At 47.9% G+C, this 70,851-nt stretch overlaps 2 protein-coding genes across 2 annotated transcripts; one reads left to right on the top strand and one right to left on the bottom strand.

The window, feature by feature from the left end:
• The first annotated feature begins 30,110 nt into the window (after nt 1–30,110).
• LOC105478620 (sulfotransferase family 2A member 1) lies at nt 30,111–46,179 on the top strand. The gene is made up of 6 exons (XM_011736115.2): nt 30,111–30,340; nt 32,509–32,717; nt 34,642–34,768; nt 38,117–38,211; nt 42,961–43,138; nt 45,930–46,179. The coding sequence occupies exons 1-6, from the start codon at nt 30,205–30,207 to the stop codon at nt 46,040–46,042; spliced, it is 858 nt and encodes a 285-aa protein (XP_011734417.1). The 5' UTR covers nt 30,111–30,204; the 3' UTR covers nt 46,043–46,179.
• Nucleotides 46,180–55,924: 9,745 nt separating this feature from the next.
• Nucleotides 55,925–58,464, bottom strand: LOC105478688 (tetrapeptide repeat homeobox 2). The gene is made up of 3 exons (XM_071088148.1): nt 58,429–58,464; nt 57,392–57,561; nt 55,925–56,858 (listed from the first exon to the last, which is right to left on the bottom strand). The coding sequence occupies exons 1-3, from the start codon at nt 58,451–58,453 to the stop codon at nt 56,130–56,132; spliced, it is 924 nt and encodes a 307-aa protein (XP_070944249.1). The 5' UTR covers nt 58,454–58,464; the 3' UTR covers nt 55,925–56,129.
• Between the last annotated feature and the right edge of the window lie 12,387 nt (nt 58,465–70,851).

Raw genomic sequence — 70,851 nt, 5'->3', positions numbered from 1 at the left:
ACAGAACCCAGGGTCAGGGGTGGTTAAAGTCAGTGTTCATCCTTCCCAACAGCAAGATGCGCTTGTCAGAACTCAGAGCCATTTATTCAGAAACATCTTTGGAGTCATTATTCATAACATCAGTGGCACAGAGACAAAGATTCCTGTGGGGCATTTCGGTTTCGGGGGATTTTTAATTTTTATTTTATTTTTTTTGTTTTGAGACGAGTTTCGCTCTTATTGCCCCAGCTGCGGTGCAATGGCACAATCTCAGCTCACTACAACCTCCCCCTCCCAGGTTCAAGCGATTCCCCTGCTTCAGCCTCCTGAGTTACTGGGATTACAGGTGTGCACCACCACGCCTGGCTAATTTTGTATTTTTAGTAGAGATGGGGTTTTACCGTGTTGGCCAGGCTGGTCTTGAACTCCTGACCTCGGGTGATCCACCTGCCTCAGCCTCCCAAAGTGCTGGGATTACAGGCATGAGCCAACACGCCTGGTCTCATGTTTGAAATTTTTTATTTCCATAGGTTATTGGGGAACAGGTGGTGTTTGGTTATATGAGTAAATTCTTTAGTGGGGATTTGTGAGTTTTGGTGCACTCGTCACACGAGCAGTATTATCCCTCACCCCCTTCCCATCCTTTCCTCCTGAATCCTGTGGGGCATTTCATTCGAATCAAGCTGAGTGACTGCTTTTCCCTGTTTGCACTGTGAGGCTGGAAAGTGACTGTGTTCACCTTTCTGTTGGGGACTCCAGAAACATCACAGCACTATTAGGGACTTGGGCGTAGCCACTGTGTTGTTTGATATGCGCAAAGCGTCTAGTTTCCCTACCTCCTCCTAGCCCCTTACTGGCTTTGTTGAGCCTTGAACCTTCTCTGGAGTTGGGCCAGAAGTTAATTATTCCTAGGCTGGTCTGCAGCTTTATTCACTTTCTTTTTTTTTTTTTTGAGACGGAGTCTCACTCTGTGGCCCAGGCTGGAGTGCAGTGGCCGGATCTCAGCTCACTGCAAGCTCCGCCTCCCGGATTCCGCCATTCTCCTGCCTCAGCCTCCCGAGTAGCTGGGACCACAGGCGCCCGCCACCTCGCCCGGCTAGTTTTTTGTATTTTTTAGTAGAGACGGGGTTTCACCGTGTTAGCCAGGATGGTCTCGATCTCCTGACCTCGTGATCCGCCCGTCTCGGCCTCCCAAAGTGCTGGGATTACAGGCTTGAGCCACCGCGCCCGGCCACATTCATTTCCTTGGTAAGACGCCAGGGAGCTGCTCAGGTTTCCACACCTGACTTTCCATTGACTGTTGCTCACCTGCAGCTTTTCATTACCTTAGAGTATCAGTGGTGCTTGGCCAGCGCCCTCCAGTCCCACTGTTCATACAGCTACTGTTTCCTCGGGACTTTTCTTTTTTTTTTTTTTTTCTTTTTTCTATTTATTTATTTATTTATTTATTTATTTATTTATTTATTGAGACAGAGTTTCAGTCTTGTGGCCCAGGCCAGAGAGTAGAGGCACGATCTCAGCTCACTGCAACCTCCGCCTCCCGGGTTCAAATGATTCTCCTGCCTCAGCCTCCTGAGTAGCTGGGACTACAGGCACCCGCCACCACGCCCAGCTAATTTTGTAACTTTGCATTTTTAGTAGAGACGGGGTTTCACCATGTTGGTCAGGCTGGTCTCAAACTCCCGACTTCAGGTGATCCACCCGCCTCGGCCTCCCAAAGTGTTGGGATTACGGGTGTGAGCCACTGTGCCCGGCCTTCCTCGGGACTTTTCAAGTCCCTGAAACCTCGTACGAGCTAGCACGTGCTCCTCCGTGAGAATAGCATCTCAATGCAACACCATATAAATATAGGGAGCAAAATGTTAGTAGTATTCCCTCTCACATTCCCGTGTCTCTTCCTATTCCCTTCCACAGCAAAAAAAACAAAAACAAAAACAAAAACAAAAAAAAAACACACACACACAACAATTTAGGGTGTGTTCTTCCAGGTTTATTGTATGCATTTACACATACATAAGCATTTTAAGGCCTCTTAAAACATCAATGAATAATACCATCCACTTTGGTGTGAGACTTGATCTTCATTTAACATGCTTCATGGGGATTTTCTATGTGAATGTAGAAATATACCTTATTCTCATTACCTTGTTACATTTCATAATATGGATATACCATTCCCATATTAGAGCATGATTTGATTGTCAAATATTTCGACCCTACCAGGACCAAGGGAATACCTTCTATATTCATCTTTGAGGAAGTGTTTGCGTTGGTGGTTTCTTTTGTTTTACTCCCATTGGAATAGTTGAGTAATTATTGAGTCAAAAGATATGTACATGTTAATTGTACGTGTGTGTGTGTGTGTGTGTGTGTGTGTGTGTGTGTGTGTGTGTTAAATTTTAAGTTATTCCAAATTATCTTCCATCAGCTTTAGGAGACTGCCTTTTTTTTTTCTTTTTTTTTTTTTTTTTTTTTGAGACGGAGTCTCGCTCTGTCACCCAGGCTGGAGTGCAGTGGCCGGATCTCAGCTCACTGCAAGCTCCGCCTCCCGGGTTTACGCCATTCTCCTGCCTCAGCCTCCCCAGTAGCTGGGACTGCAGGCGCCCGCCACCTCGCCCGGCTAGTTTTTTGTATTTTTTAGTAGAGACGGGGTTTCACCAGGTTAGCCAGGATGGTCTCGATCTCCTGACCTCGTGATCCGCCCGTCTCGGCCTCCCGAAGTGCTGGGATTACAGGCTTGAGCCACCGCGCCCGGCCTTTTTTTTCTTTTTTTAACATTTGGTTTTAGAGACTATCTCCCTCTGTCACCCAGGCTAGAGTGCAGTGGCATAATCACAGCTCACTGCAGCCTCAAACTCCTGGGCTCAAACAATCCTCCCACCTCAGCCTCTCAAAGCACTGGGATTACAGGAATGAGCCACTGTGCCCAGCTGGGAGACTGTCCTTTTTTGTTTTTTTTTTTTTTTGTTTTTGTTTTTTGAGACAGAATCTCACTCTGTCACCCAGGCCAGAGTACAGTGGCGCAATCTCAGCTCACTGAGCCTCCGCCTCCTGGGTTCAAACGATTCTCTTGCCTTGACCTCCCAAGTAGCTGGGATTACAGGCGCATGCCATCACGCCCAGCTAATTTTTTGTATTTTTAGTAGAGAAAGGATTTTGCCATGTTGGCCAGGCTGGTCTCAAACTCCTGACCTCAGATGATCCACCCGCCTCAGCCTCTCGAGGTGCTGGGATGACAGGCGTGAGCCACCAGGCCCCGGCCAAGACTGTCCATTTTTAACAACTTTCTTAACACTGAAAATAATCAATTTGCTACATTTTTTTTTTTTCAAATAATAGATAGCAATGTGGTCATTAAAATAATCTATAATCGTATATTTAATTTGAAAGGCAAAGAGAAATACTTACACCCTTCTGAGGCCACTAATCTTTCATGTTCCTCTGCCCTTCTCCTGACCCATTTACCCACACCATTTAGTTTTGGAGGGTAGACCAGACCTCCCATCAGGCAGGAAAAACAGTTGTCTATCAGGGTAAGAGACTGTGACATGGATCCTTGCAGGGTGAAAAACTATGACACCATTCTAACGCCTCTTTTTCCTCCACAGTACTTAGATACCTCTTGGTGTTCTTGAAGAGACAGAAGTCACACATTCATCAGCTGCCTCTCAAAATACAATTCTATCCTTTCCAGTCCTGACCATTGTGATCAATAAAGATTTGATCTCTTTTCCGTGTTGATTACTCCTTTTATTGAAAAAAGGCACAGCCATGGCCAGGCGCAGTGGCTCTCGCCTGTAATCCCAGCACTTTTGGAGACCAAGGCGGGTAGACCGCTTGAGGTCAGGAGTTCGAGACCAGCCTGGCCTACACGGCGAAACCCCATCTCTACTAAAAACATAAAAATTAGCCAGACATGGTGGTGCGTGCCTGTAGTCCCAGCTACTTGGGAGGCTAAGGCAGGAGAATCACTTGAACCTGGGAGGTGGAGATGGCAGTGGGCAGAAATTACACCACTACACTCCAGCCTGGGTGACAGAGCAAGACTCCGTCTCAAAAAAAAAAAAAAAAGCCAGGAATGGTGGTTCACGCCGGTAATCCCAGCACTCTGGGAGGCCGAGGAGGGCAGATCACTTGAGGTCAGGAGTTCGAGACCAGCCTAACTGGCCAACGTGGTGAAACCCTGTCTCCACTAAAAGTACAAAAATGAGCCAGGCATGGTGGCGGGCGCCTGTAATCCCAGCTACCCAGGAGGCTGAGGCAGGAGAATCACTTGAACCCAGGAGACGGAGATTGTGGTGAGCCAAGATCATGCCACTGCACTCCAGCCTGGGCGACAGAGCAAGACTCCATCTCTAAATAAATAAATACATACATACATACACACATACATACATGGAATTATATAACATATGACCCTTGGTTCCTGACTTCTTTCACTCAGCATGTTTTTCAGATTCATCCACATTGTAGCTTGTATCAGTGCTTCATTCCTTAGTCTGTCTGAGTAATATTCAATTATATGGATATACCACTGGTCTACCCACTAATATACATGCTTTTGTGACAGGATCTCACTCTGTCACCCAGGCAATGGTGTGATCACGGTTCACTGCAACCTTCGCCTCCCAGGCTCAAGCAATTCTCCCACCTCAGCCTCCCCGGTAGCTGGAATGACAGACATGCACCACCACACCCAGCTAATGCTTTAATGTTTTATGTAGAGATGAAGTCGCTATGTTGCCCAGGCTGGTCTCAAATTCATGGGCTCAAGAGATTCTCCTGCCTCAGCCTCCCAAAGTGCTGGGATTACAGGCGTGAGCCAACACGTGCGGACATGATTTGTGAGAGCTAGATTCATTTTCTTTTTTTTTTTTTTTTTTTTTTTTTTGAGACGAGTCTCGCTCTGTCGCCCAGGCTGGAGTGCAGTGGCCGGATCTCAGCTCACTGCAAGCTCCGCCTCCCGGGTTCCCGCCATTCTCCTGCCTCAGCCTCCCGAGTAGCTGGGACTACAGGCGCCCACCACCTCGCCCGGCTATTTTTTTGTATTTTTTAGTAGAGACGGGGTTTCACCGTGTTAGCCAGGATGGTCTCGATCTCCTGACCTCGTGATCCGCCCGTCTCAGCCTCCCAAAGTGCTAGGATTACAGGCTTGAGCCACCGCGCCCGGCTAGATTCATTTTCTTTTTTTTTTTTTTTTTTGAGACGGAGTCTCGCTGTGTTGCCCAGGCTGGAGTGCAGTGGCCGGATCTCAGCTCACTGCAAGCTCTGCCTCCCGGGTTTTTACGCCATTCTCCTGCCTCAGCCTCCCGAGTAGCCGGGACTACAGGCGCCCGCCACCTCGCCCGGCTAGTTTTTTGTATTTTTTAGTAGAGACGGGGTTTCACCGTGTTAGCCAGGATGGTCTCGAACTCCTGACCTCGTGATCCGCCCGTCTCGGCCTCCCAAAGTGCTGGGATTACAGGCTTGAGCCACCGCGCCGGGCCTAGATTCATTTTCAAAACGAAAAGTAACTACACCAGACTGGCTCAACTTTATGTAACCAAGTTGTGAGTTGTTTTCTACTTGCCATGGGCCTGCGGGTTGAAAGTCCCATAACCTGGGCATCCCCAGATGAACCAACTATGTAACCTCAGGGGGAGCCTAAGTACTAAGACCGAGGAGCAGACTGAGGAGTGGGGACTGAATTAAACATTGGGGCTACAAAGGCAAGATCCAGGATCCAATCAGATCAAGCCCTGTTATCACCCCATCGCAGGATCCAATTAGATCATGCCTCCTGGCATCACCTCACTGCAAGATCCAATCAGTTCACACTTCATTACCCTATGCTTATAAAACCTGCCCCAGTCCCCCAGCTCCAGCATGCTCAACTTCAGCAATGACTTACAGACGCTCAGACCACAGAACTGGAAGTTGACTCAAGACATAGCATAGGAACCTGTCCCCCTGGATATGGACTCATGACCCAGCTAGAGTCATGACTCTTCTAACTGATGACGGAGGTAAGGGAAGACTTTTCTGTTACCTGAAGTTTCAGGAGATCAAAGGACGATGCTTAAGCCTTGTTCCCTGCTATGAACCAAAAGCCCACATGCAGTAGGAGAGAATGAAGCGGATGCTTCTGAATCCAGTTATCTGGAATTCTACCTCCACCTTTCCCTTGGCTTGGTTATTTGAGACAACAAAGTTCCCGCATTGCTGATGTTAATTCCATGAGTCGCGTCCATAAAGTCCCAGCCTTCTTGGAATCTTCCACACAAATAATACTTCATACAAGGAGGCAGATACCCATGTGTGAAGAAGAGTGTGAAAACTTCAAGAAGAATTAAAGTTTAGACCAGAATTTTGGATAAAGCATGACGGCTTATTAAGCAACTTTGGAGCTTTCTGGAGAAGCATGCTTTCTCTGAATGCTTGTTGTTATCCTATGCCAGGAAGTAATCCTGCTGGCCAGGCACGGTGGCTCACGGGAGGCCAAGGCAGGAGGATCACTTGAGCCCAGGATTTCTAGAGCAGCCTGGCCAACATGGTGAAACCCCATCTCTACTAAAAATACAAAAATTAGCCAGGCGTGGTGGCGGGTGCCTGTAATCCCAGCTACTTGGGAAGCTGAAGCAGGAGAATCACTTGAACCCGGGAGGCGGAGGTTGCAGTGAGCCAAGATTGTGCCACTGCACTCCAGCCTGGGCAACAGAGCAAGACTCTACTCTATCTCCAAAAAAAAAGAGAGAGAGGACAAAAGGACTCTCTTTCCTAAGAGAGGAGGCTCCCACAAGTTAGGGTCGGGGGTTCAGAGCAAAGCCTTTGGACTCCCACCTCTACTTTCTGGCTGTGAGATTTCCTTTCCCTGAATCTCAGTTTCTTCATCTACAAAATGGACATAAGCATCCCTGGCTCAGACAGAAATGGGCCCACAGCTTCTAGCGGGGTAAGCTTGGGCCATGGTTTTCTGAAAGTCACATAACAAAACAATATGATGCTGCTAAGAGCTGGTACTTACATAACTCTTAGTATGTAGTAGTCACTACGCAATGTTTTTGTGTTTGTTTCTTTAAGACAGAGCCTCTGTCACCCAGGCTGGAGTGCAGTGGCGCAATCTCAGCTCACTGCAACCTCTGCCTCCCAGGTTCGAGTGATTCTTGTGCCTCAGCCTCCGGAGTAGCTGGGATTACAGGCACCCCCAATCACCCCCAGCTAATTTTGGTATTTTTTAGTAGAGATAGGGTTTCTCCATGTTGGCCAGGCTGGACACGAACTCCTGATCTCAAGTAATCTGCCTGCCTCGGCCTCCCAAAGTGCTGGGATTATAGGCATGAGCCACCACGCCCGGCCTACACATCTATGTGTATTAACTGGTGCAGTCATCCTTTGAGGGAGGTACTGTCATTATGACCATCACACAGAAAGGGAAACTGAGGCCCAGAGATGTTATGGGACCTGCCCATGGACACATAGTCAGTGACTGGCAGTACCAGGGTTCATTCTGTCTCTGGACATTTGTTCTTAGCCAGTCAAATGCCTGTCAGTCATAATGACAGCTAATTTTATTACGTGCTCAATGTGTAACAGGTGCTGTGCTAATCACTTCTGCCATTAACTCATTCAGGTTTTTATATTTAATTAATTTTTTTATATAATTTTTTTTTAATGGAGTCTCACTCTGTTGCCCAGGCTGGAGTGCATTGGCGCGATCTCCGCTCACTGCAAGCTCCACCTCCCGGGTCCACGCCATTCTCCTGCCTCAGCCTCTCAAGTAGCTGGGACTACAGGCGCCCGCCACCACACCCAGCTAATTTTTTGTATTTTTAGTAGAGACGAGATTTCACCGTGTTAGCCAGGATGGTCTCAATCTCCTGACCTTGTGATCCGCCCACCTCAGCCTCCCAAAGTGCTGGGATTACAGGTGTGAGCCACTGCGCCCGGCCCATAAAAATTTTTTTTAAATTGAAATGGGGTCTCACTCTGTTGCCCAGGCTGGTCTCCAACTCCTGGACTCAAGCAATCCTCCCACCTTGGCCTCCCAAAGTTCTGGGATTACAGGTGCGTAATCCACTGTGCCCAGCCAACTCATTCGGTTTTCGCAGTTGATCTGGCTTTTCAGACTCATAATAACAATTTTTCTAGCCCTAACTGATGATAATCACAGCTAATGTAGAGCGAGTAATGTGAGCCAGGCACTGTGCTGGGTACTTCACAAAGTATCCTTCTCATGAATATTCTTTGGTTTGGTTTGGTTTGGTTTGGTTTTTTTGAGACAGAGTCTCACTCTGTTGCCCTCAGCTCACTGCAACCTCTGCCTCCCAGGTTCACATGATTCTTCTGCCTCAGCCTCCTGAGTAGCTGAGACTACAGGTGCGCACCACCACGCCCAGCTAATTTCTGTATTTTTAGTAGAGATGGGGTTTCATCATGTTGGCCAGGTTGGTCTCGAACTCCTGACCTCAAGTGATCCACCTACCTCAGCCTCCCAAAGTGCTGGGATTATAGGCATGAGCCTCCATGCCCGGCCAGGAATATCCTTTACCCATCACAGTAAACTCAGGCACCAAGCAGTTAAGTCACAAAAGTGTCAGACGTTTTGGAAGACGGGTTAGCAATTCCTGAGAAAGTTAAACATAGTGTTACCCTATAACCCAGCAATCTCACTCCTAGGTAGATACCCAAGAGAAATGATACATCCACACAAAAACCTATACATGAATGTTCACAGTGGTATGATTCATAGCCCCAAAGCAGAAACAACCCAGATGTCCAAAGAAAGTGCGGCCTTATCCATCCAACAGGGGATCACTCGGCCATGGAAAGGAACGCAGCTCTGCCGCTTGCCACCTGACGGGTGAGCCTGGAAAACGTCACGCTGAGTGAAGGGAGCCAGACACGAAAGCCACAGAGTGCACGATTCCACTCACATGCAATGTCCAGAACAGACACATCCACAGAGACAGAAAGGAGACTCGTGGCTGCCAGGCGCTGGGGGGACGGAGAGTGAGTGCTGATGGGTGGGGAGGTTTTTGGGGCAGACGACAAAAATGTTCCGGAATTAATTAGATAGTGGTGATATCAGGCGCGGTGGCTCACACCTGTAATCCCAGCACGTTGGGAGGCCGAGGCAGGTGGATCACTTGAGTCCAGGAGTTAGAGACCAGCCTGGACAACAAGGTGAAACCCTTTCTCTACTAAAAATACAAAAATTAGCTGGGCGTGGTGGCGTGTGCCTGTAATCCCAGCTACTCAGGAGGCTGAGGTGGGAGAATCACTTGAACCTGGGAGGCAGAGGTTGCAGTGAGCTGAGATCGTGCCACTGCACTCCAGCCTGTGGTAATATGGTGTTGGAGACCAGCCTGGTCAATATGGTGAAACCCCGTTCACCAATTAGCCAGGTGTGGTGGCGCGTGCCTGTAATCCCAGCTACTCAAGAGGCTGAGGCAGAAGAATCGCTTGTACCCAGGAGGCGGAAGTTGCAGTGAACCGAGATCGCGCCACTGCACTCCAGCCTGGGTGAGACTCTGTCTCGAAAAAAAAGAAAAAAAAAATGCATTAAATGTTGCCTGCAAGGTGCAGGGATTTGGGGGAGAGGGATATGCTGTGTTTGTGGCATCCAGGAGGGGACTGTGGAAGAATCCCCGTGAGGAAGCAGAGGACCTTTACCCCTGGAAGATTCACATAGCTGCTACCTAATGCTGAAGACAAGACCCCTATACATTTGGTAAGACAATAGTAAAATAACCTTTTGGGTCTCAAAAACCTGTAGGACTCTTGTGTATGGATGGGAATTGTCTGAATGCCGTTAAGGTTAATGATGGGAAGAACAGAGTTCAGCACTTTGTTCTATGTCTCAGGTGCCTGAACATTCTGTTCGAAGCAGAAACAGGACTCGATCTGCAAGTGCTATTAAATGGAGCATCATCGGTCCCCTGGGGCGAAGAATGTCCCCAGGACTGATTTTCCTTCCTCCCATTCCCGGCTGAAATGGTCACACTCGCTGCGGCTTCTCCAGTGAGAATATCTGCAGATTTTCTGGCAAGTTGATGAACCTGAGAGAAATATCCATAAAAATAACACAAAAGTCTGCAGATTTCTTTCAGATGCAAACATTTGTTCGTTTGTTTTGTTTTGTTTTTTGATTTTTTTGTGTGTGATGGAGTCTCACTCTGTCACCCAGTCTGGATTGCAGTGGGGCAATCTCGGCTCACTTCAACCTCCGCCCTCCGAGTTCAAGCAATTCTCCTGCCCCAGCCCCTGGAGTAACTGGGATTACAGGAGCCTGCCACCACGCCTGGCTAATTTTTTGTATTTTTAGTAGAGACGGGGTTTTCCCATCTTGGCCAGGCTGGTCTTGAACTCCTGACCTCATGATCCACCCGCCTCGGCCTCCCAAAGTGCTGGGGTTACAGGCGTGAGCTACCGTGCCCAGCCACAAATGTTTTGCATATTAATTTTTGTTTATACAATTACAGGAGAGTACAGAATGGGAGAGAAGTTCTGGGTTCTGTGTTAAAAACTCACTGTTGGCTGGGCACCGTGGCTCACGCCTGTTATCCCAGCACTTTGGGAGGCCGAGGCAGGTGGATCACCTGAGGTCAGGAGTTGGAAGCCATTCTGGCCAACATGGAGAAATCCCGTCTCTACTAAAAATACAAAATTAGCCTGGAGTGGTGAGGCGCACCTGTAACCACAGCTACTCAGGGGGCGGAGGCAGGAAAATCGCTTGAACCCAGGAGGTGGAGGTTACAGTGAGCCAAGATCTCACCATTGCAGTCCAGCCTGGGCAACAAGAGTGAAACTCGGTCTCAAAACAAAACAAAACAAAACAAACAAACAAACAAAAACCATAAACTCACTGTTTCTGGATTCTGTCCTCCCTAACTGGCACCTTAGAAAGCCTAGAACCCTCGAGGTCCCCTGAGGATGTATGGGATTTGAGTACTGTTGTTGGATAACTTCAACTTTGTGCAATGGAACTGATGAACATCAACTTATAGAGAAGGCCCCCATAGCTCTGGAGGAAGCCGGTCACGTAGAACTACAGAGCACCGTGTTAGCTTCCTGTGCCTGCCACAACAAACCGCCACACACTCACGGGTTATTCTCTCACAGCGCTGGAGGCCGGAAGTCCGCCGGAAGTCCGCCGGAAGTCCAAAAGCAAGATATCGGCTGGGCCACCCTCCCTCTGGAGGGTCCAGAGGAGGATCCTTCCTGCTCTCTTCCAGCACCTGGTGGCTGCAGGCCTTCCTTGGCTTATGGCTGCAACACTCCAATCTCTGTCTCCATCTTCACGTGGCCTTCTACTCTGTGTGTCTTCTCCTCTTTTTTATCTCATAAGGATACTTATTATTGGATTTAAGGCGCACCAGACAATTAATGACACTCTCATCCTGAGATTCTTCACTGGATGACATCTGCAAAGACCCTTTTTCCAAATAAGGTCACATTGGTAGGTTTCAGAGGTTGGAATGTGAACGTATCTTTTGGGCACCATCAGTCACCGATTATAAACGTAGACTTGGAATGAAACTGCCTGGGATCAAATCCCAGCTCTACCACTTAGGAGCTACGTGACTTCGTAAAACGATTAACCACTCCGAATGCCCACTTTTTTAACTCTAAAGTAGAGATAATAATAGTTCCCTGGTACGTATGAAAGCATTTATGAAACATCAAGGATCGGCGTTTTGTCCTCACTCCTACCTGACTTTGTCCATTTGATTTCAACTCATCCTCAGATTCATTTCTCAGATGTGATCCATTGAAATTTCAGGTTGTTCTATGTTAGTGAAGACATTTCCCTCCTGACACATCAAGCGCTCAGGCCTTTCTGCCTTCGCCTCACTGCAGCATTGAGAAAACCATTGGTTTAAATTAAGTGAAATTTGGCCTAAAGCTGCCTCCTTATGTGGCAAACTGTAACCTAACAATACATAAACAAACTTCAACCGAACTGAAGAGTATATGGCTGGGCGCGGTGGCTCACACCTGTAACCCCAGCACTTTGGGAGGCCGAGGCAGGCAGATCATTTGAGGTCAGGAGTTCAAGACCAGCCTGGCCAACATGGTGAAACCTTGTCTCTACTAAATATACAAAAAAAAAAAAAATTAGCCGAGCATGGTGTCACATGCCTGTAGTCCCAGCTACTCGGGAGACTGAGGCAAGAGAATCGCTTGAACTTGGGAGGCAGAGGTTGCAGGGAGCCGAAATCCTGCCACTGCACTCCCGCCTGGGTGACAGAGAAAGACCCTGTCTCAAAAAAAAAAAAGAAAGAAAGAAAGAAATCATTGAGGGAGTGAGGCTACAGATAATGATATATGAAGGGACCCCACTGGTTGAGCACTTAATCTCCAAACGTGTTCATATTTTGTTTCAAAAAGTGTTTGCATATGTGGTCAGAAGATCAATCATACAGAATAAGAGAGAAATTCTGAATTCTGTGTTGAGAACTTACTGTGTTTGGTTTCTGTCCTCCCTTCCTGGCATCTTCAATAGCCTGAAACCCCAGATCCACTAAGGATAATTTAAGGTCCCTAAAACACATGCATGTTTTAGGGATCTTAAATTGAGTCTGGGCTTATATGCAGAGGGGAAATTATTGGACAAGATGGGACCCAGCCCATAGTTAGTGTTCAAATAATTCACTGAATATCAAATACATGAAAGGATGAGAAGAGTCAATCTGTGGCATAGGATAAGGGGACAGTGAGCACTCTCCAGGGAAACAGAATCAACAGGAAAGTGATTGATTTTAAGAAACTGGGCTGGACACAGTGGCTCACGCCTGTAATCCCAACACTTTGGGAGGCAGAGATGAGTGGATTGCATGAGGTCAGGAGTTGGAGACCAGCCTGGCCAGCATGGGGAAACCCCATCTCTACTAAAAACACAAAAATTAGCTGGGCATGGTGGCACGTGCCTGTAGTCCCAGCTACTTGGGAGGCTGAGGCACAAGAATCACTTGAACCTGGAAGGCAGAGTTTGCAGTGAGCCGAGATCATGCCACTGCACTCCAGCCTGGGCAACAGAGCAAGACTCTGTCTCAGAAAAAAAAGAAAAGAAAAGAAAAGAAAGGGGGAGGAGTAAAGAAATTGACTCATGCAATTGTGCAGGCTGGCAAGTCCAAAATCTGTAGGGCAGGCTGGAAGTGTGGAAGCTTAGAAAGGATTTGATGCTGCAAGCTTAAGGTGGAATTTCTTCTACAGGAAACCTGTTTATGTTCTTAAGGCCTTCAACTGATTCGCTCAGGCCCACCCAGGTTATCGCCATTCATCTCCTTTATTTAAAATCAACTGATTGTAGATGTTAACTATGTCTACGAAATACCGTCACAGCAACACCTACGCTAGCATTCAATTAAATAACTGGGCACGAGCCAGGCACGGTGGCTCACGCCTGGGAGGCTGAGGAGGGCAGATCTCTTGAGGTCAGGAGTTCAAGACCAGCCTGGCCAACATGGTGAAACCCTGTCTCTACTAAAAATACAAAAATTAACCAGGTGTGGTGGCGGGCACCTGTAATCCCAGCTACTCAGGAGGCTGAGGCAGGAGAATTGCTTGAACCCGAGAGGCAGAGGTTGCAGTGAGCTGAGATTGTGCCACTGCACTCCAGCCTGGATGACAGGGCAAGATTCTGTCAATAAATAAATAAATAAAACTGGGTACTGCAGGCTAGCCAGGCTGACACAAAAGTCTAAACATCACAGATATCATTAGGGTCAACTGGTAGAAATTAAAGGACTTAAATTAGTGTTTCAGTAGGAACGCTCAAACCCGAATTTTGGGGGTGGGGGTGGGGTGCAGAGTTCTGTGCATCGACTGCTGACTGCTCAGAGCCAGGAAACAAACCATACAAATTCTGTTTGCCTCATCTGGGCTATGCTACTATGGTACCTTGCAATAAATCCTAACAATTAGGAACCCTATTTAGGTTGGTGCAAAAGTAATTGCGGATTTTGCCATTGAAAGTAATGGCCAAAACCACAGTTCCTTTTGCACCAATCTATAGATTGAAACGGGACTGATGATTTCCTCCCTGGAGACTTATAAAAAGGACGGGAGCCATCCAGGCAGTTAGAGGGATTATACTTCCTCGGGGTGGGGTACTAAAATAGAAGTCCACAATAAAACCATTTCCTGGCCGGGCGTGGTGGCTCATGCCTGTAATCCCAGCGCTTTGGGAGGCCAAGGCGGGTGGATCACCTGGGGTCAGGCGTTCGAGACCAGCCCGACCGACATGGAGAAATCCCGTCTCTACTAAAAATACAAAATTAGCCAGGTGTGGTGGCGCATGCCTGTAATCCCAGCTACTCGGGAGACTGAGGCAGGAGACTCGCTTGAACCTGGGAGGTGGAGGTTGCAGTGAGCCGAGGTCGCGCCATTGCACTCCAGCCTGGGCAACAAGAGCAAAACTATGTCTCAAAAACAAAAACAAAAACAAACAAAAAAAAACCATTTCCTATCCTCATCCAGCAGATACTAAATACAGATTGCATTCAACCTCAGGCATTCGCTTCCTTTTTTTTTTTTTTTTTTTTGAGACGGAGTCTTGCTCTGTCGCCCAGGCTGGAGTGCAGTGGCACGATCTCGGCTCACTCCAAGCTCCGCCTCCCGGGTTTACGCCATTCTCCTGCCTCAGCCTCCCGAGTAGCTGGGACTACAGGCGCCCGCCACCTCGCCCGGCTAGTGTTTTTTTTTTTTTGTATTTTTAGTAGAGACGGGGTTTCACCGTGTTAGCCAGGATGGTCTCGATCTCCTGACCTTGTGATCCACCCGCCTCGGCCTCCCAAAGTGCTGGGATTACAGGCTTGAGCCACCGCGCCTGGCCGGCATTAGCTTCCTAACTCCTACAATTTTTATCTGTTTTCTTCTACAAAAAAATTATGTGCACAGGGTCAGAAGGGCAGTGAAAAATGAAGAATGTTCCACTTCTGTTGTTGCCGGGGCGTTCCTTAATATCCTGCAAATGCAGGAGTCCTCTGCCAACTGGTGCCAGTGCTCAAGGCTTTGGCCTGGAATCGATGTGAAACTTCTGTTCTCTCTTCCTGCAAATCCAGATGGAGCCCCTGGAGCATAAAATAAAAACGGGACCAATATCCAGGAGTGGCTCCTGTTAGGTTGGGGCAAAAGTAATTTCGGTTTCTTGGCTGGGCGCGGTGACTCATGCCTGTAATCCCACCACTTTGGGAGGCTGAGACGGGTGGATTACCTGAGGTCAGGAGTTCCAGACCAGCCTGGCCAAAAGGGTGAAACCCCGTCTCTATTAAAAATACAAAAATTAGCTGGCCGTGGCCGCAGGTGCCTGTAATTCCAGCTGCTTGGGAGGCTGAGGCAGATAATTGCTTGAATCTGGGAGGCAGAGGTTGCAGTGAGCCGGGGTTGCATGGTGAAACCCCATCTCTACTTAAAATACAAAAATTAGCTGAGCATGGTGGCACACACCTATAATCCCAGCTACTCGGGAGGCTGAGGCAGGAGAATCGCTTGAACCTGGGACACAGAGGTTGCAGTGAGCTAAGATCACGCCACTGCACTCCAGCCTGGATGACAGAGTGAGACTCCACCTTAAAAAAAAAAAAACATACAAATAAAGAAGCCAGGCATGGCGGCTCACGCCTGTAATCCCAACACCTTGGGAGGCCGAGGCAGGTGAATCACAAGGTCAGGAGTTCAAGACCAGCCTAGGCAACATGGTGAAACTCTGTCTCTACTAAAAATACAAACATTAGCCGGGCATGGTGGTGGGTGTCTGTCATCCCAGCTACTCAGGAGGCTGAGGTAGAGAATTGCTTGAACCTGGGAGGCAGAGGTTGCAGTGAGCCGAGATCACGCCACTGCACTCTAGCCTGCGCAACAGGGTGAGACTCCATCTCAACAACAACAAAAAAAATGAAAGTAAATGCAATGTCACAAATGTAATGGCAAAAACCGCAATTGCTTTTCCACCAACCTAATGGAAGGAGATCCTGGTGCCTTGCCCAGGCATGCTGTTTATACGGAAACAGAAAGGGCAAAGGTACACAGGGAGATAACTAGATAGCATGAAGCTCTGATCTCAGCTCTTTGTCCGCTTGTGGCAGGGGGAATTAAGCCTATTTAACAGAAACTCAAAGGCACACTTGCCCTGCTGTACAGTGAACACATCCATTTGTAGAGCTTGGACCACATATATCAGTGACCCTTGACTTGACATAGCGTGCAGATGGAAAATGGGGTGAAAGTCCTTTTTCCAGAGTCTGAAGTTGACCCATGAGCTGTCTGAAACCAGCAGGCCTGGCCAGGGCTTAACGCATCCTCCCATAATGCACACACATTAGCCAGACTACATGTTTATTTCTCAACCTACATATCGACTCTCCACTCTGTGTAGTTTACAACAGTGAACATCCAAAAATCTATCAAATAACCACTATTCTTACAGTCAAAGTGAATTTTTATCAATAGCATTCTTTTCAGATTTCTTCAGTAAACTATCTACCAAAGGGAAGGTATAAACCCTTCTGCTATGAACAGTTATCACATAAAGATATGTATTTCCATCCTGGTCATGTTATTTGGGTTTGTGTGATCTTTATTGGGCCACAAGAATATTAGCATCTGGAAGTCAGCAAGTTCTCTGAAAAATCAAACTGGTGACTTGTTGCCAAAGATGGTACCCAAAGAGCTATTTATCCAGCATTTATTCCCTGTGTCATTCCTTCCCCTTGAATCAGGACTGGACCCGTGACTAGGTTTTAACCAATAGAATAAAGCAGAAGGGATGCCTGTGACTCCTAAAATCAGATCCTAAGGAACATCAAAAGTATCACCCTAAGTCTCTTGGAGCATCCTCACTGGGAGACGGCCATGCTGTAAGGAAGCCCAAGCTAGTCACGTGGAGAGGCAGCTTTTAATTTGGGGTTTTTTAGAAATCGGAATGGGGGGAAAAAAAGAAATTGGAATAGGAGTATGAGAGGCATCTTTAAGATACAGATGTCCAAACAGCCCCAAGCTGTTCCAACCTTCAGAGCCCAGGTGCAAGCCGTGTGAGTGAAGCAGTCTTCAAACAATCCCAGCCCTAGATATTATCTGGCTGCAGTGTCATGATGGACTTCAAATAAGAACCACTCAACTGAGCCCAGGAAAGCCTTAGAACCACAGAACTGTGTGTTAAGCCGGGAGTCAGCAAACTACCTGATGCAAACCAAATCGGGCCCACTACCTTGTTTGCTAAGCAGTTTTATTGGCACACGGCCACACTCATTCACCGATGTATTGTCTATAATGCTTTCATGCTGTAATGGCAGAGTAGTAGAAACACGGCCTTCAAAGCTGAAAATATTCATTCTCTAGCCCTTCTCAAAAAAAAAAAGTCTGCCCCAATTGACTCAGAGAACACAAAACAGTTCTGTACCCTCCCTTTGCAGGTAGGATGGTGGTGAAGGATGTTGGACCGTGGAAGTCCTTGGGTAGGGGAGCCGCCTCACTCCCTCCCTCCACCAGAAACAAACAAACAAAAAAGTTTGCCAAATCTGTGTTTTAAGCCACTAAGTTTGGGGGTGGTTTGTTAGGCACCAGTAAAGAAAACAGAACATTGGTAATTTCACAATCTGTATTTTGCAGCTGAAGGATACTGAAAAACCAATTTCTAAACTAAGTACTATAAAATGTTGCCAAGGCCACTTGTTCCTTTGCCCACATTCTTTCCTGGAGCAAATGTTCTAAGTGTTCCAATTCCATTAGCAGAATGATGACTCAGCACAAATTCAAAGGACTAAACCCGAGTTTGAATCACAGCTAGGTCACTTTCTCTCTTTTTTTTTTTTTTTTTTTTTTTGAGACAGAGTCTCACTCTATTACCCAGGCTGGAGTGCAGTGGCGTGATCTTGACTCACTGCAAACTTTGCCTCTCGGGTTCCAGTGATTCTCCTGCCTCAGCCTCCCAAATAGCTGAGACTATAGGAGTGCACCACCACGCCCAGCTAATTTTTGTGTTTTGAGTAGAGACGGGGGGTTTCACCATGTTGACCAGGCTGGTCTCGAACTCTTGACCTCAGGTGATCTGCCCGCTCTGGCCTCCCAAAGTGCTGAGATTACAAGCATGAGTCTCCATGCCCGGCCACAGCTGGGTCACTTTCTAACTCTGTAACCAAGGATGAGTTAATTAATCATTTTTTTTCCTGCTGGAGAAAAGGGAGCCTCACAAGTGTTGTGATTAAGAGCACATGTTCTGGGTTCCAATCTGAGGTGGGAACTTGTTTGCTGTGTGTTCTTGAGCCCATAACCTGACCTCTCTGTGGCTCAGATCCTGCATCTGTAAAATGAGGAAAGTAATATTAACTGCTTCATAGAATTCTTAGAAGCATCCAAATCATTTAATGTTTTGTAAAGTACTTAGAGTGCCTGGCACAAAATATAATCATCTAAATGTTTATGGGTGAAAAAATATTGACTTTAGACCAGGCGCAGTGGCTCACACTTGTAATCCCAGCACTTTGGGAGGCCAAGGTGGGCAGATCACTTGAGGTAAGGAATTTGAGAGCAGCCTGGCCAACATGGTGAAACCCTGTCTCTACTAAAAAATACAAAAATGGCCGGGTGCAGTGGCTCACGCCTGTAATCCCAACACTGTGGGAGGCCGAGGCGGGCAGATCACAAGGTCAGGAGATCGAGACCATCCTGGCTAACACTGTGAAACCCCGTCTCTACTAAAAATACAAAAAATTAGCCAGGCGAGGTGGCGGGCGCTTGTAGTCCCAGCTACTTGGGAGGCTGAGGCAGGAGAATGGCGTGAACCTGGGAGGTGGAGCTTGCAGTGAGCCAAGATCATGCCACTGCACTCCAGCCTGGGTGACAGAGCGAGACTCCATCTAAAATAAAGAAAAAATACAAAAAATACAAAAATTAGCCAGGCATGGTAGGGGATGCCTACCATGTAATCCCAGCTGCTTGGGAGGCTGAGGCAGGAGAATGGTTTGCACCAGGAAGTGGAGGTTGCAGTGAGCCGAGATTGCATCACTGCACCCCAGCCTCAGCAACAGAGCAAAACTCTGTCTCAAAAACCAAAACAAAAGAAAAGAAAAGAAATACTGACTTTAAAAGTTCAAAAGCACCCTTCAAGATCTGTGTGTCTCAGTTTCATCATCTGTGAAATAAAGTAAAATAATTTCTCACCCTTCCCGTGGTCATTGTGAAAACTAAATAACATAATCTTGTTGTTGGCAGTATTATCATAATTGTCATAATACATGATTGCTTATGATATATGATTGCTTTTAGAATTTTATAATCTAGCTTGTTTTTTTTGTTTGTTTGTTTTCTTTGTTTGTTTGTGTTGAGACGGAGTCTCGCTCTGTCACCCAGGCTGGAGTGCAGTGGCGTGATCTCGGCTCACTGCAAGCTCCACCCCGGGTTCACACCATTCTCCTGCCTCAGCCTCCTGAGTAGCTGGGAATAACCACACGCCCGGCTAATTTTTTGTATTTTTAGTAGAGATGGGGTTTTACTGTGTTAGCCAGGATGGTCTCGATCTCCTGACCTCATGATCTGCCCACCTCGGCCTCCCAAAGTGCTGGGATTACAGGCGTGAGCCACCGCGGCTGGCCTATAATCTAGTTCTTTTAGAAAGAATGAATGTGAAATGGAAATATTTGCCCATGTGAAAGATGGCATCTATTCTAAATGTGCCTCCAGGAGATGAATTCTACTCTTCTCTCTGCTGATGACACCAGCGTTCACCTGATGTATCCGTGAGATCATCAGCTTTTACATCCAAGACAGTGGTTCTCAACTGGGGGCAAATTTTTTTTTTTTTTTTTTTTTTTTTTTTAAGACAGGGTCTTACTCTGTCACCCAGACTGGAGTGCAGTGGGATGATCTCGGCTCACCGCAACCTCCACCTCCCGGGTTCAAGTGTTTCTCCTGCCTCAGCCTCCCGAGTAGCTGAGATTACAGGCACCCGCCACCAGGCCTGGCTAATTTTTTGTATTTTTAGTAGAGATAGAGTTTTACCATGTTGACCAGGCTGGTCTCAAACTCCTGACCTCAAATGATCCACCCACCTCGGCCTCCCAAAGTGCTGGGATTACAGGCATGAGCCATCACACCTGGACAACCAGGGGCAATTTTTTTGGTTGTCACAGCTGGAGAAGGTGCTGCTAGTGGCATCTGGTGGGTAGAGGCCAGGGATGCTGCTAACCATCCTACAGCGCCCAGGATAGCCCCTGACAAGAAAGAATCATCCAGCCCCAAGTGTCCACAGTGCTGAGGTTGAGGTAGAAGATTTGGTCTAGGATAGGTGCCCTCTCCTAGGCTTGGGTAGAGCTTCTTGGGTAGAAGCTCCTTGAGCTTCTTCCAGTCCTTCCGTGTCCTCATCCACTACTTTGAAATAGCCTGGGTTCTCATCTGTCTCCCCAGGAAGTTTGGGGGTTGGGGGGCCTCAGGGACTGGGTCTGTTTTTATTATCTCTGTCTCAGCAGTACACTAGGTTTTAACCAATAGAATAAAGCAGAATGCTTTAGCAAACTAACACAGGAACAGAAAACCAAACACCGCATGTTCTCACTTCTAAGTGGGAGCTGAACTGTGAGAACACAAGGACACAGGAAGGGGAACAACACACACTGGGGCCTGTTAGGGGTTTGGGGGAGGGAGAGCACCAGGATAAATAGCTAATGCATGCTGGGCTTAATACCTAGGTGATGGGTTGATAGGTGCAGCAAACCACCATGGCACACATTTACCTAGGTAACAAACCTGCACGTCTCGCACAGGTATCCCAGAACTTAAAATAAATTAAAATAAGAATAAAGCCAAATGGACCCTTTTCACAAGATGGTGCCGAAAGCAAAGGAAGCTCCTGCCCTTCTAAAGCCCAAGCCAAAGCGAAGGCTTTGAAGGACAAGAAGGCAGTGTTGAAAGGCATCCACAGCCACACACACACAAAAAAAGATCCACATGTCACCCACCTTCCAGCCGCCCAAGACATCGTGACTCTGGAGGCAGCGCAAATATCCTCGGAAGAGCGCCCCCTGGAGAAACAAGCTTGACCACTCTGTGATCATCAAGTTTCCGCCAACCAGAGTCGGCCATGAAGTAGACAGACGACAGCAGGACGCTTGCCTTCATTATAGATGTTAAAGCTAACAAAGCACGAGCTCAAACAGGCTGTGAAGAAGCTCTGATTCGGCCTGACGGAGAGAGGAAGGCTGATGTTCAACCGACTCCTGGTTACCATGCTTTGGATGTTGCCAACAAAATTGGGATCATCTTGGCCGGGCGCGGTGGCTCAAGCCTGTAATCCCAGCACTGTGGGAGGCCGAGATGGGCGGATCACGAGGTCAGGAGATCGAGACCATCCTGGCTAACACGGTGAAACCCCGTCTCTACTAAAAAATACAAAAAACTAGCCGGGCGCGGTGGCGGGCGCCTGTAGTCCCAGCTACTCCGGAGGCTGAGGCAGGAGAATGGCGTGAACCCGGGAGGCGGAGCTTGCAGTGAGCTGAGATCCGGCCACTGCACTCCAGCCTGGGCGGCAGCGCGAGACTCCGTCTCAAAAAAAAAAAAAAAAAAAAAAAAAAAAAAAAAAAAAAAAAAATTGGGATCATCTAAACTGAGTCCAGCTGGCTGATTCTAAATATACGTATATCTTTTCACCATAAAAAAAAAAAAAAAAAAAAAAGGCCGGGCGCGGTGGCTCACTCCTGTAATCCCAGCACTTTGGGAAACCGAGGCAGGCAGATCACGAGGTCAGGAGATCGAGACCGTCCTGGCTAACACGGTGAAACCCCGTCTCTACTAAAATTACAAAAAAAATTAACCTGGTGCAGTGGCGGGCACCTGTAGTCCCAGCTACTCAAGAGGCTGAGGCAGGAGAATCACCTGAACCCCGGAGGTGGAGGTTGCTGTGAGCCGAGATCACGTCACTGCACTCCAGCCTGGGCAAGAGAGCAAGAATGTTATCTCTGAGAGATAACATTAGACGTAGCCTGTTTCATCTTTCTCCCCTAAAAGTATGAAAAGGTCAACAAATGAGAGAGACTCAGATTTATGGATTATCAGCACAAGGTGTGACACACAAGTGCTCAATCTATTCACCCAGTCTGGGACTGATGGGAAAAAGGGATGGTAACTGTTTTCTTGGATCATCAAATTTTTTTTTTTTTTTCTTTTTTTTTGGAGACAGAATAATGCTCTGTCACCCAGGCTGGAGTGCAGTGACATGATCCTGGCTCACTGCAAAAAAAAAAAAAAAGAAAGAAAGAAATGCTGATGCTAAGAGCAGCTTCACACAGAAATGCTTAGGTATCTGGCGTGTGTTTCCCTGGCACAGGTTTCCACATTGTTTCCTGTTCACTATCCCATTAATGGGGCCAAACATGTCCACTTCCCATGCACTATCCCTAGATATTATCTGACCTTTAAACTCCATGAGGTTATCTATATCTATACCTGTATTTATTTCCATGTATTATTCCTATGCTCTTTCAAGGTTGTTTTTTGTTTTTGTTTTTGTTTTTCCTGAGACGGAGTCTGGCTCTATCGCCCAGGCTGGAGTGCAGTGGCCGGATCTCAGCTCACTGCAAGCTCCGCCTCCCGGGTTTACGCCATTCTCCTGCCTCAGCCTCCCAAGTAGCTGGGACTACAGGCGCTGCCACCATGCCCGGATAGTTTTTTGTACTTTTTAGTAGAGACGGGGTTTCACCGTGTTAGCCAGGATAGTCTCGATCTCCTGACCTCGTGATCCGCCTGTCCCGGCCTCCCAAAGTGCTGGGATTACAGACTTGAGCCACCACGCCCGGCCTCAAGGTTGTTATTGAGGTAGAGGTTAACACTATTGCTTTGTGAATGTTCTATTTCTATTGAGCAACTATTATAAGTTGAATCGTGTCCCCAGCAGTATATATCTAAAGCCTGAGTAAACCCAAGTATTTGTGAAAATAGCCTTATTTGCAGAAAGGGAATTAGCAGAAGTGATCAAGATGAGGTCGTTAGTGTGGGCCCTAATCCAATATGGCTGGTGTCCCTATATGAAGAAAAGAGGCACAGAGACCGACACACAGAAAGGCCACATAATGACAGAGACAGAGATTGGAATGGCCCATCCTCAAGCCAAGAAACACCAAGGATTGTCAGTAATACCGGAAGCCAGGAGAAAGGCATGAAACAGATCCTCCCTTCCAGACATCAGAGAGAGCGCAGCCCTGGTGACACCTTGATGTCAGACATCTGGCCTCCAGAATGGTGAGAGAACAAATTTCCATTGTTTGGAGCCACCTTGTTGGTGGGTCTTTGTGACAGCCTCGCTGGGAAATGAATACAGCAACCCTCTAAGCTGCAGTGTGTCTTTCAGATGGTCGGAGAACCATGGAGTAGTAAACCCTGCTTTCTAATTCCTGAAACAGGTGGGTTATCACTAAGAAAATGTAAGAAACTTTTCTCTATTCCAAAATTACCTTCACCCGGTGCTGGAAGCAGTGACTGGTTTTCAGCACCTCCTATTGTTGCAGCCTTTTTTTTTTTTTTTTTTTTTTGGAGTCTCGCCCTGTCGCCAGGTTGGAGTACAGTGGCGTGATCTTGGCTCACTGCAGCCTCAGTCTCCCGAGTAGCTGAGACTACAGGTGTGTGCCACCATGCCCGGCTAATTTTTGTATTTTCAGTAGAGATGGGGTTTCACCATGTTGGCCAGGATGGTCTTGATCTCTTGACCTTGTGATCCACCTGCTTTGGCCTCCCAAAGTGCTGAGATTACAGGTGTGAGCCACCGCACCCATCCCTGTTGCAGCTTTTTCACTATTGATGTTCAGTAAGTGGGAGAGAGTATTTGTTATAGCTCTTTTACTCCCACCGCCAGCAAGCTCCAGGTTCTTGTCCCACAACCAAGAAGAATAAGAAACATCGACACTGGAGACTGAGTAAGGCAGAGTGGGATTTATCAAGCGGAAGTGACAGAAAAGCTCTCAACAAGGGGAGGAGACCTGACAAAGTCTAAGTTCTCCTTAGAACTTAGAACTAAGCAGGGCTAAGTTCAGTGGTTTTATGAACTGGGAAGTGGGAGGAGTGTGCTGACTGGTCTGTGGGCCACTCAGGAAGACACACAACAGTGAAAAGAGTCAATTAGAGGCTGAGGTGAAGGCTTGGCCTGCAACCAATTAGGGGCTGGAGTAATGTTACACTTTATGCAAATGAGGATTTGGCCCACAGCCAATCACACAAAGATAGGTATATGTAAAATAGGTGAAAGGTAAGGACCAATCCGGAGGAAGCATGTGAAATGAGACAAAGGTGCATCAAAGGGAGGAAAATGTGTCCAAAAAAGGAGTGGAATTTGTTCATCTAGGTTCACAGAGTAGACGTTTCCATTCAAGGACACGGGCTGTTTCTTATCTAGGGGCTGCCGCTTGATATTCAGGCTGTTCTTGGTCTGAAGAAATTTTGCTGATGTGAGCTCTTTCTTATCTGGGGCCTGCAGCCGAATTTTCAGGCTGTTCTTTGTTTGAAGGAGTTTTACCAAGGACTCATCCTAACTGCCTGTCTGACCACTTTCTTCCTACATCCTCTTTCACTATCCACGGCCCTGGTCCCAGCCCTTGGGGGACATTGACATCTTCTCCCAGGTCAGCTCCTCAGAGGTCTCACTCTGGGCCACAGTGGCCGTGATTCTTCCAGCTCCAGAGATTCCTGCCAGACAGGGAAAGAACCCAAACCAGATGCTGGAGATAAGATCTCAGGAGCCGATCCCAGCCAATCTGCCAGTGCCCATGTGGAGCCATGTTTAGGTTTTATCTATTCATTTTATTATGAAATGTCTCACACATATAGAAAAGCATGTAAACAGGCTGGGCACGGTGGCTCAGGCCTGTCATCCTAGCACTTTGGGAGGCTGAGGTGAGCAGATCACTTGAGGTCAGGGGTTTGAGACGAGCTTGGCCAACATGGCAAAACCCCATCTCTACTAAAAATACAAAAATTAGCCAAGTGTGTTGGTGCCTGCCTTTAATCCCAGCTGTACTCCAGCCTGGGCAACAGAGTGAGACTCCATCTCAAAATAAAATAAAATAAAATAAAATAAAATAAAATAAAATAAATAATAAAAAAATTTTTAAAAAGATGTAAGTATTTAAAGCTAAACTATTATCTCTAAGATTTGTCTGTGTTCCACAAATGTTGATATGTTGTGTTTTTATTTTTATTCAGTTAAAAACCCTTCTTAATTTCTAATTACTTCTTTGACCCATGGGTTATTAAGATATGTGTTGTTTAATTTAAAAGTATTTGGAGTTAGGCACAGTGGTTCACGCCTGTAATCCCAGCACTTTGGGCAGCCGAGGCAGGTGGATCACTTGAGGCCAGGAGTTCGAGACTGGCCTGGCCAACATGGTGAAACCCTGTCAGTACTAAAAATACAAAAAATTAACCAGGCATGGTGGCAGGTGCCCAGCTACTCTGGAGGCTGAGGCAGGAGAATCACTTGAACCCAAGAGGCAGAGACGGCAGTGAGCTGAGATTGTGCCGCTGCACTCCAAAGTGGGTGACAGAGAAAGATTGTCTTTAAAAAAAAAAAAAAAAAAGCTACATTATAGGATATTAATCACGACTTAGTAAAATACTAACTGCAGAGCTTTATACAGGTACTAAATTAGCTTTTCTAGTGGAGAACAAGTATAGCTATAATCCAGGACAGAGCATGAACTTGAGCATCAATATGAAGGATTGTAGTCCAGCAGTGAGCACAGCCTCTCATGTATCTATAAATGCTACAGTCCCGTACAGAGCATGAACTCGGTGTCACCTGGGTTAACTCTCCTCAAGTACAGAGGGTTCAGAATGTTACTGACACAGGGTAGCTGTCAATAATTTTTGTTTATTCACTGTGTCATAATTGTTATCACTATCTAAAGTTATTTGGTAATACTGAGGAATGAATCCCCTTAACTATTTGCTAAAGTTTAGCCATTTGGTCTTGTTGTAGAGATCATTCTATCTGCCTAGATAGAGCACATGTGCACCCTCAGGTCTTTGCTGGCGAAATTCTGCTCATCTCTGAGAGATAACATTAGACGTAGCCTGTTTCATCTTTCTCCCCTAAAAGTACAAAAAGGTCAACAAAGGAGTGAGACTCACATTTACGGATTATCAGCACAAGGTGTGACACACAAGTGTTCAATCTATTCACCTAGCCCGGGACTGATGGGAAAAAGGGATGGTAACTGTTTTCTTGATCATCAAATGTTCTTTTTTTTTTTTTCTAAGACAGAAATGCTCTGTGCCCCAGGCTGGAGTGCAGTGACATGATATCGGCTCATGCAACCTCCGCCTCTGGGGTTCAAGCGATTCTCCCGCCTCAGCCTCCCGAGTAGCTGGGATTACAGGCACCCGCCACCACACCCAGCTAATTGTTTTGTATTTTTAATAGAGATAGGGTTTCACCATGTTGGCCAGGCTGGTCTCGAACTCCTGACCTCAAGTGATCCACCCACCTCAGCCTCTCAAAGTGCTGGGATTACAGGCGTGAGCCCCCACACCTGGCTGATCATCGAATATTCTAATTTAAGCATTGCTACCTTCAGATTTGGGGGTTAGAGCATTCATTCGATGATACTCATTTTAGCTTAGGGAAGCCCATGGGGAAATGGTGGAAACCAGATGGTTCTATAAGTTCTCCCAGCATCCGGAAGCCACGTATTCAGTGGGCACCCTCCCTCTGGCTTGCTGTTTGAACATGTGTAGCCATAGGCCCTCTGAGCTCTCAGAGCCCTCCACCGGGAAATAAAAGAGCTGGACCAAGGAAATAATCGTACTTGTTAGGATTTTCAGTGTGGTCAATATGAGAATTTTCTTAACTCAGTCCCTAACACTGAAAGTATGTAGTGAATGCCCGGTACGTTAATACCGGCCATACAGAAAATCAGACTGGGTCCTGTCGTCCAGTTATGGCTGAATATAAATCCACTCTCCATCTGTGTGGCAACAGCAAGTTCTTGACGTTCTTACTCAAAGAGGGTACAGTCCACACTTTCTCAGTTTCCTTGCAGCTTGTTATGATTACAGGATACCTGTTGTTTACTTTTATATTAAAATATCTTCAAACTTAAAGACGTCTTACCAAAAACAAACAAACAAAAACAACAAAAGATTCTTGTAGGCAAGTCACACAGACTAACCAATTGTAAATTTTTTTTTTCCCTGTTTGGGAAGGGTTTAGAAACTGGAAATACTAGATTCGGGAGAACGGCAGACTTGCTTGATAAGGGACCAATGTTTGTGCAGTAACTTGGAGTGTGGTTTGTTTCTGAATCTTTAATTAAAACCTGGAATTGGCCGGGCTCAGTGGCTCACGCCTGTAATCCCAACATTTTTGGAGGCCGATGCAAGTGGATCACCAGGTCAGGAGTGTGATACCAGCCTGGCCGACATGGCGAAACCCCGTCTCTACTAAAAATACAAAAATTAGCCGGGCATGGTGGCACACACCTATAATCCCAGCTACTCAGGAGGCTGAGGCAGGGGAATCGCTTGGACCCGGCAGTCAGAGGTTGCAGTGACCTGAGATCATGCCATAGCACTCTAGCCTGGGTGACAAGAGCAAGATTCCATCTCAAAATAAATAAATAAATAAATAAATAAATAAATAAATAAATAAATAAAATTTAAAAAGTAAAACCTGGGATTATATATCCCCAATAGATATTCATACTTGAACCACAATCACAAATGCAAAAATTCTTAATATGTAAAATGCAAAAATTCTTAATACTATTCTTTGCACTGTATTGTAATCATTTTATATATATGAATATATATGTGTGTATATATATATATTGCTTACGTTGTTTGTACAGATGTGGACCGCCATTGCAACAAAATAAATTCTTTTTGCTCTAAAATATTTATAAAGAAAATACTTAAATGCTGGCCGGGCGCGGTGGCTCAAGCCTGTAATCCCAGCACTTTGGGAGGCCGAGACGGGCGGATCACGAGGTCAGAAGTTCGAGACCATCCTGGCTAACACGGTGAAACCCCGTCTCTACTAAAAAATACAAAAAACTAGCCGGGCGAGGTGGCGGGCGCCTGTAGTCCCGGCTACTCAGGAGGCTGAGGCAGGAGAATGGCGTAAAAACCCGGGAGGCAGAGCTTGCAGTGAGCTGAGATCCGGCCACTGCACTCCAGCCTGGGCGACACAGCGAGACTCCGTCTCAAAAAAAAAAAAAAAAAAAAAGAAAATACTTAAATGCTATGTATAGGGTGGTAATAAGGGAAAAATCAAGTATTATAAACAAGAATGAAGGTTTTTGTAAAGATTTCTCTTCAGTGTTTTGCAAGGTATAATTCCAGGCACATTTTCCCTGAAGTTATGTGTATGTGAGTATTCTCATTCTTCCCAACTTGCCTTTGAAGAGTGAAAAACCATTATTATCAAGTAGATTTCTATTCAGCTTCTATTCCTGCCCTGCTGTTTGTCTCTTAAGAATGAGTTTCTTGGATGTTTCCAATATGTGATTTTTTTTTTTTTTAAATCACCATTTTTTAGAATGGTGATTTTAAATGTGTGAGTGCATGCATTTTTTTTTTTTTTTTTTTTTTTGAGGCAGAGTCTCGCTCTGTCGCCCAGGCTGGAGTGCAGTGGTGCAATCTCGGCTCACTGCAAGCTCTGCCTCCCGGGTTCACGCCATTCTCCTGCCTCAGCCTCCCCAGTAGCTGGGACTACAGGTGCCCGCCACCTCGCCCGGCTATTTTTTTGTATTTTTTAGTAGAGACGGGGTTTCACTGTGTTAGCCAGGATGGTCTCGATCTCCTGACCTCATGATCCGCCCGCCTCCGCCTCCCAAAGTGCTGGGATTACAGGCGTGAGCCACCACGCCCGGCCGCATTATCTTATCTCAATTATTTGCACCCCCAGTCCACCCCCATCTCCCTAAAGCTAGAACACTGCCAACTGATCTGTTGCAGAGGTCCTTTGGAAACACATAACTAACACTTAAGGTTGGGTGCTGCTAATTTTTTTTTTTTTTTTGAGACGGAGTTTCGCTCTTGTCACCCAGGCTGGAGTGCAATGGCGCAATCTCAGCTCACTGCAACCTCCGCCTCTCGGGTTCAAGCGTTTCTCTTGCCTCAGCCTGCCAAGTAGCTGGGATTACAGGCGTGAGCCACCACGCCCGGCTAATTTTTTGTATTTTTAGTAGAGACGGGGTTTCTCCATGTTGGTCAGGCTGGTCTCAAACTCCCGACCTCAGGTGATCCGCCTGCCTCGGCCTCCCAGAGTGCTGGGATTACAGGCGTGAGCCACCAAGCCCGGCAGGTGCTGCTCATTCTTTGTGAAAATCCAAATATTGTTAAGGAACCAGGGAGCTGCCACTACCTCTTGATTTTCCATCTAAAAATATACATGTTTATGGAAACAAATCTTTCCATATTCATAGTGACTTTTCAAGTCTTTGAGCCTAAAGATTTTGATCTCACATTTTTATACCTATTTAAATTGTTCACAATGATTACATACACGTCAGTCATCAACTAAAGCTGTACTTTAAAAATTTACTACAATATGTACATTGCTGATATTTGTACTTACTCTTTTTTTCTCTAGAGTGGAGGTATAATTATGTGATATTTCAGAAGTACAGATACATGATTCAAAAAGACTCAGAAAGGGAGAATAATGTATCTTTGACCATGAATAACTGATTAGTAATTCTTGCCTATATTTTCCTGATAGCATATGACAAATGTTTCTAAGGTAACAAGATGAGAACAGATAAAGATTACGTGGTGTTTTCGATTTGGAGAGAAATATTTTAATTTTTCAATGCAGTTACAAATTATAATGTATTCATATTTGTGCTTTCTGTTAGAATACACGATTGCAGGGTTGTTTAGATTTTGTGTTGATTCTTGAGGAAAAGCTTTGTTTTTCAGTTTGCGCTCAAACCTTAAGAAATAAATTCACCCATATTATCAAAAAAAAAATATTTGTCCTTGTGTTTCTTATTGAATTTGTAGTTCAGTCTCATGAACGCAAACTCAGATGACCCCTAAAATGGTCTCTAGATAAGTTCGTGATTGCTCAATATCTTCAATCTTTTGAGTATAGGTCACACTATACCTCTTTTTATCAGCAAGTAAACTTTACAACAAACATGTGACAGGCTGGGACAAGGTTAAAGATCGTTTTCTCCTTGCTGTAAAAGCTGATCTGCCTGCAGCCGCCACAGCCTCCAGCGGTGTCCACAGTTGGAACCCACGCAGGAAGAAGTCATCGTGATGTCGGACGATTTCTTATGGTTTGAAGGCATAGCTTTCCCTAATATGGGTTTCAGATCCGAAACCTTAAGAAAAGTACGTGATGAGTTCGTGATAAAGGATGAAGATGTAATAATATTGACTTACCCCAAATCAGGTAAGGAGGCAGAATCGTGAACTGAGAAAGGCGGTCCATTCGGTGCATGACTGGAGTGCTTGCTTTATGTCAGACAGTGTACCATGCTTTAAGGGGAAGGGAAGAATGCGTAATACCACTGACAATCAGAGAAAAGGATTTAGTCAGGAAATTACGCAGTAGGATGAATGTTCAGAGGGGTAATCGAAGGTATTAGGAGCATCCACAGGAGTGAATCCCAAGGCAGATTCAGGTGTTTGTTTGGTGGCAGGGGGAGGAAGGATGACTGAGGATGACCAGTGATTTCCTGAAAGAAGAAATAGCATTTAAATGGAAATGGGAAGAATGAGTATGAAATTACTTGGTGGGGAGGGATATTTTCAGATAGGAGAATCATCAGGGACAATGGCCAGGAACCACAAAAGAGCCTGGCAATCTCAAGGGGCTTAAAGATGAGGATCGTATGTCTCTGGGAGTGGGGCTGTGGGTGGAGGGTGGTAGGAGCACTGCGGATGGGGTGAGGATTGAGGCTGAAGACATTGGAAGTGGCATGGCCCTGAGAGGCCAAGAGCAATGGAAACTTATTAAGAGGATTTCAGCAAATAGCCAAAAGACGGAAGCAACCGAGATACCCACTGACAGGTGAGTGAATAGGCAAAATGTGGTTTATAGATATAACGGAATGTTATTCATCCTTGAGAAGGAAGAAAATTCCCATGCATGCTACAACAGGGATAAACATCAAGGACATTATGCTAAATGAAATAAGCCAGTCACAAAAATACAAATACTATGTGATTCCACTTACATAAGGTACCTAGAGTCATCTAGTCCATAGAAACAGAAAGTACAGTGGTGGCTGCCAGGGACTGAAGGGAAAGACAAATGGGGAGTTGGTGCTGGCTCTGCATAGAGTTTCGGTTTTGCAACACAAAGATCCTCTGGAGATTGGTTGAGTAACAATGGGAATATACTTAACACTTAACACTACGAAACTGTAGGCTTAAAGCGGTTGACAGGCCGGGCATGGTGGCTCATACCTGTAATCCCAGCACTTTGGAAGGTCAAGGCAGGCAAATCGCCTGAGGTCAGGAGTTCAAGACCAGCCTGGCCAACATGGCAAAACCCCGTCTCTACTAAAAATACAAAAATTAGCCAGACGTTGTGGCACACGTCTGCAGTTCCAGCTACTTGGGAGATTGACCAAGAGAATCACTTGAACCCAGGAGGTGGAGGTTGCAGTGAGCCAAGATCGTGCCACTGCACTACTCCAGCCTGGACGACAGAGCAAGACTCTGTCTCAAAAAAAAAAAAAAAAAAAAAAAAACAGGGGTTCATAGCTGGCTGCAGTGGCTCACGCCTGCAATCTCAGTGCTTTGGGAGGGCAAGGTAGGCAGATCGCTTGCGGTCAAGAGTTCAAGACCAGCCTGGGCAATATAGCAAGGCCTGGTCTCTACAATAACATTTTTTTTTTTAATTAGCCCGGCCGGGCTTAGTGGCTCACGCCTGTAATCCCAGCACTTTGGGAGGCCGAGGCGGGCGGATCACGAGGTCAGGAGATCGAGACCATCCTGGCTAACATGGTGAAATCCCGTCTCTACTAAAAATACAAAAAATTAGCCGGGCATGGTGGTGGGCGCCTGTAATCCCAGCTACTCAGGAGGCTGAGGCAGGAGAATAGCATGAACCTGGGACACGCAGCTTGCAGTGAGCCGAGATCATGCCACTGCACTCCAGCCTGGGCAACAGAGCAAGACTCTGTCTCAAAATAAATAAATAAATAATTTTAAAAATTAAGGTTGAGATGGTACTTTTTCGTTGGGTTTTTTTGTTTTTGTTTTTGTTTTTGTTTGAGATGGAGTCTTGCTCTGTTGCCCAGGCTGGAGTGCTGTGGCACAATCTCGGCTCACTGCAAGCTCCTCCTCCCAGGTTCAAGCAATTCTCTGCCTCAGTCTCCCAAGTAGCTGGGATTACAGGCGCCCGTCACCACACCTGGCTAACTTTTGTATTTTTAGTAGATACGGGGTTTCACCATCTTGGCCAGGTTGGTCTTGAACCCCTGACATCATGATCACCTGCCTTGGCCTCCCAAAGTGCTGGGATTACAGGCGTGAGCTACCGCATCCGGCTGAGATGGTACATTATATGTTATGTATATTTTACTGTAATTTTTTTCCTTCTTTCTCCAGGAACAAACTGGTTGATTGAGATTCTCTGCCTGATTCACTCCAACGGGGATCCCAAGTGGATCCAATCTGTGCCCATCTGGGAGAGATCACCCTGGGTAGAGACTGAGATGGGGTATAAATTACTCAGTGAAGAGGAGGGCCCACGTCTCTTCTCCTCCCACCTCCCCATCCAGTTATTCCCCAAGTCATTCTTCAGCTCCAAGGCCAAGGTCAGTGCATAATGGTTAAGACGTGTTTGATCAATTACTTTTTTTTTTTTTTTGGAGACGGAGTCTGGCTCTGTCGCCCAGGCTGGAGTGCAGTGGCCGGATCTCGGCTCACCGCAAGCTCCGCCTCCCGGGTTTACACCATTCTCCTGCCTCAGCCTCCCGAGTAGCTGGGACTACAGGCGCCCGCCACCTCGCCCGGCTAGTTTTTTGTATTTTTAGTAGAGACGGGGTTTCACCATGTTAGCCAGGATGGTCTCAATCTCCTGACCTCGTGATCCGCCCGTCTCGGCCTCCCAAAGTGCTGGAATTACAGGCTTGAGCCACCGTGATCAATGACTTTTAAACATTGATGTGCCTAAAAGTCATCTGGAGATCTTGCTGAAATGCACTCTCCTTCAGCAGGCCTGTGTTGTTGAGACCTGAGATTCCGTATCAGGTGATGCCTATGAGGCTGCTCCCAGAACGGTCCTTGAGTTCAAGGGTGTAGACCATTCCACAGATCACCCCAGCCAGATTTAAACCAGGGATCGGGTGAAACAATAATGCCAGAATCTTAGAAAACCAGGTTCTACACCCAACCAGAATGTATAGCCATATGATATTGCTAGATAACCACCTTTGGTTGCCCTAAAAATTAATTAGCCAATCCAAATTCAACAAATGCCTCCTGCCACATAAAAGACACAGAGGTGTTCCCACGGGAAGCAGCGCATTCATCAATCAATGCCTGTGTCCAGGGTGACTGCTCTGGGGCCATGCTGAGCTCTGTACCCACTTCGTCTTACTGTGTTTAGCTATGTGTTGATATCAGCAGCCACATGCATCTCCCATGGGGCTGAGGGGTGATCACAAGAGGGACTAGGCATAGCCCAGACCTTGCATGGCTCAGACTGCTTCTAGAATCATACTTTCCTGGAAGGTGTTTATTGGTGTGTGAAGTTTTGTGTTTGTTTTTTTTTTTTGAGACAGAGTCTCGCTCTGTCGCCCAGGCTGGAGTGCAGTGGTGCGATCTCGGCTCACTGCAAGCTCTGCCTCCCGGGTTCACGCCATTCTCCTGCCTCAGCCTCCCCAGTAGCTGGGACTACAGGCACCCGCCACCACGCCCGGCTAATTTTTTATATTTTTAATAGAGACGGGGTTTCACCGTGTTAGCCAGGATGGTCTCGATCTCCTGACCTCGTGATCCGCCCACCTCGGCCTCCCAAAGTGCTTGGATTACAGGCGTGAGCCACCGCGCCCGGCCTGTGGTTCGATCTTATCTCACTGCAACCTCCGCCCCCGCAGGTTTAAGTGATTCTCCTGCCTCAGTCTCCTGAGTAGCTGGGACTAGAGGTGTGCGCCACCATGCCTGGCTAACTTTTGTATTTTTAGTAGACACAGGGTTTCACTATGTTGGCCAGGCTGGTCTCGAACTCCTGACCTCAAGTGATTTGGCCTCCTGAAGTGCTGGGATTACAGGCATGAGCCACCATGCCCAGCCAAAGTCTGACTTCTTTCACTCAAAGTAATGTCTGTGAGATTTATCCATGATCTTGGGCATTGTACATGGATAATATTGCTACATATCTATGAATGTAGCTTAACTTATGAATTTATTCTCCTGTTAATGATCTTTAAACCATAGTACACAAATATACATCACTCACCTTTGGAAATCTTCCATTTGCTTCCCATTGTGAGCGGACTGTAATATCCCAGAGGGAAGGAACAATGCTTCCTTCTTCCATTGTTATATTCCTAGTGCTGTGACTGCTTCACAGGCACGTTAAATTCGATGAGTGAATGCAGTAAGTAATTTATTAAAATAATCCATTGATATTATCAGGCATTATCCAGGAATTGGCATTTTCTCCATTTTTATGAAGATACATAAGAGTGAGGAATGACTGTACTGATTTTTCATTCTCCCATTTTTCCGTGTAAGGTGATTTATCTCATGAGAAATCCCAGAGATGTTTTCGTGTCTGGTTATTTTTTCTGGAATAGCGTGAAGTTCGTTAAGAAACCAAAGTCATGGGAACAATATTTTGAATGGTTCTGTCAAGGAAATGGTGAGTGTTTTGCAAAATATGGGGGTGTCTGGAGTCTTCTATCCGACCTCATTTAACATCCAGCCTCACATCTCTAGGTCTCACCAACCCATGGGTTGAAGGGTCCACCACCTCTGGAAGCCAAATCTGCTAAGTTTGCTTACTCTCCCGCATAGCAGCAGAACTCTAGTCACCCCCTCAGCTTGCCCCATGATAAACCATCCTAGCTATTTTCTTTTTTTTTTTTTTTTTTTTTTTTGAGGCGGAGTCTCGCTCTGTCGCCCCAGGCTGGAGTGCAGTGGCGCGATCTCGGCTCACTGCAAGCTCCGCCTCCGGGGTTCCCGCCATTCTCCTGCCTCAGCCTCTCGAGTAGCTGGGACTACAGGCGCCGCCACCACGCCCGGCTAATTTTTTTGTATTTTTTTAGTGGAGATGGGGTTTCATTGTGTTAGCCAGGATGGTCTCGATCTCCTGACCTCGTGATCCGCCCGCCTCGGCCTCCCAAAGTGCTGGGATTACAGGCTTGAGCCACCGCGCCCGGCCATCCTAGCTATTTTCTAAGTCTCTAGAACCTCCAGTACTAGCACAGGAAACTTACATTCTCCTCTACTCTCCTAATGCATAGATTTCTGGAAGTTAGTTTTTCACTGGCTTCCGGGACGACACAATCCTGACCTTCCGCCATATTTTTCTGATGCCTCTTTCCAAAACCCCTCTAATGTTCTGTTTCTATCTGTCTCAGAACTGTTTGCATGACTCTGGGATCGCTACATAAATGTTATGCAGAATTCCTGGGCTTTTTCACTACTTTCCAATTGATCTCAAAACTCTATGGGCCTGCATCTCAGCTGTAATGTGTCTCTCAGCAATACACCAGCTACAGATATCTCCATTAGAGAGAGCCACCGATGCCTCTATTTCAGTACACTAAAATTTGCACACCTTTCTGGCCGGGTGCGGCGGCTCATGCCTGTAATCCCAACACTTTGGGAGGCCGAGGCCGGTGGATCACCTGAGGTCAGGAGTTTGAGACCAGCCTGGCCAACATAATGAAACCCTGTCTCTACTAAAATTACAAAAAATTAGCCGGGCATGGTGGTGGGCACCTGTAATCCCAGCTACTCTGGAGGCTGAGGCTTGAGAATCGCTTGAACCCGGGAGGCAGAGGTGGCAGTGAGCCAAGATCATGCCACTGCACTCCAGCCTGGGCAACAAAATCGAAACTCCATCTCAAAAAAAAATTTTTGAACACCTTTCTCCTATGGGCGAAATAGTTTCTAGTGCACCTTTGCCTTACTCCACCCCTCACCCAAAGGCTAGCATGAGCCTAATATTTCTTTTTTTTTTTTTTTTTTTTTTTTTGAGACGGAGTCTCGCTCTGTCGCCCAGGCTGGAGTGCAGTGGCGCGATCTCGGCTCACTGCAAGCTCCGCCTCCCGGGTTCACGCCATTCTCCTGCCTCAGCCTCCCGAGTAGCTGGGACTACAGGCGCCCACAACCACGCCCGGCTAATTTTTTGTATTTTTAGTAGAGACGGGGTTTCACCGTGGTCTCGATCTCCTGACCTTGTGATCCGCCCGCCTCGGCCTCCCAAAGTGCTGGGATTACAGGCGTGAGCCGCCGCGCCCGGCGAGCCTAATATTTCATAAGCATCCTCTTTTCCCATCCCACTCCCCTGGACCTGTCACCACTCTCCTTTCTCTAATTATTAATCAAGTCCTACCATCTTGATTAATATCTTCATTCTGCTCTCAGCACTTTGGGAGGCTGAGGCAGGTGGATCACCTGAGGTCAGGAGTTCAAGACCAGCCTGGCCAACATGGCAAAGCCCCATCTCTACTAAAAATACGAAAAATTAGCCGGGTGTGGTGGCGTGTGCCTGTAGTCTCAGCTACTCGGGAGGCTAAGGCAGGAGAATCGCTTGAATCTAGGAGGCAGAGGTTGCAGCGAGCGGAGATCGCTCCATGGCACTCCAACCTGGATGACAGAGTGAGACTCTGTCTCAATAATAATAATTAATAACAATAATAATAATGTATTCCATACTTGACAATTTCTAAAAGAGACCTTTTTTTTTTTTTTTTTGAGATGGAGTTTCGCTCTGTTGCCCGGGGCTGGAGTGCAGTGGCCGGATCTCAGCTCACTGCAAGCTCTGCCTCCCGGGTTTACGCCATTCTTCTGCCTCAGCCTCCCGAGTAGCTGGGATTACAGGTGCCCGCCACCTCGCCCGGCTAGCTTTTTGTATTTTTTAGTAGAGACGGGGTTTCAGAGAAACCATCTTAAATGTTGTCACTGCCCCGACAAAAAATGGTAAGTATATGAGGAAATGAATATGTTAATTAGCTTGCTTCTGTCTGATATGGTTTGGCTGTGTCCCCACCCAAATCTCGTCTTGAATTGTAATCCCCATAATCCCTACGTGTTGTAGAAGGGACCTGGTGGGAAGTGATTGGATCATGGTAGTGATTTCCCCCATGCCGTTCTCATGATAGTGAGTGAGTTCTCATGAGATCTGATGGTTTTTTTGTTTTTTGTTTTTTGTTTAGAGTTTTAGGGTTTTTTTTTTTTATTTTTCTTTTATACTTTAAAAAGGTATAGGGTGCATGTGCACAATGTGCAGGTTTGTTACATATGTATACATGTGCCATGTTGGTGTGCTGCACCCATTAACTCATCATTTACTTTAGGTATATCTCCTAATGCTATCCCTCCCCCTCCCCCTACCCCACGACAGGCCACCGTGTGTGATGTTCCCCACCCTGTGTCCAAGTGCTCTCATTGTTCAAGTCCCACCTATGAGTGAGAACATGCGGTGTTTGGTTTTCTGTCCTTGCGATAGTTTGCTCAGAATGATGGTTTCCCACTTCATCCATGCCCCTACAAATGATATGAACTCATCCTTTTTTATGGCTGCATAGTATTCCATGGTGTATATGTGCCACATTTGAGATCTGATGGTTTTATAAGTGTCTGGCATTTCCCCTGCTGGCACTCACTTCTCCCTCCTGCTGCCTTGTGAGGAAGTAACCTTGCTTCCCCTTCCATGATTGTAAGTTTCCTGAGGCTCCCCCAGCCATGCTGAACTGTGAGTCAATTAGACCACTTTCCTTTGTGAATTACCCAGTCTTGGGCAGTTTTTCATAGCAGTGTGAAAACTGACTAATACACTGTCATTTCACAATGTATACATATTTCAAAACATTGTGTTATATACTGTAAACATATACCATTTGTTGGTACCCTTTGACCAAGTTTCATTCAAGTTTTGTCAATTATACGTTAACAAGCTGGTGGGGGAGTGAACATAATAGATTGGATGCTTGCCCTCATAAAATGTGTAACCTATCACTCTTTCTGCCACTCCATGCAGTGATCTATGGGTCATGGTTTGACCACATTCACGGCTGGATGCCTATGAGAGAGAAGAAAAACTTTCTGTTATTGAGTTACGAGGAGCTGAAACAGGTAACCCCATCATTTTTAGAGTCAGTGCACACCCTGTCACCACCGTCCTTACTTTCCCTAAATTCCCTCCATCGCGCTGTGTCTTCATGCCACCCTCTCAGTTAAAGTGGAGGCTGGTGAAGAGTCACAAAGAGTGGGATTAACTCCCTGGTCTTCATTGCCCTGTTTCTGGTTGACCCTTGCCCAAGCTTCATGCTCCTTATTTTATCTTAAAACATCTAAGCCAGGCACTTTGGCTCACTCCTGTAATCCCAGCACTTTGGGATGCTGAGGCGGGTGAATCACGAGGTCAGGAGTTCAAAGCCAGCCTGGCCAAGATGGTAAAACACCATCTCTACTAAAAATACAAAAATTAGCCGGGTGTGGTGGCAGGCACCTGTAATCCCAGCTACTCAGGAGGCTGAGGCAAGAGAATCGCTTGAACCTGGGAGGTGGAGTTTACAGTGAGCCAAGATTGTGCCACTGCACTCTAGCCTGGGCAACAGAGCAAGACTCTGTCTCAAAAAAAAAAAAAAAACTAGAGAGCTTTTTTGGCACTGGTGCAGTGGCTCACACTTGTAATCCTGTAATCCCAGCACTTTGGAAGGTCAAGGCGGGAGAATCACTTGAGGCCAGGAGTTTGAGACCAGCAAGATTCCAGTCTACAAAAGAAAAAAAAATTAGCCAGATGTGGGGGTGCACACCTCTAATTCCAGCTACTTGGGAAGCCGAGGCCAGGGGAATCACTTGAGCCCATGAATTCGAGGCTGCAGTGAGCTATGATCACACCACTGCACTCCAGCCTGGGGCAGCAGAGCAAGACTCCAGCTCTAAAATTTAAAATAAGGAGCATGTTCCATGCATTGAGGCAGAGTATGATGTCTCCTGCTAGCACTGGTGTATGTAAAAATTTCTCTGGGCGAGACCTATGGTGCTGCTGATAACCAAGCATTGAGAGGGCACTGGAAGAGAGGACGGGACTGGGTAGAAGTGGTTTATTTCCAGAGATGGTTCCAAGTGTCTGACATCTCAGCTTGGCTGGTATGAACAGAAATGAAGGCATGCAATCAATTTATCTCACTATTCTGAGATCCAAGTACTGGAGTGAATAGTGACCTAGGGGAAAAGCTGTCAAATGATACTCAGAACCATTGAGTGATTAGGCCATTGAAAGAACAACTTGAGGCCGGGCTCAGTGGCTCACGCCTATAATCTCAACACTTTGGGAGGCCAAGGCAGGTGGGTTGCTTGATTCTAGGAGTTTGAAACCAGCCTGGCTGACATAACAAGACCCCATCTCTACTAAAAATACACAAAATTAGCCGGGCTTGGTGGCGGGCACCTGTGGTCCCAGCTATTCAGGAGGCTGAGGTAGGAGAATCACTTGAACCCGGGAGGAAGAGGTTGCAGTGAGCCGAGATAATGCAACTGCACTCTAGGCTAGGCGACAGAGTGAGACCCTGTCTCAAAAAAAAAAGAAAAAGAAGGTTGGGCACAGTGGCTCATACCTGTAACCTCAGCACTTTGGGAGGCCGAGGTCAGGAGTTCAAGACCAGCCTGGCCAACATGGTGAAACCCCATCTCTACCAAAAATAGAAAAAATTAGCCGGGCGTGGTGGCGCACACCTGTAGTCCCAGCTACTGAGGAGGCTGAGGCAGGAGAACTGCTTGAACCCGGGAGGCCGAGGTTGCAGTGAGCCAAGATCATGCCATTGTACTCCAGCCTGGGCAACAGAGCAAGACTCTGTCTCAAAAAATAAATAATAGTAATAATAAGAATTTTTTAAAAATAAAGAAAGAAAAAAGAACTTGACCTATTAGTGGTATCTTACAGAAAAGAGAAGATAACACCAACATTGGATTTTGTTCCACCTGAGGGACATCACATCCCAACACCTTCCTCTGGCTCCTACTGTCCAATCCTCTATGGCCTATGGCCTGAGCATGAATTTCTTTTTTTTTTTTTTTTCTGTTTTTTTTTTTGAGACGGAGTCTCGCTCTGTTGTCCAGGCTGGAGTACAGTGGCACAATCTTGGCTCACTACAACCTCCGCCTCCCAGGTTCAAGCGATTCTTCTGCCTCAGCCTCCCGAGTGTCTGGGATTACAGGCGCCCACCACCATGCCCAGCTAATTTTTGTATTTTTAGTAGAGATGGGGTTTCACCATGTTGGCCAGGATGGTCTCGATCTCCTAACCTTGTGATCCGCCCACCTTGGCCTCCCAAAGTGCTGGGATTACAGGCATGAGCCACCACGCCCAGCCTTTTTTTTTTTTTTTTTTTTTTAAGAGATGGAGTCTCACTCTGTCGCCCAGGCTGGAGTGCAGTGGCATGATCTCGGCTCACTGCAACCTCTGCCTCCTGGGTTCAAGCGATTCTCCTGCCTCAGCCTCCTGAGTAGCTGGGACTACAGATGCACGCTGCCATGCCCAGCGAATTTTTTTTGTATTTTAGTAGAGACAGGGTTTCATTGTGTTGCCCAGGCTGGTCTTGAACTCCTGAGCTTAGTCAATCTGCCCACCTCAGCCTCCCAAAGTGCTAGGATTACAGGCATGAGCCACCGCACCAGCCTTTTTTTTTTTTTTTTTTTTTTTTACACAGAGTCGTGCTCTGTCACCCAGGCTGGAGTGCAGCAGCGCAATCTCAGTTCATTGCAATCTCCGCCTCTCGGGTTCAAGTGATTCTCATGCCTCAGCCTCCCAAGTGGCTGGGATTACAGGCATGCACCACACCATCTGGCTAATTTTTGTGTCTTTGGTACAGATGGGGTTTCACCACGTTGGCCAAGCTGGAATGAATTTCATTTCTATTAAGAAGCCCTTTGTAACAAGTTTGGTTGGCTACCTCAGATACAGGGTCCCATACCTTCCTGGGATTTTCCTTTCAGATCACACAATGAACTTATTTTAGTTATTTCCACAGTTGTGTCTCTTCTTATTAGATAACCAAAGTTTGTGAAATAGAGAAAACAATTAAAGCATGATAGATTCTAAGAGTAAGGCCTACGATTCAAATAAAGTCCTTCTGGTTACAATAATCCATTTTGTTGGCCAGGTGCGGTGTGGCGGTTCACGCCCATAATCCCATCACTTTGGGAGGCTGAGGCGGGCAGATCACCTGAGCCCAGAAATTGGAGCCCAGCTTGGCCAACACGGTGAAACCCCCTCTCTACTAAAAATACATAAATTAGCAGGGAGTGGTGGTGCATGCCTGTAACCCCAGCTACTCAGGAGGTTGAGATAGGAGAATTGCTTGAGCCTGGGAGGCGGAGGTTGCAGTGAGCTGAGATCACGCCACTGCACTCCAGCCTGGGCGACAGAGTGATATCTTGTCTCTAAATAAATACATAAATGAAATCTTACAAATAAAAATCTATTATCTTAATCTCCCAGGATCATGAACCTAGTCCAATTATTGAGATGAAATATAAGAAGATATTGTAAATCTCTGTATGTTATTCAAGAGCTAGTTACGGGAAACAGTACTATCTGACGGCGCAGCTGGGATTTGAAATCTAAGCCCTTAAGTCTCTGTCAGATTCTCCCTGAACCTCTCCTTGCTAACCCTGATTACTGTCTAGAAGCCTCTCTAAATGGCTCTTAGGAAACCCGAGGCTCTGTGTTTTATTGTTAAGTTGTCCTAAGTTCTACCACACAGGAAAATCCACAATGATCCTTGCATCTTTTGTGGTTTTCCGGTTGGCTTTGTTTTGTTTTGTTTTCGAGACAGGGTCTCACTCCACTGCCCAGGCTGGAGTACAGTGGTGCAATCACAGCTCACTGCAACCTCAACTTCCTGGGCTCAGGTGATCCACCCACCTCAGCCTCCCAAGTAGCTGGTACCACAGGTGTGCGCCATCATGCCTGGCTAATTTTTGTATTTTTTGTAGAGACAGGGTCTCACTATATTGCCCAGGCTGGTCTAAAACTCCTGGACTCAAGTGATCCGCCTGCCTCAGCCTCCCAAAGTGCTGGAATTACAGGCAGGAGCCACGGCGCCCAACCCATCCTTGCGTCTTTTACATACTTCATGCCCTCTCTTCTTTACCTTTTTTTCTTTCTTTCTCCTAATTGCATTCAACTCAATCCATTCTCATGTCTGCATCTTGTTCCTCTCTTCTTCCTCCTCCTTCTCATTCTGCAGTTCCCTCCTTCTCATCTTCTTTTTTTTTTTTTTTTTTGAGACGGAGTCTCGCTCTGTCACCCAGGCTGGAGTGCAGTGGCCGGATCTCAGCTCACTGCAAGCTCCGCCTCCCGGGGTCACGCCATTCTCCTGCCTCAGCCTCCCGAGTAGCTGGGACTACAGGCGCCCGCCACCGCGCCCGGCTAATTTTTTGTATTTTTAGTAGAGACAGGGTTTCACTATGGTCTCGATCTCCTGACCTCGTGATCCACCCACCTCAGCCTCCCAAAGTTCATCTTCTTTTTTTTTTTTTTTTTTTTTTTCTGACAAGGTCTCACTCTGTCACAAGGCTGGAGTGCAATGGCATGATATCGGCTCACTGCAGCCTCCACCTCCTGGGTTCAAGCAACTCTCCTCCCCCAGCCTCCCGAGTAGCTGGGATTACAGGCACCCACCACCATGCCCTGCTAATTTTTGTATTTTTAGTAGAGACGGGGTTTCACCATGTTGACCAGGCTGGTCTCAAACTCCTGATCTCAAGAGATCCACCCACCTCAGCCTCCCGGAGTGCTGGGATTACATGCATGAACCACCACGCCCAGCCTTGTTTTTCTCTTTTGTATCCTCTCTCTTGATTTTTCTTTTTTAGGACACAAGAAGAACTGTAGAGAAGATCTGTCAGTTCCTGGGAAAGACGTTAGAACCCGAAGAACTGAACTTAATTCTCAAGAACAGCTCCTTTCAGAGCATGAAAGAAAACAAGATGTCCAATTTTTCCCTCCTGAGTGTTGATTTTGTAGAGGAGAAAGCACAACTTCTGAGAAAAGGTAAAAGAAAATCCTTTCGTTTCCAAATATACCAGAATACACGGCACACATGCCTATGGTCACAATTGGGTGCTAACAGTGGAGATGAAAGAGTGCTTTTTTTTTTTTTTTTTTTTTTTTCTGAGATGGAGTCTTGCTCTGTCACCCAGGCTGGAGTGCAGTGGTGCGATCTCAGCTCACTGCAACCTCCGCCTCCAGGGTTCAAGTGATTCTTCTGCCTCAGCCTCCTGAGTAGCTGGGATTACAGGCACACGCCACCGTGCTGAGCTAATTTTTGTATCTTTAGTAAAGACGGGGTTTCACCATCTTAGCTAAGCTGGTCTCGATCTCCTGACCTTGTGATCCACCCTCCTGGGCCTCCCAAAGTGCTGGGATTACAGGCATGAGCCACGGCGCTCGGCTAATTTGTCAGCTTTATTTGCTCATCACCCAGAATACTTGTCCCGTGGCTTCATCAGGGAGCCTCTTCTCGTGGTACCGATGTGGGCTGTAGGCGCGTAGGGAAAGTTGGTTCCGCCTGGGAAGGTTATCTGACTTACGTGAGGTCATTCAGATTCTCTCTCCTCCGAATGTGACATGAGCATTATCCATTCTACAAACAGTGACCAGGTAAACGAGCAACGCTTGCCAGACCTACGAGCTGTGATTCACCTGAGAAACGAGGACAAGGACGGGGTTGGGGATGGCTACAGTGCGGCTGCCCCACTGATGAGTTAGGGTAGAGATCTCTGTCCTGGACAAAGAAATGTGTGAAGGAAGGCTTCATCTGGAAAAGGGAGAGAGGGGAGACTTTGCTGTCAGACACTGTAAGGTGCCAAGATGAATGGAAATGTCTATTGCATGCGGTGAAAGAATCCATTTTTCCAGGGCCAGGTGCGGTGACTCACGCCTATAATCCCAGCACTTTGGGAGGCCAAGGCGGGTGAATCACCTGAGGTCAGGAGTTCGAAACCAGCCTGGCTAACACGGTGAAACCCCGTCTCTACTAAAAATACAAAAAATTAGCCAAGCGTGGTGGTGGGTACCTGTAATCCCAGCTACTCAGGAGGCTGAGGCAGGAGAATCACTTGAACCTGGGGGGAGGAGGTTGCAGTGAGCCGAGATCATGCCATTTGCACTCCAGCCTGGGCAACAAGAGTGAAACTCCGGCTCAAAAAAAAAGAATCCATTTTTCCAAAATCCTACAGTTCTAATACATCTGGGACAGTGCTCCACGGAGGAAAGAATTAAATCCTTCAAATGACCCAGATTCTTGGGCAATTGTAAAAGTAAACATTGGTCGGGTACGGTGGCTCACGCCTGTAATCCCAGCACTTTGAGAGACCAAGGTGAGTGGATCACTTGAGCTCAGGAGTTTGAGACCAGCCTGGGCAACATGGTGAAACTCTGTCTCTACTAAAAGTACAAAAATTAGCCATGCGTGGTGGCGCACACCTGCAGTCCCAGCTACTTGGGGGAGCTGAGACATGAGAATCACTTGAACCCAGGAGGCAGAGTTTGCAGTGAGCCGAGATTACAACACTATACTCCTGCCTGGGTGACAGAGCGAGACTCCGTCTCAAAAAAAAAAAAAAGTAAACGTTGAAATGTTGAGACTTCGTATAACTTATCTATATTAGGGATACATGCCATACACGTACACCACAGAAAGAAAATACTCAGAGCCTGTCCTACATGATATGTGTTATGAGGTGAAAGACAGCAAGGATGGGGAGTGAACTCTAAATTGGGTGGTGAGAGAGAACCTCGCTGAGAAACTTGAATTGGAACAAAGACTTGAAAGAGGCAAATAGGCAAGTCATGGGCCAGTCTGAGACAGCAGTGTTCCAAGGAGAAGGAGTGTGGGACACTAATTCTCTGAGGAATGGGGATGCCTGTCATGTTTGAGGCGGAATCAGAAGTCCCCGTGTGAGTAGAGTGATGGAGAGGGTAGTTTTAGGGGATGAGCTCAGAGAAGCCACAAGGGCTGGATCACCTGGAACCCCGTAAGTGCCTCCAGCACTTGTACTTGAGTGAAACTGAGAGTCCTCGGAGAATCTGAGCAGAGAAGTGACATGATCTGGGATCATGAGGGCTGCCATGCGGAGACTAACTTATGAAAAAGAACGATCAAAAGCAGAGACCAGGCTGGGCACAGTGCCTCACATCTGTAATCCCAGCACTTTGAGAGGCCGAGGCAGGCGGATCACCTGAGGTCAGGAGTTCGAGACCAGCCTGGCCAACACGGCAAAACCCCATCTCTACTAAAAGTACAAAAATTAGCCGGGTGTAGTGGCAGGTGCCTGTAATCCCAGCTATTCAGGAGGCTGAGGCATGAGAATGCTTGAACTCAGGAGGCAGAGGTTGCAGTGAGCCGAGATGGCGCTACTGCACTCTAGCCTGGGGGAAAAAGAAGACTGTCTCCACCAAAAAAAAAAAAAAAAAAAAAAAAAAAAACAGAAAAAGAGCAGAGACCAGTTATAAGTGTATTGCAATAATCCAGGTGAAAAATGATGTTGGCTTAGGTCAATGTGGTAGAAACAGAGGTGGTGAGACGTGACTCAACTCTGGACATACCAGATGATATACTGACATTATTGCTGAGGAATTGTACACAGGATGGATGGGAGAGAGGAGAAGGTAGGAAATCGTTTCCAGCTAGGTGAACGACTATGTGGCCAGGCAGGACAAAGGCCCACCATGAACCATCGGCCATTCTGCTGTGTTATCGACACTGTCCATGTCAGGTGCCTGGTGGGAACGGACCAAGGAGATGTGTGATGTGACCTGAGTTTCTACTTCATATTTCCAGGCATATCTGGGGACTGGAAAAATCACCTCACAGTGGCCCAGGCTGAAGCGTTTGATAAACTGTTCCAAGAGAAGATGACAGATCTTCCTCGAGAGCTGTTCCCCTGGGAATAGCGTCCAAAACACTCTGGATCTTATATGGAGAATGACGTTGGTTCTCCTGTCCTTGTACATGTACCCAACTGGGGGTCATTGCATAAGACTTATTATTTTATCCTGAAGCCTTAAATATCAAACCTCTGCATCTCTGATCCCTTCCTTGTTAAAAGTTACCAGGCTTCCCGCCGGGTGCGGTGGCTCACGCCTGTAATCCCAGCACTTTGGGAGGTCGGGGAGTTGGGGGATGATCACGAGGTCAGGAGATCGAGCCCATCCTGGCCAACATGATGAAACCTCATCTCTGCTAAAAATATAAAAATTAGCTGGGTGTGGTGGTACGTGCCTGTAGTCCCAGCTACTCAGGAGGCTGAGGCAGGAGAATCGCTTGAACTCAAGAGGCGGACATTGCAATGAGCCAAGATCGTACCACTGCACTCCAGCCTGGGTGACACAGTGTGAGTCTGTGTTAAAAAAAAAAAAAAAAAAAAAACGAGCAGGGTTCAGAGAACCAGGGTTCAAAGCCCAGGGATGCAGAGGTTGCAGTGAGCTGAGTCACGGCATCCCAGACTTTTTTAAATGCTTGCAATATTTCCAACTTACAGAATGCTACAGGAATAATGTACGTACTACCTAAAAGGATGTCTAAACATTTTTTAATAAAAATAAATAGCTACAGTGACAGATTTTAGAGCAAAAATTAGTAATAAAAATAAGAAATAAAAAAATTTTTTTTTTTTTTTGAGACTGAGTCTGGCTCTGTCACCCAGGCTGGAGTGCAGTGGCCGGATCTCAGCTCACTGCAAGCTCCACCTCCCGGGTTCCCGCCATTCTCCTGCCTCAGCCTCCCGAGTAGCTGGGACTACAGGCGCCGCCACCTCGCCCGGCTAGTTTTTTGTATTTTTTAGTAGAGACGGGGTTTCACCATGTTCACCAGGATGGTCTCGATCTCCTGACCTCATGATCCACCCGTCTCGGCCTCCCAAAGTGCTGGGATTACAGGCTTGAGCCACCGCGCCCGGCCAAGAAATAAAATTACAGAAGCACTTAAGGTTCCATTTATTTTCGTCACATGTATCTCCACAATTTATTATTACTCTAACCTTAAGGAGGGTAATTTCAATCTAATTTTATCCTCTTACTCTGTGTTGTTACACCATATACAAAAAAATGGTGTTTATGGAGGCTTTTAAAACTTACATAAGGCCAGGTGCGGTGGCTCACACCTGTAAACCGAGCACTTTGGGAGGCCGTGGGCAGATCACTCGAGGTCAGGGGTTAGAGGCCAGCCTGGCCAACATGGTGAAACCCCGTCTCTACTAAAAATACAAAAATTAGCCGGACGTGGTGGTGGGCACCTGTAATCCCAGCTACTCAGGAGGCTGAAGCAGGAGAATCGCTTGAACCCGAGAGGCGGAGGCTGCAGTGAGTTATGATCACACCACTGTACTCCAGCCTGAGCAACAAAGCAAGACTCTGTCTCAAAAAAAAAAAAAAAAAAAAAAAGTATTATATTTTCTAGCTGTTTGGCTTTAGCTTAAATTACACAAGTGGAAAGAAATATAATGTTGCCTCTGTGTCTTATCCATGCTTTTCTCCTACTTGAATGTGGGGTGTCTCTCCCCCATCCCACCTGGAGGTCTCCTGTGTGGAAGGAACCAGCTGGTCTAGGTGGCTCCTGGGGACACCCCAGGGCCAAGCTCTGGCTGGCCGCTCCCTGGGCTGGAACAGTGATGTACTGTTGTCCCCTGGTGGCCATGGAGCATCACAACAGGTAAGTGGAAGCCTAGGACTCTCCCAGTTCTGGGGGTGCCCCTGAATGAACCCCATCTCTGATCTGACCCCACTGTGTCTCTAGGGACACAACTGCATCTCGAAGTAACAACAATAAAAACCCACAATATCCTTAAGTTATTTCCTGTCAGGCATTTTCTTTAGAAGAATTACAGGGAAGCAGTCTGGGGTTTTTTGTTATTTTGGGGTTTATTTTTTTGAGGTGGAGTCTTGCTCTGTCGCCCGAGCTGGAGTGCAGTGGCACAATCTCGGCTCATCGCAACCTCCACCTCCCGGATTCAAGTGATTCTCCTGTCTCAGCCTCCCAAGTAGCCGGAACTACAGACGCCAGCCACCATGCCAGGCTAATTTTTGTATTTTTAGTAGAGATGGGGTTTCATCATGTTAGCCAGGCTGGTCTTAAACCCCTGACCTCAAGTGATCCGCCCACCTTGGCCTCCGAAAGTGTTGTGATTAAAGGCGTGAACCACTGCACCCGGCAGAAACAGTCTGTTAAAATGGGAGTTTGGGAAAGAAATTTTTTTGAGACAGGGTCTTGCTGTGTCATCCAGGCTGGAATGTGGTGATACCACCACAGCTCACTGCAGCTTCGACCTCCCAGGCTCAAGGGATCCTGCCGCTCAGCCTTCCGAGTAGCTGGGAACACAGGTGGTGCCACCACACCTCGCTAATGTTTTAATTTTTTGTAGAGACGGGCTCTCACTATGTTGCCCAGGCCAGTCTCAAACTTCTGGGTTCAATCCATCCTTCCACCTCGGCTTCCCAAAGTGCTGGGATTAGAAAGCATGAGCCACCTCACTTGGCCTTGAAAATCCTTTTTTTTTTTTTTTTTGAGACAGAGTCTCACTCTGTCACCCAGGCTGGAGTGCAGTGGTGCAATCTCGGTTCACTGCAACCTCCGCCTCCTGGGTTCAAGCGACTCTCCTGCCTCCACCTCTCAAGCAGCTGGGACTACAGGCGCCCGCCACCATGCCCGGCTAATTTTTTGTATTTTTAGTAGAGACAGGGTTTCACCGTGTTAGCCAGGCAGGTTTCGATCTCCTGACCTCGTGATCCACCTGCCTCAGCCTCCCAAAGTGCTGGGATTACAGGCGTGAGCCACCATGCCTAGCTGAAAACGTTTTTAACTAATGAATTTACTGGTGGCTACTGTATTCATTTGATATAAAAATAATGACCATTCACAGGCCAGGCCCGGTGGCTCATGCCTGAGGCGGGTGGATCATGCCAGAGCTTGGTCCTGGGGTGTCCCCTGGAACCACCTAGACCAGCTGGTTCCTTCCACACAGGAGACCTCCAGGTGGGATGGGGGAGAGACACCCCACATTCAAGTAGGAGAAAAGCATGGAAAAGATACAGAGGCAACATTTTATTTCTTTCTTTTTTTTTTTTTTTTTTTTGAGACGGAGTCTCGCTCTGTCACCCAGGCTGGAGTGCAGTGGCCGGATCTCAGCTCACTGCAAGCTCCGCCTCCCGGGTTCACGCCATTCTCCTGCCTCAGCCTCCCGAGTAGCTGGGACTACAGGCGCCTGCCACCTCGCCCGGCTAAGTTTTTTTTTTTTGTATTTTTAGTAGAGACGGGGTTTCACTGTGTTACCCAGGATGGTCTCAATCTCCTGACCTCGTGATCCGCCCGTCTCGGCCTCCCAAAGTGCTGGGATTACAGGCTTGAGCCACCGCGCCCGGCCAACATTTTATTTCTTTCCACTTGTGTAATTTAAGCTTAAGCCAAACAGCTAGAAAATATACTTTTTTTTTTTTTTTTTTTTTTTTTTGAGACAGAGTCTTGCTTTGTTGCTCAGGCTGGAGTGCAGTGGTGTGATCATAACTCACTGCAGCCTCCGCCTCTCGGGTTGATCTTGATCTTGAGCCAAGATCAAGCCATTGCACTCCAGCCTGGGCAACAAGAGCAAAACTCTGGCTCAAAAATAAATAAATAAATAAAATAAAATAATGACCATTCACATCTTTCTCTTTGTGGCACTTGATTTTTATCTAGGTGGATTTCTGTGAAAGGGACAATCAGATAAGGCAATTTTGACTTTTCTTTTAGTAAAATAAAGGTTTTTTATTATTATTATTTTTTTTGAAACAGAGTCTTACTCTGTCACTCAGGCTGGAGTGCAGTGGCACAATCTTGGCTCACTGCAGCCTCCACCTCCCCGGTTCAAGTGATTCTCCTGCCTCAGCCTCCCGAGTAGCTGGGATTACAGGTGTGCACCACCACACCTGGCTAATTTTTTAATTTTTAGTAGAGAGGAGGTTTCACCATGTTGGCCAGGCTGGTCTCAAACTCCTCAACTTAGGTGATCCGCCCACCTTGGCCTCCCAAAGTGCTGGGATTACAGGCATGAGCCACCAAACTGGCTTTGGTGTCTTCTTAATAATGATGGTTACGCATCATCTCTCAGGATTTTGTCTACTCCACGGCAGGGATTTGACCGAGAACAGCAGTACTCAAGTTTTGCACATTGGAATTGCCTCAAAGCTTTAAAACATACTGGTGCCCCATCCCAACAACCTCACTATTATTATTATTTTTTTTTAAGAGATGGGGCAAGCCAGACGCCGTGGCTCAAACCTATAATCCCAGTGCTTTAGGAAGCTAGATGGGAGGATTGCTTGAGCCCAGGAGGTCGAGACCAGCCCAGACAACATAGAAAGACCCTATCTCTGCAGGAAAAAAAATTAAAAATTAGCCTGGCTTGGTGGCACATGGCTGTAGGCACAGCCACTAGGGAGGCTGGGGTACGAAGACTGCTTGAGCCCGAGAGTTCAGGGTTACAGTGAGCTGTAATCACACTGCTGCACGCCAGCCCGGGTGACAGAATGAGACCCTGTCTCGAAAGAAGGAAGGAAGGAAGGAAGGAAGGAAGGAAGGAAGGAAGGAAGGAAGGAAGGAAGGAAGGAAGGAAGGAAGGAAATAACCACTGCACGCCAACCTGGGTGACAGGGTGAGATCTTGTCTCAAAAAAAAAAAAAAAAAGGAAAGAAAAAGAAAATCAGGCCGAGTGTGGTGGCTCACGACTGTAATCCCAGTACTTTGGGAGGCTGAGGCGGGCAATTACCTGAGGTCAGGAGTTTGAGACCAGTCTGGCCAACATGGTAAAACTCTGTCTCTACTAAAATTACAAAAAAAATTAGCTGGGCGTGGTGGTGGGCGCCCGTAATCCAAGCTACTCGGGAGGCTGAGGCAGGAGAATCGTTTGAACCCGGGAGGTGGAGGTTGCAGTGAGCCTAGACTGCGCCATTGCACTCCAGCCTGGACAAAAAGAGCAAAACTCCATCTCAAAAAAAAAAAAAAAAAAAAAGGAAAAAAAAAAAAGAAAATCAGAAACTAGATCCAGGGACCTAGGATGAAGTTGGGTGTTAAAGCAAGAGGTTTTGGCCAGGCACGGTGGCTCACGCACTTTGTAATCCCAGCACTTTCGGAGGCTGAGGCAGGAGGATCACATGAGATCAGGAGTTCAAAACCAGCCTGGAAAACAGTGAAACCTCATCTCTACAAAATATACAAAAATGTCGGGTGCGGTGGCTCACGCCTATAATCCCAGTACTTTGGGAAGCCGAGGCAGGCCGACCATGAGGCCAAGAGATCAAGACCATCCTGGCTAACACGGTGAAACCCCATCTCTACTAAAAATACAAAAAATTAGCCGAGTGTGGTGGCGGGTGCCTGTAGTCCCAGCTACTCAGGAGGCTGAGGCAGGAGAATGGCGTAAACCCGGGAGGCGGAGGTTGCAGCGAGCCGAGATCGCGCCACTACACTCCAGCCTAGGCGACAGAGCGAGACTCCATCTCAAAAAAAAAAAAATAAATAAATAACTGGGTTTGGTGGTGGCAGGCACCTGTAATCCCAGCTACCCAGGAGGCTGAGGCAGGGGAATCACTTGAACCCGGGAAGCAGAGGTTGCAGTGAGCCAAGATCGCTCCACTGCACTCCAGCCTGGGAGAATGAGTGAGACTCCCTCTCCAAAAAAAAAAAAAGGAAAAAAAAAAAAAAAAAAACCCACGATGGCCCCCCTCTCTCCGATCCTTACAAGACAAAGACATTTCAACCTGCACTGTCTCCATCTCCATCCCGGAGCATGCAGGACGGTATTAAGCTTAAACTTGACCCATTTGTCGAAGGTACAATGACCTGTTCTCATATGTACCCTGAATCCTTTCATGTTACGCTTTTTGGCTACAGGCAGGAAAACAAAGAGAAATTCTTGCTGTTGCTAAGACAGACATGGGGAATTTCCAAGGCCTGCCTTCTGAAAGTCACCTCGTCCCTTCTTCCTTGGCCCAGTGAGAAGTTCAGATGTTTCCCTTGGGGATGCCCAGAACACAGCCTGGGATGATGATGAGAGGCGGGAGAGCTTCCTAGGAGATGGTAAAACTCCCTAGGCATTTTCGGATTTGGAAGGGAGTGAAGGGGGCTGGCATTGCTTGGGTGAAAAAGGAGGGAAATTGAATGGAGAAGATATAGCCAGGAGCGGTGGCTCCTGCCTGTAGTCTCAGCACTTTGGGAGACATGGGCTGGAGGATTGCCTGATTTCAGGAGTTTGAGACCAGCCTGGGCAACATGGAGAAACCCTGTCTTTACAAAAAAAAAAATTAGCCAGGCGCAGTGGCATGCACCTGTAGTCCCAGCTACTCAGGAGGCTGAGGTGGGAGAATCGCATGAACCCGGGAGGCAGAAGTTGCAGTGAACTGAGATCGCACCACTGCACCCCAGCCCGGGTGACAGAGCAAAACCCTGTCTCCAAAAATAAGAATTGAGGCTGGGCACGGTGACTCATGCCTGTGATTCCAACACTTTGGGAGGCCAAGGTGGGTGGATCATCTGAGGTCAGGAGTTTGAGACCGGCCTGGCCAACATGGTAAAACCCCATCTCTACTAAAAATACAAAAATTAGCTGGGCGTGGTGACTGGCGCCTGTGGTCACAGCTAGGGAGGCTGAGGCAGGAAAATTGCCTGATCCCGGGAGGCGGAGGTGGCAGTGAGCCGAGATTGCACAACTGCACTCCAACCTGGGCGACAGATTGAGACCCTGTCTCCAAAAACAAGAAGAATTGAGGACATTAAAAAGACAGGAATTCTGTTCTACTTAATCCATTCACTTTCTATTCAGCGAATCAGGGCACATGCAAACTCAATCTTCATTCATTAACAACTAATCCATGGCCCGGCGTGATGGCTCACGCCTGTAATCCCAGCACTTTGGGAAGCCGAGGCAGGTGGATCACCTGAGGTCAGGAGTTCCAGACCAGCCTGGCAAACATAGCGAAACCCCATCTCTACTAAAAATATAAAAATTAGCCGGGCGTGGTAGGCGGGCACCTGTAATCCCAGCTCCTTGGGAGGCTGGGGCAGGAGAATCGCTTGAATCTGGGAGAGGAGGTTGCAGTGAGCCGAGATTGCACCACACTGCACTCCAGCCTGGGTGACAGAGTGAAATCCTGTCTCCAAAAAAAAAGAATTGAGGAGATGAAAAAGAGAGGAATTCTGTTCTACTTAATCCATTCACTTTCTATTCAGCTAATCAGGGCACACGCAAATTCCATCTTCATTCATTAATAAACTAATCCATTTTCCATTCACTGATATGCCTGCAGGGCCCTGAAGCACCACCATCCCCCTCCCCCAGGCCCAGGATGTGATTCTGAATCTACAGTCAGACTGGACCACCTCTTCCCGCATGCCGCCAGAATGTCCACAGGAACTCCCTCACCTACAATAGATGGATTAGATTCCTCCCTACTCTTCCCACACTGTCAGAGTCTGACTGGTGTGAAGTTTCCGTGTTTTTATGTGTATTTTACTACCAGGGTCGGCTAGATAAGGAGGAGCTTTCATTACATCCTGGGAGTCTGTCCCCGGCACACACGCACAGCCGTCCTCCCTTCCCCCCACATCTGATCTAATTCTCTCTCTGCTCTGCTGAGGCTGGCCTGGCCTAAGAGGATTAGAGCATTTGCTAAACCGGACCAGGACAGGGTCAGAGAACCCGCTGTGGGGAGACCCAGGGCCAGGACGGCCACCAGGGGGCGGCAGAGGAAGTGAGACGCGGAGAGGGGTGTGGAGTGCCGAGGAGGGGGCGCTCGTCGGCTTAGCACCATGAACTATGTTCATTTTCAAATTTACAATGTTCAGATAAGTTATGAGAGTTCAGAAGAATTGAGCTAGGTTCCCGGAAACAAAATAAACAGATCAACTGAATCCTATGTACAAGACAAATATATTTTTAAAAAATAAGAAATTTAAAATACCATGTGAAATATCAGACAATAATAACAATGAAGTACAAGAAATAAATCTACAGAAAGATGCATGCAAGAGCTCTGTGATTAAATAATCATATTTCAGCCAGGCGCAGTGGCTCACGCCTGTAATCTCAGCACTTTGGGAGGCCAAGGGGGGGGGTTGATCACCTGAGGTCAGCAGTTTGAGACCAGCCTGGCCAACATGGTGAAACCCCATCTCTACTAAAAATACAAAAACTAGCTGGACATGGTGGCGTGCGCCTGTAATCCCAGCTACTCAGGAAGCCAAGGCAAGAGAATCACTTGAACCCAGGAGGTACTTTGCAGTGAACCAAGACTGCGCCACTGCACTCCAGCCTGAGCAACAGAGTGAGACTCTGTCAGAAAAATAATAGTAACAATAACATTTCATTAAGAACCTTTGTAAAACACCAATTGAATGAATATAAATAAGTACTAAGTCGACTAGACTTTGTAAAAACTTCAATTTCTCCCAAAAACATTTATAAATTTCATGTCATTGCAATTAAAATTCCAACAATTTTCTTGAAGAAACTTGAAAGCTCAAGTCTGGGCAACATGGAGAAACCTTGTCTTTATAAAAAATACAAAAATTAGCCGTGTGGTGGACCACACCTGTAGTTCCAGCTAGTCAGAAGGCTGAAGTAGGAGAATCACTTGAACCTGGGAAGCGAGGTTGCAGTGAGCCAAGATGGCACCACTGCACTCCAGCATGGATGACAGAGTGAGACTCTGTCTCAAGAAAAAATAGAGGCCGAGACGGGCGGATCATGAGGCCAGGAGATCGAGACCATCCTGGCTAACACAGTGAAACCCCGTCTCTACTAAAAAAATACAAAAAACTAGCCGGGTGAGGTGGCGGGCGCTGTAGTCCCAGCTACTCGGGAGGCTGAGGCAGGAGAATGACGTAAACCCGGGAAGCGGAGCTTGCAGTGAGCTGAGATCCGGCCACTGTACTCCAGCCCGGGCGACAGAGTGAGACTCCGTCTCAAAAAAAAAAAAGAAAAAAGAAACTTTTATAACAGTTTTTGTCCATCAAGTCTAATTTTTAAATTGGATTTTTTCTTCCACTAAAGTATCAATCTGCTGATGAATGTTTTGAATGCTACACACAGTGATCTACTTAACAAAAGCAAGAAGACAAGCCACAGAATAGGAGATCCTCGCAGAATATTAACCCCCAATGGAATTTTATGTTAAAACATCGTGGCTGGGTGCAGTGGCTCATGCCTCTAATCTCAGCACTTTGGGAGGCTGAGGCAGGTGGAACACTTCAAGGTCAGGAGTTCAAGGCCAGCCTGGCCAACATGGTGAAACCCCATCTTTACTAAAAATACAACAATTAGCCAGGCATAGTGGCTGGCACCTGTAGTCCCAGCTACTCAGGAGGCTGAGAATCACTTGAACCTAGGAAGCAGAAGTTGCAGTGAGCCAAGATCATGCCACTGTACTACAGCCCGGGCAGCAAAGCAAGGCTCTGACTCAAAAAAATACTTATATGAAATCAACTACAAAAAATGGGCCCAAAAGACCATGAATAGTCACTATTTAATAAAAATAAGAAAAAAAAATTTTTTTAAACTAAAAATAGTCACTATTTGAAAATGCCTAATGCCCATATGAGAATTTCTCAATCTCTCAATCATCAGGGAAATGGATATTACAACCACAGCAAAGCCACAAGTCACTGGATCAACAAACATTTAAAAAGTCTCACAATCCTCAGTGTTGGGGAGGATGCTGACAAGCAGGAGGGCTGGGAAAAGCCCTTTACAAAGCTCTCAAGTGGCATCCACTAATGCCAAACATCCCAGTGAGCAGTGACTCCAATCCCAGCAGAGAAATGCTCAGGCTCAATTCAAATGAGAGGGAGGCACATCCACAGGCCACCTGTGATGGCTGCACAGTGAAGACAGCAAATGTCCGCCTGCAGCCGGGTGGGTAAAGGGTGGTGCATTCACTGCAGAAAGTCACCAGCAGTGTGGACCAGCCACTCCAGGCCCTCTGGGATCTGAAGAACTTTGCAGGCACAGGCCCCCTATAAATCCAGTAATGACCCAAGGACTGAGTGATTTTCGTCCACGGAGCCATCCTTCTCTTCATACTGAGATGTCGAGGTAAACAGTGAGGATTCCTCGAACAGGTCCATGGGCGGGAGCAGCTCCATGAAGTCAGGGAATAACTGGGTTTCTGGCAACAAGTTGGAGGCATTGGGGCTCTGAGGCCTCGTGGTGCCTGGGGCTGGGGCTGGGAGTGATTCTGGACCTGGCATCAGGGCTCGGCCTAGGACTGGGTCTGGGATTGGGCCTGGGCCTGAGATGGGGGCGGGGAATGAACCTTGGCTCCAGCCTGGATCTAACATTGAGCCTGAGAGTGGACCTGACATTGGGCCTGGGATCTGGGCTGGGCCTGGGATAGGGCCTGGGATCTGGGCTGGGCCTGGGATAGGAGCTGGGATTGGGCCAGGGCCTGGACCCTGGGCAGCCGGGAGGCCCCCCTGGGCTCCACACCCAGGGCCACCCCAGGTCCGGTGGAGGCTGTAGATCGTGGGTTCTGCTGCTGGGAGGACTCCCCAGGGGCCTGGCTGAGGGGAGATCCAAGAACCCCGGCTCTGCGGGAACTCAGGACCCCCAGGGACGGAAGCGAAGGCTGCAGGGACTAGGGGTGCAGCACGGGCTCCTCGGCCTCTCCGCCCAGGGACGCGCTGCGGCTGCTGCTGGAGCCGTCGCTCCCGAGCTAGTTTGGCGCGGCGATTCTTGAACCACACCTGGGGGCATTGGGGACAGGGAGGAGGTGTGAAGGAGGGCCTCGCGCGGTCCGGTGAGCCGCTTGGGGGCGGGGCCGGCCTCAACCCTCTCCCAGTGTTCACCCCCACCCCGCGCCCACCATAAGAGGGCCCCCGGCTCCCAGGCCCGGAGAAGGGAGGGGAGAGGGAGGGGAAAAGAAGGGGAGGAGGGTGGGGTGGGAGGGGTGAAGGGTGGGGTGGGAGGGGAGGAGCGGGGCCTGCTGCCCGGGAGCCCGGGGGGCCAGGGAGGGTTCGAGGGGAGGGACCGCGGGTTCTCAGGGGGGCCTGAGGTCTGGGCACCGGGAGACCTCGTGGGGCACAGCTTGGGCCGATCCTGTGGGCGGGTTTGGGTTGGCAGAGAGTTGGAACAGGACTCGATGCAGCCCGGGTCTACACTGGCGGGACCCCTTGCGTGGCAGGGCAGGAGGTGGTCGGGCGGGCCAGGCCCCGGTGAGTGAGAGATGAAGAGGCTCCTTGGGGTGACTGGGGCGGGAAGAGGGGGGTGGGAGTCAGACCTGCAGTTGGTGCTCCTTGAGGCCAAGTGCCTTCGCCAGATTCAGTCGCTTGTCATAGTTCGGGTACTGGTCGTTCTGAAAGGAACTTTCTAGCACTTCCTGCTGGCTTTGAGTGTAGACCGTGCGCTCCTGCCGCTGTCTCCTTGGAGGGTCCGGGACCAGGGAAGGGCCTGGGGGCGGGAGGGAAACAGGTCAGAGAAGGCCCCAGGGAGCCCCCGGCCCCGCCTAGGGACCCCGTCCCCTGCCCGAGGCCAGGAGCCCAGGCAGCGTGGGCTGGGGCGGCACCGCGGATGGCAGCCTGGTATCCGGACCAGACCTTGCACCTCTCTGGGCCTCAGGGTCCACATCTAGGAAATGGGCATGATAACAGCTCCTGTATTATTAGGGACCCCACAGAAGGGAAGGCAGGCAGCCTAGGCGTCTCACCTGGGAGCAGACAGGGCTGCTTCAGGCCTGCTCAGCCCTCCCCCGCTGCCCCTTCCCCTCCCATCCAAGGGCTATAGGGACCCTGACACTTGCAGGGGTGCAGGCACCTGCCCAGTCATCTGCTCCACTCAACTGCATGGTTTAATATCTTTCCTTCTTTCTCTTTCTTGGAGAGGGGATCTCACTCTGTCACCCAGGCTGGAGTGCAGTGATGTGAACACGGCTCAAGGCAGCCTCCACCTCCTGGGCTCAAGCAATCCCCCCGCCTCAGTCTCCCGAGTAGCTGGGACCACAGGTGTGCACCACCACCCCGGGGTAACTTTTGTATTTTTGGTAAAGATGGGTCTCACTGTGTTGGCCCAGCTGGTTTCAGAGTCCTGGGCTCAAGTGATCCTCTCAACTTGGCCTCCCAAAGAGCTGGGATCACAGGCATGACACGCTTCGCCCAGTTGCATGATTTTTCATTTCCCAAATGCCCCTAAGTTCTCCCCTCTCTGCAGGACGGGAAGCCTCCCACACAGGCCCAGCCCTGCTCTGGCTACCGAGATCTGCACTCTGCAGCCTAGGCCACAGGATCAGCTCAGACCCCTCACACCCCTGCCCCCGCTCACCTTGGCGATGACCAGGGTCTTGCATCCTGCGTCCTGCTCTGTTCCCAAACACAAGTGTGTACTGACAAGTGCTTGGCTCTTAAATCACTTCTGTGCTGTGCCCACCCTGGCCCACCCTGCTGGGACCCTCCCTTTCCCACCCTGCCCTGCAGTCCCATCCCCTGGAGGAGCTGAATGATGGATGAACCTCAGTGGGCAACACAGCCTTGGTTTCACCCTCGTGGGCCCAGGCAAGGTGGCATTCCACGCGGGGTTGGGGAGTCAGCATTGTGACCTGTGGTTGGGGTCCCCATCTCAGGAGAGGCACCGCCAGTCAGCCCCCAGGAGTCATCCTTGTTCCTTCCCAGGGCTGGGGCCCCGCATGACCAATGTCAGCGAGTCTACCCACTCCTCCCGGCTCCCAGGCTGCCCATCTTTTCCAGCCACCATCCCTCCCTCCTGGATGACCCCACAGCCTCCTCTTTGGTCCTTTGAGGCCACTCTGGCCCCTACTATTCATTCTTGTAGTTACCTCTCCTCCAACCAGGAGGGGACACAGTCTGATGGATGTTTCCATGGGCCGCTGCTGATCGGCTCTTGTGAGTGAATGAACCCGCTGCTGATGTATACAGGGAACCCATGACCTTGGTTCACACAAGTCAGGTCCCTTAGAGATGCATCCGCTGTGTCAGACCCCTGGCTGCCCTCATCTCCTCATAGCAGGACCCACATGGGTTCAGGGGTCAAGGAGATTGACAAGGCTTATGAACCGGGGAGCTAAAAATTAGTCAATCAAGGCCGGACATGGTGGCTCACACCTGTAATCCTAGCACTTTGGGAGGCCGAGGTAGGCAGATCACCTGAGGTCAGGATTTCGAGACCAGCCTGGCTAACATGGCAGAACCCCGTCTCTACTAAAACTACAAAAAGAATAGCTGGACCTGGTGGCAGGCACCTGTAATCCCAGCTACTTGGGAAGCTGAGGCAAGAGAATCACTTGAACCTGAGGGGTGGAGGTTGCAGTGCAGCCTGGGCAACAGAGGGAGACTCCGTCCACACCTCCCGCAAAAAAAAGAAAAGAAAAGAAAAACAAATGACTCATGCAATCAATTTCAAAATTCAATAAAACTCAGACATAAACAGGCCTCGCTCGTTGTTTTCACCGGATACTTAGAGTTCTGTTGTAGAAAGCAGCATCCCCAGCAATGATTCCTCATCGCATGTGTTGTCCGGCTTCATCTACAGGACATGCTGGGAACACAGTAGTGACCCCGGAGATTTTGCACTGTGGCTATTTATTTGGCCAATAAAGGCATAAACAGATGAACAAGCTCACTGGTACTATTTTGTAAAGATAGACATTTAAATATAAGAAAGTTTGGCCAGGTGCAGTGGCTCATACCTGTAATCCGAGCACTTTGGGAGGCTGAGGCGGGAGGATAACCTGAGGTCGGGAGTTCGAGACCAGCCTGACCAACATAGACAAACTCCGTCTCTACTAAAAACACAAAATTAGCTGGGCGTGGTGGCACATGCCTGTAATCCCAGCTGCTCAGGAGGCTGAGGCAGGAGAATTGCTTGAACCTGGGAGGTGGAGGTTGTGGTGAGCCAATATCGCACTATTGCACCCCAGCCTGCGCAACAATAGTGAAACTCCATCGCAAAATAAATAAATAAATAAATACAAACTGAAACAAAACAAATAGTGGCTGGGCATGATGGCTCATGCATGTAATCCTAGGGCTTTGGGAGCCAAGGCAGAAAGATCACTTGAGGTCAGGAGTTCGAGACCAGTCTGGGCAACATAGCAAGAAGACCTTATCTCTACAAAATATATATATATTTTAAAAACTAGCCAGGCATGGTGGTAGGTACCTGTAGTCCCAGCTACTTGGGAGGCTGAGACGGGAGGATGCCTTGAGCCCAGGAATTCGAGGCTGCAGTGAGCCATGATCAAACCACTGCACACCAGCCTGGGCGACAGAGCAAGACCCTGTCTTGGAAATAAATAAATAAATTGTAAAACAAATAGATGGTATGTTACAAGTTCACTGCACTATTTTTTTTCTTTCTTTTTTTTTTTTTTTTTTGAGACGGAGTCGCACTCTGTCGCCCAGGCTGGAGTGCAGTGGCGCAATCTCAGCTCACTGCAAGCTCTGCCTCCCGGGTTCATGCCATTCTCCTGGCTCAGCCTCCCCAGCAGCTGGGACTACAGGCGCCCGCCACCATGCCCGGCTAATTTTTTTATATTTTAAGTAGAGCTGGGGTTTCACCGTGTTAGACAGGATGGTCTCGATCTCTTGACCTCGTGATCCACCTGCCTCGGCCTCCCAAAGTGCTGGGATTACAGGCATGAGCCACCACACCCGGCCTCACTGCACTCTTTTAAACGGTTGCTTAGTATCTCATAGTGGCATCCTTCCATCATTGTATCTATATTCTGCTTCCTTTCTGGGAACAGTTTACCATAATTGCACATTTTGTTCCACTTTTCGGTAGCTGGGAACACATTATTCACCAAGGCAGATGATGGCCCTGCTGTCAACAGAAATGATCTTGCAGTTTTCTTGGTCTATAAGATGTGAGTAGAAGGTCCCCCTCACTGTAATTTCTTTTTTTTTTTCTTTTTTTTTTTTTTTTGAGACAGAGTCTCATGCTGTTGCCCAGGCTGGAGTGCAGTGGCGCGATCTCGGCTCACTGCAAGCTCCGCCTCCTGGGTTCCCGCCATTCTCCTGCCTCAGCCTCCTGAGTAGCTGGGACTACAGGCGCCCGCCACCGCGCCCGGCTAATTTTTTGTATTTTTAGTAGAGACGGGGTTTCACTGTGGTCTCGATCTCCTGACCTTGTGATCCTCCCGCCTCGGCCTCCCAAAGTGCTGGGATTACAGGCTTGAGCCACCGCGCCCGGCTTTTTTTTTCTTGAGACAGAGTCTTGCTCTGTCGCCCAGGCTGGAGTGCAGTAGCCGGATCTCAGCTCACTGCAACCTCTGCCTCCCGGGTTTACACCATTCTCCTGTCTCAGCCTCCTGAGTAGCTGGGACTATAGGCGCCCGCCACCTCGCCCGGCTAGTTTTTTTTTTTTTTTTTTTTTTGGTATTTTTTAGTAGAGACGGGGTTTCACCGGGTTAGCCAGGATGGTCTCGATCTCCTGACCTCGTGATCCGCCCGTCTCAGCCTCCCAAAGTGCTGGGATTATAGGCTTGAGCCACCGCACCCGGCCTTGTAATTTCTAAAAGAAATCAAATGTAAGACTTTGCATATTCGAGGCCAGGCGTGGTAGCTTATGCCTGTAATCACAGCACTTTGGGAGGCCGAGGTGGGCGGATCATGAGGTCAGGAGTTTGAGGCCAGTCTGGCCAACATAGTGAAACCCCATTGCTACAAAAAATACAAAAAAATAGCTGGGCGTGGTGTTGGGCGCCTGTAATCCCAGCTACTTGGGAGGCAGAGGCAGGAGAATTGCTTGAACCCAGGAGGCAGAGGTTGCAGGAAGCCTAGATCGCACCACTGCACACCAGCCTGGGTGACAGAGCAAGACTCTGTGAAAAAAAAAAAAGAAAAAACTTTGCATATTCGATTGGCAAAGATTAAGACAAAAGACTCTACCTAGGCTTAGTAGGTGAAGGGGTAGGGAATCTGATTATTTCTCCAGAAATGGTTTTGGAGCATAGGTTGATTTTTTTGTTTTGTTTTGTTTTGTTTTTGGTTTTGGTTTTGGTTTTGAGACAGGGTCCTGCTCTGTTGCCCAGACTGGAGTACAGTGGCATGATCACAGGTCACTGCAGCCTTGACCTCATGGGCTCAAGCGATCCTCCCACCTCAGCCTCCCAAGTTGCTGGGACTACAGGCACCCACCACCCTGCCCGGCTAATTTCTTATATTTTTTGTAGAGACAGGGTTTTGCTCTCTTGCCCAGCCTGATCTCCAACTCCTGGGCTCAGGCGATCCTGCTGCCTCAACCTCCCAAATTGCTGGGATTGTAAGTGTGAGCCACCATGCCCAGCTGGTTGGTTTTTAAGACTGACTTGGTGATACCTGTCAATGTCCATCAGCTAAAGACCATCAGAGGGACACCAGTAGTCAAGCAAAGTTGAGTTTAGTGTCTTCTTGCAAGAAGGAGGAACACGAAAGGGAAGGGAATCTTTGGGGCCTCTCAGTAAGAGGGTGTTTGAAAGTATGTTTTAGATTGATGCGAAAGGAATTGTGGCTTTTGTCCTTGCCTTTGTGTGTGTGTGTGTGTGTGTGTGTGTGTGTGTGTGTGTGAAATGATGTCTCGCTCTGTCACCCAGGCTAGAGTGCAATGGAGCGATCAATCTCGGCTTATTGCAACATCTGCCTCCTAGATTCAAGCGATTCTCCTGCCTCAGCCTCCCGAGTAGCTGGGATTACAGGCACCCACTACCATGCCCAGCTAATTTTTGTATTTTTAGTGGAGATAGGGTTTTGCCATATTGACCAGGCTGGTTTCAAATTCCTGACCTCAGGTGATCCGCCCGCCTCGGCCTCCCAAAGTGCTGGGATTACAGGCATGAGCCACCACTCCCGGCTGCCCTTGCTTTTAATGGCAAATGTTATAGGATTTGAGCTTGTTTGATAATTTTGGAAAGGGTTCAAAACAGAGTGACTTTTATACCAAAAAAATATAAACAAAAAAAAGATGTTTAAAAACAGGAAAAAAAAAAAGAATGTAAATCAGGGAAGCGAAGAAATATTTGTGCACTAATGTTCATAGCAGCATCTTTTACAATAGCCAAAAGGCTGAAACAATCCAAATGTCTATCAAATGAATGAACAAAATGTGGTCTATTCATGCAATGGAATATTCTTCAGCCTTAAATAGGAAGTTCTGGCACAGGCTACAACCTCCATGAACCTAGAAAGTATTTATGCTAGATGAAATAAGCCAGGACAAATATTGTATGATTCCATTCCCAAGAAATATCTAAAATAGACAAATTCATAGAGACAGAAAATAAGCTAGAGGTTCCCAAGGGTTGGAGATGGGGAGAATGAGGAGTTCAATATTGGATAAGTACAAAATTTCAGTTTGGGGCCGGGTGCCCTGGCTCACGCCTGTAATCCCAGCACTTTGGGAGGCTGAGGCGAGTGGATTTCTTGCCCAGGAGTTCCAGACCAACCTGGGCAACATGGTGAAACCCCGTCTCTACTAAAAATACAAAAATTAGCCAGGCGTGATGGCGGGCACTACTCGGAAGGCTGAGACGGGAGGATCACTTGAGCCCAGGAGGTGGTTTCAGTGAGCCAAGATGGCACCACTGCACTCCAGCCTGGGCAACAGAGCGAGATCCTGTCTCTAAAAACATAAAAGTAAATAAATAAAGGTTAGGATGGTAAATTGTATGTTATGCCTATTTTACTGCAGTTTTAACATATAAAAAAAGTGGTTTTGCTCTGGGTTCGATGCTGTCAGGGAAAGAGGGTCACTCTGATTCTCTTACCTTGAAGGTGAGGGGGATGAGGAGTGCCCAGAACTAGGGTTTTTGTATAGAAACAGTGTCACTTGTATTCGACAGAATAGGAGGACATGGATCTTTGTGGTTTGAACAACATGTTTCTCTCTGGGTTCAGACGTGATTACAGAGAGCTCAGGGCAACACAGGGAATAACCTTATGCGTTTGTGCTTGTTTCTTTGTTTAAATCCAGTTCTTGCACCATGCATTGTGTTTTATGAAATCCTTTCTTTTTTTAATAATGTTTATTTGTTTATTTATTCATTTATTTATTTATTTATCGAGAGGGAGTTTCGCTCTTTCACCCAGGCTGGAGTCCAATGGTGTGATCTTAGCTCACTGCACCCTGTGTCTCCTGGGTTCAAGCGATTCTCCTGCCTCAGCCTCCCGAGTAGCTGGGGTTACACGTGCCCACCACCAGGCCCAGCTAATTTTTGTATTTTTAGTAGAAATGGGGATTCGCCATGTTGGCCAGGTTGGTCTCCAACTCCCGATCTCAGGCAATCTGCCCACCTTAGCCTCCCAACGTACTGAGATTACAGGCATGAGCCATGGTGCCCCGCCTGAAATCCATTCTATCCAAAGAGAGAACATGGAAGGCATGGATGTGAGTGCAAGGCCAGCCCCTGGCCATTGGGGGCTGCTTTTCTCTTTCTGGTATTTCACCAACTCCCTTGTACTGAACATTCCAGGCAGTGTCTCAGAGCAGCTGGGAAGCCCTGGAGGTCCTCGTTACTATCAGCTGTGTGACCTTAGGCAAAAGCCTTCCTCCCTCCAGGATCAGTTTCCCCACCTATACAATGGGCCTGGGTGGATTCAGGCATCTCTTATCATGACATCTGCTCAGGAGGGGACCTGGCACAGAGAACCCTCCCTGATCCCTCTTCTGCTCCCCTGGTTTGGAGAATCCTCCCCAGTCCTTGCAAGTTTGTGCCCAGGGCAATGTCACTAGCTGCCCTGCCTCACCTCACCTCCCCCCTGCAAGAGATACTGGTCAACATTATTATCTTGAAAACCAGCCTCCTCCCCAGCCCCCACCGATGCATCAAGTTTAAGCCAGCAATTTTCTTTTTTGTTTTTTTTTTGTTTTCTGTTTTTTGGTTTTTTGAGACAGAGTCTCGCTCTGTCACCCAGGCTGGAGTGCAGTGGCGCAATCTCAGCTCACTGCGACCTCCGCCTCCTGAGTTCAAGCCATTCTCCTGCCTCAGCCTCCCGAGTACCTGGGATTACAGGCGCCCACCACCATGCCTGGCAAAGTTTTGTGTTTTTAGTAGAGCCAGGGTTTCGCCACGTTGGCCAGGCTGGTCTCAAACTCCTGACCTCAAGTGATCTGCCCACCTTGGCCTCCCAAAGTGCTGGGATTACAGGAATGAGCCACCATGCCCAGCCATAAGCCAGCAATTTTCAAGATCTAGTTGGCATCAGAATCCCCTGAAGAGCTCCTTAAAACCCAGATCCCTGGGTCTCACCCCTAAAGTTTCAGTTTCTGATTAGCAAGTGATGCTGACGCCACTGAGCTGCAGCAGGAACCACACTTCGAGAACGGCTGTTGTCAGCTCAGCGGCAAGCCTGTCTCTCCACCTCAGCCCCACACCTGGCCTCTGTCTCAGAGCTTGCCTTGTTTAGCACAGGAAGAGGCCGGCAAGCCAGGGCAGGAAGGATGGAGACTTGAGCCAGGGCCAGATGGCATCAGACCTTGGAGGAGTTCAAATGTTATTCCCAGAAAACAGAAAATAAGAGAGAGGTGCAGAAGTGGGAAGACATCATAAGCTGGGGAAGCCGGGCGTCACGGTGGGGTACAGCGGGGAGAAGAAAAAAAATAAGAAGACAGATACAAGAAATAGAGGCCGGGCACAGTGGCTCACACCTGTAATCCCAACACTTTGGGAGGCCGAGGCGGGCAGATCACAAGGTCAGGAGTTCGAGACCAGCCTGGCCAACATGGTGAAAGCCCCATCTCTACTAACAATACAAAAATTAGTCTGGCATGGGTAGCAGGTGCCTGTAATCCCAGCTACTCGGGAGGCTGAGGCAGGAGAATCACTTGAATGTGGGAGGCAGAGGTTGCAGTGAGCTGAGATCGTGCCATTGCACTCCAACCTGGGTGACGGAATGAGATTCTATCTCAAAAAAAAAGAAAGAGACAGAGAGAGACAGAGAGAAGAGAGAGAGAAAGAAAGAAAGAAAGAAAGAGAGAGAAAGAAAGAAAAGTAGGAAAAGAAGGAAAAGAAAGAAAAAAGGGAGGCCAGGCACAGTGGCTCACACCTGTAATCCCAGCACTTTGGGAGGCCGAGGCAGGGGGTGGGAGGGATCGCTTAAGCCCAGGAGTTTGAGACCAGTCTGGGCAACAAAGTGAGACCCCATCTCTACCGAAAATACAAAAATTAGCCGGGCATGTTGGTGCATATCTATAGTCCCAGCTACTCAGGAGCCTGAGGTGAAAGGACCATTTGAGTGTGGGAGGTCAAGGCTGCAGTAAGCTGTGATGGCATCACTACACTCCAGCCTGGGCGACTCAGCAAGAACCTGTCTCAAAAAATTAAAAAAATAAAAATAAAAAGAACACAAGTTTCTTGAACCATGCTTGAGCAGCAAAGTAAAGAGACAAGAAGGCCGGGCGTGGTGGCTCACGCCTGTAATCCCAGCACTTTGGGAGGCTGAGGCGGGCGGATCGCGAGGTCAGGAGATCGAGACCATCCTGGCTAACACGGTGAAACCCCGTCTCTACTAAAAATACAAAAAAATTAGCCGGGCATGGTGGCGGGTGCCTGTCGTCCCAGCTACTTGGGAGACTGAGGCAGGAGAATGGTGTGAACCTATGAGGCAGAGCTTGCAGTGAGCCGAGATCGCGCCACTGCACTCCAGCCAGGGTGACAGAGCAAGACTCCGTCTCAAAAAAAAAAAAAAAAAAAAAAAAAAAAAAAAAAAAAAAACATAAAATGAAAGTGTAGAAATTGGAAAACAAGACATAGGCACAGTTTTGCTCCCACATGCACAGCAGGCATGAAGGGTGACACACAGGAAGCTGCTGAGAATGGTGGCGCCATGGACGGGCCGCCATGGGGCCAGGGAGAATTTTCCTGGCATGCACTGCGAATTCCCCAAGGTGCAGGGTTATTAACGATGCAAAATGTAAGTGAAATGGGCCAGGTGCAGTGGTTCATGCCTGTAATCCCAGCACTTTGGGAAGCCAAGGTGGGTGGATGGCTTGAAGTCAGGAGTTCGAGACCAGCCTGGCCAACATGGCGAAATCCCATCTGTGCTAAAAATACAAAAATTAGCTACATGTGGTGTTGTACACTTGTAGTCCCAGCTACTTGGGTGGCTGAGGCAGGAGAATCGCTTGAACCCAGGAGGCAGAGGTTGTAGTGAGCCCAGATCGTGCCACTGCACTCCAGCCTTGGCAACAGAGTGAGACTCCATCTAAAAAAAAAAAAAAAAAGGTAATAAAATAAAATAAGGTCTATTGTGTTTTTAGAAAATTGGTTCCTTTCTCTGGTATCTTAGACCACATTCCCTTTCTCTTGGGAATAGAGTTTCTTTTTCCCAAATTCATAGAAAATAGCTGCTTTTTCATCTACTGCTTTGGGCCTCGGGTTTTCTCTGGAAAATGTCTCCTTTCTGGCCCACCTATAGGGGCATTGAAGTAAAACATTGGTTGAGGAAAATTCACAAACCAAGTGTAGTGGTGCAATCATGGCTCATACAGCTTGGTGCTGATGGGCGGTGATTACACAGATGTATTCCTTCCTTCCTTCCTTCCCTCTCTCTCTCTCTCTCTTTCTCTCTTATTTTTGAGATAGGGTCTCCCTGTGTCACCCAGGCTGGTCTCAAACTTCTGAGCTCAAGTGATCCACCCTCCTCAGCCTCCCGAAGTGTTGGGATTACAGGCGTGAGCCACCGTACCCAGCCATGTATGCATTTCTGTTAGTACAATACTAGAAGTAGAATTTTGGGGTCACAGATAAGCCATTTGTTCAAATTTTATAGATAACGCTGAACAGATTTCCAAATCGATTTTACCAGTTTACATTTTCGGTTACTCCATATCCTCATGAAAACTTGGCATGGTCTGTCTTTATTTTCTGTTTGTTTGTTTTTGTCAGGGGTTGGGGGTGGGGAGGAGGACGGAGTCTTGCTCTGTCATCCAGGCAGGAGTGCAGTTGCACAGTCTCATCTCACAGCAAACTCCGCCTCCCGGGTTCAAGCGATTCCCCCACCTCAGCCCTCTAAGTAGCTGGGATTACAGGTGCCCGCCACCATGCCCGGCTAATTTTTGTATTTTTAGTAGAGACGGGTTTTCACCATGTTGGCCAGGCTGGTCTCAAATTCCTGGCCTCAAGTGATCTGCCTGCCTCCGCCTCCCAAAGCGCTGGGATTACAGGCACGAACCACCACACCTGGCCAGACTGTTGAGTGTTTATTCACCGTTTACATATCTTCTCAGAGCACTGTCAATTCAAGTCCTTTGCCCATTTTTAAATCAGGGTTTTTGTTGTTGTTGTTGTTGTTGTTGTTTTATTGTTGAGTTTTAGGAGTCGGTATATTCTGATTATCAATCCCTTAAAAAATGTGTGATTTGCAAATGTTTTTTCCTATTCTGTGACTTGCCTCTTTACAGAGGTTTGTTGTTGTTTTTGAGACGAGTCTCACTCTGTTGTCCTGGCTGGAGTGCAGTGTGGCAATGTCGACTCACTGCAAGCTGCGCCTCTCGGTTCAGGCCATTCTCCTGCCTCAGCCTCCTAAGTAGCTGGGACTACAGGCGCCGGCCACCATGCCCGGCTAGTTTTTTGTATTTTCGGTACAGACGGGGTTTCACCGTGTTAGCCAGGATGGTCTCGATCTCCTGACCTCGTGATCCGCCCGCCTCGGCCTCCCAAAGTGCTGGAATTACAGGCTTGAGCCACCGCGCCCGGCGTATAGTGGGGTTTTTTTTATTATTATTTTTTTAGATACAGGGTCTCGTTCTGTCACACAGGCTGCAGTGTAGTGGCGCAATCATGACTCACTGCAGCTTCAGACTCCTGGCCTCAAGCGATCCTCCCGCCTGGCCTCCCAAAGTGCTGAGTGACAGGTGTCGCCTCCGTGCCCACCCGTCCCCTCACTCTGTCCTTAATTATCCCTCCCTCCCAGTCATTGTCTTTCCCAGCCCAGCGCCCCAGGTGAATGTCAGGAGCTGGATTCCCATGGTGTCCTTTGTATTGCAAATTGCACAGTGAGGTGTGAATGTGGCCAGTGGATAACGTCCTCCGGCTCCTCCTGGCCTCTGTTTTGTCTATTCTGTTCCCACCTAATCTCTTCCTCTCTTCCTCCACCCTGCTCTCCGTTTCTCCTCTGAAATGCATTTTCTCTCTCCCTCTCTCTCTCTCTCTCTCTGTGTTTCTCCTCTCTCTCGCTCTCTCTCTTCTCTCCTCCATACTTTACGGAGGCTAAAACTTTGGGAGGCAGAGGTGGGTGGATCACCTGAGGTCGAGAATGCGAGACCAGCGTGGCCAACATGGCAAAACCCGTCTCTACTAAAAAATGCAAAAGTTAGCCGGGCGTGGTGGCGCGCACCTGTCATCCCAGCTACTCGGTAGGCTGAGGCAGGAGAATCGCTTGAACCCGGGAGGCGGAGGTTGCAGTGAGCCAAGATTGCGCCATTACAGAGCAAGACTCCGCCTCAAAAAAAAAAAAAAATCGTTCCAAAGTTACCGCGACAAAGCTGCGCCCCCTTGCGGTGTGACCCCCACCCCCCGGCCCCTCAGTTTACTTCCCTCCAGTGTTTTTTCATCTTTAACCTGAGAAGCACCAGAAAGGCTGAGATTGGATCCCAATTGCCTCAGGAAAGTTAATTAACCTCTCCTGATCCTTAAAACCAGGGACGGGCACGGCCCCTCCCTCAGGGAGCTGTACTGACGTTTCAATGAGTGAAGGGGCTTAACAATCAGTGCCTGGCACCTAGGAGGAGCTCCGTGAAGGGTTTAGCCGTGATTTTATCATCAGTGTGTGCCCCAGGCACCAGTGCTTTTCCATGGAGGGGATAGGAGTGGAGGAGGAGGGGGCATCGTTTCGATAAAACTCCCCGAAGTCCCCTCCCCCACGGGTCATGCGTCTGAACCTAATCCTCGCTAATTCCCCTGCCATTCTGCTGAGGCTGGGCTGTTGCCATAAGAGGATTGCAGCATTTGCTAAATTAGTCCTGGTCAGGGGCAGAGGAAACAGCTGGGGGAAGGGAGGGTGTTTGGAGACCAGGAGGGACAGAGACATATGGGGGTGAGGGAAGAGACGCAGAGAGGGAACGAGGGCAGAGAATCACTGACCGTTGAAACCTAGGAAGGGGAAAACAAGAGAGAAGAGAGAAGAGTGGCGGTCAGGCTCAGTGGCTTGACCCTGAAATCCCAGCGCTTTGAGAGGCCGAGGCGGGAGGATCGTTTAGAGACCAAGAGTTCAAAGCCACACTGGGCAACATAGCAAGACCCCATCTCTACACATGCATAAATAAAAATTTGAGAACAGGAGTAAAATGAAGGACAGAAAATGGAAGGGACAGAGACCAGCAAGGAGGCCGGCAACCTGACGAGATGAATATCAAGACTGGGTCCACCCCCTCCTAGCTTGGGACCTCGGACGGGTCTCCCAGACGCCCTCTGCCTCAGTTTCCACATCTGTGAAATAGGGATCATAATAATAGTATCATCTGAGGGACCATTCTGAGGATTAAAAGAGTTAGAACCGACTTACGCCACTGCCTGCTCAATGATTTTATTTTGTTGTCCTTCTGATTTACTAGGTTATAATTTATGTCCTATAAAATCCATTCGGTTTTTTCCCCAACTCTTTTTTTTTTTTTTTTTTTTGTGACAGGGTCTCACTCTGTTGCCCAGGCTGGAGTGCAGTGGCACGATCTCAGCTCACTCCAGTCCCAACTTCAAGGACTCAAGCGATCCTCCCACCTTAGGACCCAAAGTAGCTGGATCTATAGGCACGTGCC

Source organism: Macaca nemestrina, chromosome 20, assembly GCF_043159975.1.
Source record: "Macaca nemestrina isolate mMacNem1 chromosome 20, mMacNem.hap1, whole genome shotgun sequence".
Classification (NCBI taxonomy): domain Eukaryota; kingdom Metazoa; phylum Chordata; class Mammalia; order Primates; family Cercopithecidae; genus Macaca; species Macaca nemestrina.
This window is presented reverse-complemented; position numbering and strand designations above follow the sequence as displayed.

Coding starts and splice junctions, on each gene's coding strand:
- LOC105478620 (XM_011736115.2), top strand. CDS start 30,205: ATGTCGGACGATTTCTTATGGTTTGAAGGCATAGCTTTCCCTAATATG. Junction 38,212..42,960: donor GTTACGAGGAGCTGAAACAG/GTAACCCCATCA, acceptor TTTCTTTTTTAG/GACACAAGAAGAACTGTAGA. Junction 43,139..45,929: donor AGCACAACTTCTGAGAAAAG/GTAAAAGAAAAT, acceptor TCATATTTCCAG/GCATATCTGGGGACTGGAAA.
- LOC105478688 (XM_071088148.1), bottom strand. CDS start 58,453: ATGCAAGACCCTGGTCATCGCCAAG. Junction 57,562..58,428: donor AGACCCTGGTCATCGCCAAG/GTGAGCGGGGGC, acceptor TCCCGCCCCCAG/GCCCTTCCCTGGTCCCGGAC. Junction 56,859..57,391: donor TCAAGGAGCACCAACTGCAG/GTCTGACTCCCA, acceptor CAATGCCCCCAG/GTGTGGTTCAAGAATCGCCG.